Source organism: Procambarus clarkii, chromosome 15, assembly GCF_040958095.1.
Source record: "Procambarus clarkii isolate CNS0578487 chromosome 15, FALCON_Pclarkii_2.0, whole genome shotgun sequence".
Classification (NCBI taxonomy): Eukaryota; Metazoa; Arthropoda; class Malacostraca; order Decapoda; family Cambaridae; genus Procambarus; species Procambarus clarkii.
The window spans coordinates 7,136,048-7,199,942 of record NC_091164.1 but is presented as its reverse complement, the minus strand read 5'-3'; the positions used below and the strand labels follow the sequence as shown (position 1 = coordinate 7,199,942).

General features: G+C 42.7%; 5 protein-coding genes across 5 annotated transcripts in view; 3 read left to right on the top strand and 2 right to left on the bottom strand.

The window, feature by feature from the left end:
- Positions 1 to 3,730: 3,730 nt before the first annotated feature.
- LOC123759153 (putative protein FAM47C) lies at positions 3,731 to 4,387 on the bottom strand. Its single transcript, XM_045744026.2, has one exon. It carries the CDS (start codon positions 4,385 to 4,387, stop codon positions 3,731 to 3,733), a length of 657 nt encoding a protein of 218 aa, XP_045599982.2.
- A 566-nt stretch (positions 4,388 to 4,953) lies between these two features.
- Positions 4,954 to 5,811, top strand: LOC138364863 (uncharacterized). Its single transcript, XM_069324845.1, has one exon. The coding sequence runs from the start codon at positions 4,954 to 4,956 to the stop codon at positions 5,809 to 5,811; it is 858 nt and encodes a 285-aa protein (XP_069180946.1).
- A 62-nt stretch (positions 5,812 to 5,873) lies between these two features.
- LOC138364862 (uncharacterized) lies at positions 5,874 to 6,302 on the top strand. The gene has a single exon (XM_069324844.1). It carries the CDS (start codon positions 5,874 to 5,876, stop codon positions 6,300 to 6,302), a length of 429 nt encoding a protein of 142 aa, XP_069180945.1.
- Positions 6,303 to 37,115: 30,813 nt separating this feature from the next.
- LOC138364861 (Kruppel-like factor 18) lies at positions 37,116 to 37,991 on the bottom strand. Its single transcript, XM_069324843.1, has one exon. It carries the CDS (start codon positions 37,989 to 37,991, stop codon positions 37,116 to 37,118), a length of 876 nt encoding a protein of 291 aa, XP_069180944.1.
- A 1,014-nt stretch (positions 37,992 to 39,005) lies between these two features.
- LOC138364860 (uncharacterized) overlaps positions 39,006 to 63,895 on the top strand; it is a 38,189-nt gene continuing 13,299 nt past the window's right edge. The window contains exons 1-3 of the mRNA XM_069324842.1: positions 39,006 to 39,078; positions 43,448 to 43,651; positions 49,715 to 49,862. Coding sequence (XP_069180943.1) covers positions 39,006 to 39,078; positions 43,448 to 43,651; positions 49,715 to 49,862 — 425 coding nt within the window. The remainder of the gene's footprint in view (positions 39,079 to 43,447; positions 43,652 to 49,714; positions 49,863 to 63,895) is intronic.

The window sequence follows — 63,895 nt, the reverse complement described above, 5'->3', positions numbered from 1 at the left end:
CGCAAACACAACTAGGTGAGTACAACTAGGTGAGTACACACACACACACACACACACACACACACACACACACACACACACACACACACACACACACACACACACACACAAACACACACACACACACACACACACACACACACACACACACACACACACACACACACACACACACACACACACACACACACACACACACACACACACACACAGTGAACTACACAATGTTAATGTTCATTAAGTGTTAGGGTACATGAGCCGCAGCACCTCGTAAATATTACGACCAGTTACTCCTGTGTTTACAACCAGCTGATGCAGTCTGCAACTGCAGCCTTTAAGTAAGTTTAGAGAAGATACTGGTAAGTTTAACTTCTTGGAAGGCGTCTGGCCGTCTTTTAATAGATTTCTTCCTGTTAAGTGATCACATCTGCGAGTCCAGGCGTCTACCGAGAGAATGTTGAGCTGTCAACAAGGAGAGAGAGAAGCGGAGGCAAATACAAATAAACATAAAATGATAAATAAAATACATGGTAGGTCTTCAGAACTCAAAAGGAAAATTCTAAAAAAAAAAGGACATTATGGGAAGTCAAGACAAATTAATCTAAATCTAAATTTCTGTTCCGTAGGAAGATTTGAATCCTTGTTGGTGGAATAGAGGAAAATATAATTCTTTCTGGTAAAAATATAATTCTTTCTGGTAAAAATATAATTCTTTCTGGTAAAAATATAATTCTTTCTGGTAAAAATATAATTCTTTCTGGTAAAAATATTGGTACTATTTCTTCCTATTTGAGTACAAACAGCTTCCTGCTTCACTACTCGGGAAAAAAGACTGCGATTCCAGCTTTTCTTGCAGGTTAAGACTGGATTTCAGCTCCTTCGTGAATACCTGGTAGCGGCCCCCCATGACCTCTGGACTGAATGAGGGGGGGGGGACATGCGGGTTTTTGGGCCACATAAGCTGCTTTGCAGCGGCCTCATGCAGCTCTCACGCATGAGGCAGCATGGAGGCACTCCAGAGAGCTTGACAGGTGAGGCGTACAAGCATTTTCATTTCCGACAAAGCTTAGACCAGCAGGTCGTTGCGGGTTTTGGGTGTAATATTTGTAGAAATTCTTTATCAGTATCGTTTGGGTGTAAGTTATTTAAAAATTTCGAAACATTTTTGCATTGTCTGATTTTTAATGTATTTTTTTTTTGCTTCGTTGGTTGCTGTTTCGTGGATGGTAACCAATTAAATTAAATTATAATGAATTTCTGGAAGGTAAAATAGTCACATAAAACGCATATAGACACATAAAAGTATACGCGCACGCGCACACGCACGCAGGCGTCGGTGGCTGTGTGGATAGCACGCTGGACAAGTGATCCTGTGGCCCGGGGTTTGATTCCTGGCGACGGCGAGAAAAGATGGGCAGAGTTTGTTTCACCCTGATGCCCCTGCTACCTAGCAGTAAATGGGTACCTGGTAGTTAGTTATCTGTCACGGGCTGCTTCCTGGGTGTGGGTGTGTGTGTGTGTGAGAAAAAAATTAATAGTTAGTAACAGTTGATTGACAGTTGAGAGGCGGGCCGAAAGAGCAGAGCTCAACCCCCGCAAGCACAACTAGGTGAACTAGGTGAATACACACGCACACACACACACACACACACACACACACACACACACACACACACACACACACACACACACACACACACACACACACACACACACACACACACACACACACACACACATACACACTGAAAGGTAGATAAAGATAGGCTATTTAACACAAGGGGCACACGCACTAGGGGACACAGGTGGAAACTGAGTGCCCAAATGAGCCACAGAGATATTAGAAAAAATATTTTTAGTGTCAGAGTGGTTGACAAATGGAATGCATTAGGAAGTGATGTGGTGGAGGCTGACTCCATACACAGTTTCAAGTGTAGATATTTTAGAGCCCAATAGGCTCAGGAACCTGTACACCAGTGATTGGCAGTTGAGAGGCGGGACCAAAGAGCCAGAGCTCAACCCAAGCAAGCACAAATAGGTGAGTACACACACACACACACAAACACACACACACACACACACAAAGGCTGTTTTAAAAGCCTTTGATACAGTACCGCACATGAGTTCCTAAATGTCGTTGTTCGCAAAATTAATGAGAAGAGTTGTGACAGATGAGGAATGTAGGATGCTCCAAGAGGACTTGAACAGGTTGCAGAGATGGTCAGAAAAATGACTACTGGAGTTCAACTCCAGCAAATGTAAAGTTATGGAAATGGGATTAGGTGACAGGAGACCAAAGGGACACTACAAAATGAAGGGGAACTGCCTTCAGGAGTCAATGTTCGATCCTGTAGGGACAAATAGGTGAGTACTCAAAGATGTTGAACAAAGTATTAAAAAGTTGTCTTTTGCAAAAAGAGTTGTAGAAGGTGGTGGAGGCTAAAACCATTAATAGCTTCAAAGTTTTATACGACAAAGAGTACTTGGAAGACGGGACACCATGAGTGTAACTGCCATCTTGTAACTACACTTAAGTAAACACACACACACACACACACAAAAGGTTCATTGACTGATGAGAGGCGGGCCGAAAGAGGCAGAGCTCAACCCCCGCAAGCACTTCTAGGTGAAAACGCACACACACACATCACTCCTCGTCTCTCCCTCTTGTTCTCTCTCTCTCTCTCTCTCTCTCTCTCTCTCTCTCTCTCTCTCTCTCTCTCTCTCTCTCTCTCTCTCTCTCTCTCTCTCTCTCTCTCTCTCTCTCTCTGTCTCTCTCTCACACGCTCTCACTTTCTCACACAATCTCTCTATCTCGCAAGTGCAGGCAAGTGTTCCTAACAAACAATACAAATTCGTAGAGATAACTGATCCCGTCGTCTGGAGAGTTACTTACCTCACTACACTGATGTGTACAGTTACCCGAACCTAACCCACCGGTGGACCCAGGGATATTAAACAGTTCAGACGGTCCTCGTTATTCACTATGTCAGCTGCTATGATTTTGTGTACATCAGATTATTGCCTCAAGGGATAACACAAAACACGATGAACTACAACAAAGCACAAACAGTGGATAACACACGAGATAAGAAAATGAAGAATGGGACACAACATAACACAAGATTATCAGGAAATACTTCAACTTCCTTCTTGTCTAACACCATGGACAGGACGGTAGAGCGACGCTCTCGCTTCATGCAGGTTGGCGTCCAATCCCCGACTGTCCAAGTGGTTGGGCGCCATTCCTTTCCCTCCGTCCCATCCCAAATCCTTATCCTGACCCTCTTCCCAGTGCTATATAGTCGTAATGGCTTGGCGCTTTACGCTGATAAATTAATTAAACTTGCTCCCACACAAGTGGCTCCTGCATTGTCTCAAGACCAAGGCCTGAGGTAACGTACTTATGAGGACTAAACACCAAGTCAGTATGTGACTGTGCAGCACTTGGGTAAGGGATATGAGGAGAAGGAGCCGAGATATGAGGACAAGGAACTAAGACACAGTGCCCAATCACTTCGACCACACTCACCCCGACCCCCTCAAGTAGCGGGCAGACCTTCATTCTACCGATCACTCCAAATGGACAGGAGAGCCAAGGCTGAATAACAGTGATTGTAAAAAGCGGAAACGAAGAAATCTTTAGTAATTCCAGAAGAATCAAGTCTAATCAAGAAATGGAATCTTAAGTAACACCTGACCAATCAAGTCTAATCCAGGTATATGTGTATTAGTAATAAAGCTGATAAATCAGTTTTATGTAATTATTCACTGATAACGGAAAGTTGGCCACCAGGACCATGAGGAGCATGGTCGCTGGAGGCTCCAGGAGGACCATGAGGAGCATGGTCGCTGGAGGCTCCAGTAGGACCATGAAGAGCATGGTCGCTGGAGGCTCCAGGAGGACCATGAGGAGCATGGTCGCTGGAGGCTCCAGGAGGACCACGAGGAGCATGGTCGCTGGAGGCTCCAGGAGGACCACGAGGAGCATGGTCGCTGGAGGCTCCAGGAGGACCATGAGGAGCATGGTCGCTGGAGGCTCCAGGAGGACCACGAGGAGCATGGTCGCTGGAGGCTCCAGGAGGACCACGAGGAGCATGGTCGCTGGAGGCTCCAGGAGGACCATGAAGAGCATGGTCGCTGGAGGCTCCAGGAGGACCATGAAGAGCATGGTCGCTGGAGGCTCCAGGAGGACCACGAGGAGCATGGTCGCTGGAGGCTCCAGGAGGACCATGAGGAGCATGGTCGCTGGAGGCTCAAGGAGGACCATGAGGAGCATGGTCGCTGGAGGCTCCAGGAGGACCATGAAGAGCATGGTCGCTGGAGGCTCCAGGAGGACCATGAAGAGCATGGTCGCTGGAGGCTCCAGGAGGACCATGAGGAGCATGGTCGCTGGAGGCTCCAGGAGCAGCTACACAAGCTTTAAGACCGTCATAAGGAAAAGTATGGAACATCAACCCAGATTAGTGCAATATATATATATATATATATATGAATTGTGGTACTCACGTAACATTAAAAACAACATTACATTAAAAAACAAAAAAAAAACAAAAAATTAAAAACATTAAAAATTAAAAAATTAAAAAACTAAAACCAAAAACCGCTCAGGTCTTTGCAGTGTGAAAATTTCGCAGGAGTGGAAGGAATACTCAAGCAAACAACTACAACAAATTACTCTATAATCAACAAGATAAGCAAATAACATCTGAAATACACAAAAACCCCTGACATCAAACACTTGGCTAACACACAAGAGCCAGAATCACACATGAAAAACCTACGCTAACACAAACGTGGGTGTCTTAGAATTCCTACACAAGACACTACAACCTGCACACGAAGCCGCGTTTGATGAAACTCTGTACCTACAGCATTAGTAACGCTGTGAAACACTGTATCTACAGCATTAGTAATGCTATGAAAGACAGTACCTACAGCATTAGTAACGCTATGAAAGACAGTACCTACAGCATTAGTAACGCTGTGAAAGACAGTACCTACAGCATTAGTAGCGCTGTGAAAGACAGTACCTACAGCATTAGTAATGCTATGAAAGACAGTACCTACAGCATTAGTAATGCTATGAAAGACAGTACCTACAGCATTAGTAACGCTGTGAAAGACAGTACCTACAGCATTAGTAACGCTATGAAAGACAGTACCTACAGCATTAGTAACGCTGTGAAAGACAGTACCTACAGCATTAGTAACGCTATGAAAGACAGTACCTACAGCATTAGTAACGCTGTGAAAGACAGTACCTACAGCATTAGTAACGCTAAGAAAGACAGTACCTACAGCATTAGTAACGCTGTGAAACACTGTACCTACAGCATTAGTCATGCTATGAAAGACAGTACCTACAGCATTAGTAACGCTATGAAAGACAGTACCTACAGCATTAGTAACGCTAAGAAAGACAGTACCTACAGCATTAGTAACGCTGTGAAACACTGTATCTACAGCATTAGTAACGCTATGAAAGACAGTACCTACAGCATTAGTAACGCTGTGAAAGACAGTACCTACAGCATTAGTAACGCTGTGAAAGACAGTACCTACAACATTAGTAACGCTATGAAAGACAGTACCTACAGCATTAGTAACGCTGTGAAAGACAGTACCTACAGCATTAGTAACGCTATGAAACACTGTACCTACAGCATTAGTAACGCTATGAAAGTCAGTACCTACAGCATTAGTAAAGCTATGAAAGACAGTACCTACAGCATTAGTAAAACTATGAAAGACAGTACCTACAGCATTAGTAACGCTAAGACAGTACCTACAGCATTAGAAACGCTGTGAAAGACAGTACCTACAGCATTAGTAACGTTGTGAAACACAGTACCTACAGCATTAGTAACGCTATGAAACACAGTACCTACAGCATTAGTAACGCTGTGAAAGACAGTACCTACAGCATTAGTAACGCTGTGAAAGACAGTACCTACAACATTAGTAACGCTGTGAAACACTGTATCTACAGCATTAGTAACGCTGTGAAAGACAGTACCTACAGCATTAGTAACGCTGTGAAAGACAGTACCTACAACATTAGTAACGCTGTGAAACACTGTATCTACAGCATTAGTAACGCTGTGAAAGACAGTACCTACAGCATTAGTAACGCTGTGAAAGACAGTACCTACAGCATTAGTAAAACTATGAAAGACAGTACCTACAGCATTAGTAACGCTGTGAAAGACAGTACCTACAGCATTAGTAACGCTGTGAAAGACAGTACCTACAGCATTAGTAACGCTTCCAATCCAATGTACCATCCACAGATTTCCTAATTATTTAATGGATGAGTGTTTCCCTTCATCATAGTTCATCTATATTCATCTGAGCACGACCCACGATAGATAACAAAATTATTTCACCCTCAATGCATCATCCTCTCGTTGTGGAGAGAGCTGGAACATGTAACCAAAATGATGCTTTTAGAGAAATTTGGAAAAAAGGCCAAAAAAGGTGGATTGATCTCTCATGGAAGACATTCAAGGCTGAAGTCAATGACCCGTCATACCTTCCATAAATAGAACACGCGGGAAAAATAGTGACAGAGCGATTGGTTTCACCGAGAGATCAGTTAGAATAATTCCCTCTGTAACTAACAAGAGGAAGTTGGAAACACAGATGATGTGAATGGCAGGGTTGGTGGATGGTGTCAGTGTTGATGGATGGTGTCAGTGTTGATGGATGGTGTCAGTGTTGGTGGATGGTGTTGGTGGATTGTGTTGGTGGATGGAGACAGTGTTGGTGGATGGTGTCAGTGTTGGTGGATGGTGTCAGTGTTGGTGGATGGTGTTGGTGGATTGTGACAGTGTTGGTGGATGGTGTTGGTGGATGGTGTCAGTGTTGGTGGATGGTGTCAGTGTTGGTGGATAGTGTCAGTGTTGGTGGATGGTGTTGGTGGATGGTGTCAGTGTTGGTGGATGGTGTTGGTGGATGGTGTCAGTGTTGGTGGATGGTGTTGGTGGATTGTGTTGGTGGATGGTGACAGTGTTGGTGGATGGTGTCAGGGTTGATGGATGGTGTCAGGGTTGGTGGATGGTGTCAGTGTTGGTGGATGGTGTCAGTGTTGGTGGATGGTGTCAGGGTTGGTGGATGGTGTCAGTGTTGGTGGATGGTGTCAGTGTTGGTGGATGGTGTCAGTGTTGGTGGATGGTGTCAGTGTTGGTGGATGGTGTCAGGATTGGTGGATGGTGTCAGTGTTGGTGGATGGTGTCAGTGTTGGTGGATGGTGTCAGTGTTGGTGGATGGTGTCAGTGTTGGTGGATGGTGTCAGTGTTGGTGGATGGTGTCAGTGTTGGTGGATATGGTGTCAGTGCTGGTGGATGGTGTAAGGGTTGGTGGATGGTGTAAGGGTTGGTGGATCGCGTCAGTGTTGGTGGATGGTGTCAGTGTTGGTGGATGGTGTCAGTGTTGGTCGATGGTGTCAGGGTTGGTGGTGTCAGTGCTGGTGGATGGTGTCAGTGCTGGTGGATGGTGTCAGGGTTGGTGGATGGTGTCAGTGTTGGTGGATGGAGTCAGTGTTGGTGGATGGTGTCAGTGTTGGTGGATGGTGTCAGTGTTGGTGGATATGGTGTCAGTGTTGGTGGATATGGTGTCAGTGTTGGTGGATGGTGTCAGTGTTGGTGGATATGGTGTCAGTGTTGGTGGATGGTGTCAGTGTTGGTGGATGGTGTCAGTGTTGGTGGATGGTGTCAGTGTTGGTGGATGGTGTCAGTGTTGGTGGATGGTGTCAGTGTTGGTGGATGGTGTCAGTGTTGGTGGATATGGTGTCAGTGTTGGTGGATGGTGTCAGTGTTGGTGGATGGTGTCAGTGTTGGTGGATGGTGTCAGTGTTGGTGGATATGGTGTCAAGGTTCGTGGATGGTGCTCAGGGATGGTAAATGTGTGGTCAGGGATGATAGATAGTGTCAGGGTTGATGGATGGAGTGGTTGCAACACGCCTCTTCCTAGTCTCAGGTAGGTACGTACCTCACTCTCCAGCAGGACTTGAACTTTAAGGCTGCCTGATGTCTTACAAGGACGCAAGAAAGATCCAGATGTCCTCCTTATTTCCTGGTGCCCTGCAGCAGCCGTGACATATTGGCCCAGTACTCAGGTACTGGGGCGAAGACGACAGTACCAAGAGGAAGTAGGAGCTCGTGCAAATGACACCTGCTTACGCTGGAACTTGTAAAAGTAGATTCGACACTTAACAAGTTTTTGTAAGCCTAGTGAGACGTGTAAGTAGGGACAATAGGATTGAGTTGGATGTTTAAATGTTAGTTAATTTGACCTTTCCCTTACCCCCCCCTTGAATTTGCATTGATGTTTGATACAAGGTAGGGATTATGATTATACTCAGTTATGTATTGTTTATGATATATATATATATATATATATATTAGTATATATATATATATATATATATATACAAATATACATATATATATATATATATATATATATATATATATATATATATATATATATATATATATATATATATATATATATATATATATATATATATATATATATATTAGTATATTTTGGTAGCAGTCTTTCCTGTAGACATATATTATTAAATATGACCGAAAAAGTAAGATTAATAATTCTAACACGAATTTTCTCGATCTTTCGTACATTTCTTTTCACTGTTGGTGGTAATTCAAAAATCAATTCTCCAAAATTCATTTTTATTTCTAGTCTGACGCGACCCTTGAGCGCGTTTCGTAAAACTTATTACATTTTCAAAGACTTTAGTTTACACATACACAACTGAATAGAACTTACACATCTCCGGTTTGTTTATATCTACATTTGAGTGAGGTGGATGGGGTGAGGTGGTATTTAATAGGGTATTAAATTCATCAACACAAGACATAACACGAAACAATGGGTATTGAATGGAAGTGATTGTAGAAAGCCTATTGGTTCATATTTCTTGATGCTTCTATATTGGAGCGGAGTCTTGAGGTGGGTAGAATATAGTTGTGCATTAATTGGCTGCTGATTGCTGGTGTTGACTTTTTAATGTGTAGTGCCTCGCAAACGTCAAGCCGCCTGCTATCGCTGTATCTATCGATGATTTCTGTGTTGTTTACTAGGATTTCTCTGGCGATGGTTTGGTTGTGGGAAGAGATTATATGTTCCTTAATGGAGCCCTGTTGCTTATGCATCGTTAAACGCCTAGAAAGAGATGTTGTTGTCTTGCCTATATACTGGGTTTTTTGGAGCTTACAGTCCCCAAGAGGTATGGTAAACAACACAGCTCAATTCCAACACAATGTCACACAAAATAATTCAATAAGAAATAAAATAAATCGAAATCTATGAAAATAAAATTTATCAATGCAATCGGAAACCTTGAAATGGAATTTGTGACATTTTTACTATAGCGTGCATGTTGCTATTAGGTGCAACAGATGGCGCTGTTTTTCAAAAACGCATGTTTTTACCTGTCACAGGGGTGGCATGTATATAGTAGGTATATAAAAAGACGCGCCTATTCGAATGCAACGTTGTGTCAAAATTTCAAAACAATCGGTAAAGAGCTTTCGGAAATTACAGCGTGTGTTGCTCTTACGTCCAACAGATGGCGCTCTTTGTCAAAAGAGCATGTTTTTTTCCTGTCACAGGTGAGGCATGTATATAGTAGATATTTAAAAAGACGCGCCTATTCGAATGCAACGTTGTGTCAACATTTCAAAATAATCGGTAAAGAGGTTGCGAAGATTTCTCCTCATGAAAAAACAAATGAAAAACACAATTTTTCTAAAAAAACATGTTTTTTTTTTTTTTACAGTCACAGACGTGACAGCTATATAGTATGTATATAAAAACCTGTTCGGATGCGAATGGAACGTTGTGTGAAAATTTCAAAGCAATCGGTGAAGAACTTTCGGAGATTAGCGGCTATGCCCAAACGAACATTTCCCATTGAATTTATATAGATATATATTGAGCAGACTTGAGTGTGTGTGCACCAGAGGTGTCTGGTGGTTTAGAGTGAACTATTCTCGTGTGGTAAAGCCTAGTGATGGTAGAAGGTGGCTGTGTGCGGCGTGTTTACTGTGACTACCCGCCAAACACACACCGAAACTACGACGTTGGTGCAACGTTCGAACAAGTTTTAACACCTCCTAACCAGTTATAACAACCATTATAGCGAGTTGTAACAACGTTCTAATACGTCATAAACACGTTAAGCCAAGATGTAACAACTTTATTACAAGTTGTAACAAGCGGAAAATAGAGACAGTTTCGGTTTGTGTTTCCAGGGTTATTTCTCCCATTATTACTGAAGTACGTACCGGAATTACGTGATCAACCTTATTAATATGCAGGCGATGAGTCACAATAACGTGGCTAAAGTATGTTGACCAGACCACACACTAGAAGGTGAAGGGACGACGACGTTTCGGTCCGTCCTGGACCATTCTCAAAACGTCGTCGTCTCTTCACCTTCTAGTGTGTGGTCTGATCAACCTTATGAATGATTTCTTAAAGTTTTGCTCGACTTTCTAGTAGTTTGTGTCGCTCTAATGAGTGAATTAAGCAAACTGATTTCTGTTTTCAACCATTCCTGAGTAGCCTATCAGAGCAGTCGCTCGTCGGGTATTTCATTATATGAGTTGAGAGAGGCTATAAAATTATAACAAATGCCAGTTACTATGTTCACTATATATGAGTTTATGAAGCGTTGTTTCCGGAACACCTCTTTCTACTCCTATTTACTACTTGTCAAATATTGTAACATAATCAAACACTATCCAAACAGCTCACACCGTGGCGAGTACGTGTGTGGATGGAGACTGAGTATAATTATTGACAGTCAGTAGGTTACTCGATAGTGTGTGTCGACACTGAATGATAGGAACGGCACCAGAGTGTTTACTGAGCCCACAGCCCCACTGCCAACGTAGAGCCAAAGCAGAGTGCCACACTAGGTGTATAAGAGTCATTAAGGGTACCTGTATATAGTAGCCTCAACCTCTTGAGTTCGTTGGCTACATTAAGAGCCCCAAGATGTGGATTATTGTCATATGCTGTTCACTGGCTGGGGCATCGAGGCGCTGCAGTACGTCATAAGGATTGATGGCGTCCAACCACAAGAGTCAGAAGGGACATACCGTCCCACGTCCTGGGACGACGAGACATGGGCCGGCCAAGTGGTCAAGCAGTCTCTCCCTCTCTACTCCATAGCGTTACTGGGACCCCTCGATGGGTCTGGTGTCCTCTGAAACATATTGGTGTTTCTTTTGCAGTGAATTGCAAACGGGAAATGTGCAACAGATGGCAGAGTTGATAGATGCGGTCAGGATCGAGAGATATTATCATGACTAATGAATATCTGACTGAATGTCAGATATACAAATACACAACTTGCATTCATTTTTGTCTGTCGGTGAACACGTCTAAGAGATTATCTAAAAGGCATGTCATTCTCTCTTCACTCAAATGCAAGATAAATTAAATTCGAACATGCCCCAGAAAGGAATTTCAGACGGATTTTTGACTACCGAGAAGCAAATTTGGTAGATTTTTTAGTTGTGTTCAGACGTTTCATTGCAAATCGCAGTCTCCATTGTAAATATTTCATGTCTATATGAAATATTACTTCACCCAAGAACCTTGCATGACGTGGTTCTTGGGTGCCTCTGCTGAGACCTTTACTGCTACACGGATGGTGGAACAGACCTTTACTGCTACAGGGATGGTGGAACAGACCTTTACTGCTACAGGGATGGTGGAACCGTTCCGGTCCTCATTTATAGCCACACTTACGATGTGTTGTGGGAGCCTGTCTCTATTATGACTAGTTTATTGTTGGGTCACGTCTTTGTGTGCTTTTAATGTGCATGTGTGTGAGTGTGTGTGTATTTACTCACCTCGTTGTACTCACCTAGTTGTGCTTGCAGGGGGGGGGGGTTGAGCTCTGGCTCTTTGGTTCCGCCTCTCCACTGTCAATCAACTGGTGTACAGATTCTTGAGCCTACTGGGATCTATCAAATCTACATTTGAAACTGTGTATGGAGTCAGCCTCCACCACATCATTGCACTAGTGCATTCCATTTATTAACTACTCTGACACTGAAATAATTCTTTCTAACGTCTCTGTGGCTCATTTGGGTACTTAGTTTCCACCTGTGTCCCCTTGTTCGCGTACCACCTGTGCTAAAGAGTTTGTCTTTATCCACCCTGTTAATTCTCCTTAGAATTTTGTAGGTGGTTATCATGTCTTCCCTTACTCTTCTGTTTTCTAGGGGACGTGAGGTTCAGCTCCCTTATCCTTTCCTCGTAGCTCATACCTCCCAGTTCTGGGAATATTCAGGTGATATACCTCTGAAACTTTTCTAACTTTGTCGTATGTTTAACTAGGTATGGACTCCAGGCTGGAGCTGCATACTCCAGGATTGGTCTTATATAAGTGGTATACAGGGTCCTGAACGATTCCTTACACAAGTTTCTAAAGGCAGTTCTTATGTTGGCCAGTCTAGCATATGCCGCAGATGATATCCTTTTGAGGTAGGCTTCTGGGAACAGGTTCGGTGTGGTATCAACCCCCAGATCTTTCTCTTTATTTGACTCTTGCAGGATTTCACCTCCCAGATGGTACTTTGTGTTCAGCCTTCTGCTCCCTTTGCCTAATTTCATTACTTTACACTTTCCTGGGTTGAATTTTAGTAGCCATTTTCTAGACCATTCCTCCAGTTTGTCCTGGTCGTCCTGTAGTCTCTGTCTGTTTTCTTCTGTCTTGATTCTTCACATAATTTTTGCATCATCAAACATTGAGAGGAATGAGTCTATACCCTCTGGAAGATCGTTTATATATATTAGAAAGAGGATGGGTCCAGCCCTGTGGGACTCCGCTGGTGACATCTCGCCACTCTGATGTCTTCCCCCCCTCACAGTTACAGTACTCACAGTACTCCCTTTATCCTTTGGAATACTTTCCCTTTCACTCCTGCCTGCATCATCTCCAGTTTGTGCGCTAGTCTCTTATGTGGTCTGCCCATCCCTCTCTCTCTTGCCTAATTTTTGTTGCCTGGTCATAGAACTCTATTAAGCCTGTTAGGCATGATTTGCCATTTCTGAACCCATGCTGATATTGTGTTACGAAGTTCTTTCGCTCCTGATGTTCTACTAGTTTTTTTCGCACAATCTTCTCTATCATCTTGCATGGAATGCAAGTTCCATGGACACTGGCATGTAGTTTAGTGCCTTCTGCCTATCACCAGTCTTGTTTATCGGGACTACATTGCCGTCTTCCAAATTTTTGGCAATTCACCTGCTACCAGTGACTTGTTGTACACCATGGAGAGTGGCAGGCTCAGAGCTTCTGCTACGTCCTTCCTTTAGAATCCATGGTGAGATTCCATCCGGGCCTATAGTCTTTGTTACATCCAAATCTAGCAGATGCTTCCTCACCTCCCAACTGGTAATCACAAACTCTTCTAGTGGTGCCAGGTTTGATATTCTCTCTCTCATCTTTGGGACTTCTTCTTGCTCTGAAGTGAAGACCTCCTGGAATTTCTAACTGAGTTCCTCGCACACTTCCTTGTCGTTTGTAGTGAATCTTTCTGCCCCTATCCTCAGTTTCATTACCTGTTCCTTCACTGTTGTTTTCCTCCTGATGTGGCAATGCAGCAGTTTAGGTTAAGTCTTTGCCTTGCTCGCGATGTCATTTTCATATTGCCTCTCTGCCTCTCTTCTCACCCTGACGCATTCATTCCCGGCCCTCTGGTATCTTTCTCTGCTCTCTAGTGTTCTGTTGTTTCTATGGTTTTCTCCACGTCCTTTTACTTAGTTGCTTTGCTTGCTTACATCTCTGATTAAACCACGGGTTTCTCATCTGCATTTAATTTTTTTCCTTTTGGACTGGGACGAACTTGTCTGCTGCCTCCTTACACGTCTGTGTGATGTAGTCCATCATGTCTTGAACTGTCTTTCCTCTGAGCTCTGTTTCCCAAGCTATATCAGTAATGAATTTTCTTGTCTCCTCATAGTTTCCCTCCCGGAATGCAGACCTCTTGCTTTCTGGTCCCTGCACACAACCAGGCAAAACTGTGTGTGTGTGTGTGTGTGCGCGCGCGCGTGTGTGTGTGTACTCACCAATTTGCAGTCTGCAGGATCGAGCATTGACTCTTGGATCCCGCTTTTCGAACCATCGATTGTTTACAGCAATGACTCCGGTCCTATTTCCCTATCATACCTGGTTTTAAAATTATGAATAGAATTTGCTTCCACAACCTGCTCCTTAAGTGCATTCCATTTTCCCACTACTCTCACGCTAAAAGAAAACTTCCTAACATCTCTGTGACTCATCTGAGTTTCCAGCTTCCACACATGTCCTCTCGTTCTGTTAATATTACGTGTGAACTTTTCATCTATATCCACTCTGGCAATTTCCTTGAGTATTTTACACGTTCCTATCATATCCCCCCTCTTCGTTCTTTGTTTCTAGTGTCGTAAGGTTCAGTACCTTCAGGCGCTTGTCATATCCCATCCATCGTAACTCTGGGACAAGCGTCGTCGCACAAACTTCTGAACCTTTGCTAGTTTCTTTGTGTTTCTTCAGATGGGGACTCCATGATGGGGCGGCATACTCTGAGACTGGTCTCACGTAGGCAGTGTAAAGCGCCCTAAAAGCCTCCTTACTTAGGTTTCTGAATGATGTTCTAACTTTTGCCAGTGTAGAGTACGCTGCTGTCGTTATCCTATTAATATGTGCCTCAGGAGATAGATTAGGTGTTACGTCCACTCCCAGATCTCTTTCTCGAATCGTCACAGATAGGCTGCTCCCCCTTCATTGTGTACTGTCCCTTTGGTCTTCTATCACCTAATCACATTTCCATAACTTTCAATTTGCTCGAGTTGAATTCCATTAGCCATTTCTCTTACCATCTCTGCAACCTGTTCAAGTCCTCTTGAAGGATCCTACAATCCTCATCTGTCACAGCTCTTCTCATTAATTTTGCGTCATCCGCAAACATCGAAATGTAGGATTCTACTCCTTTAAACATATCATTTACGTATATTAGAAATAGAATTGCACCGATCCTTAAGGTATTCCACTCGTTACAGTTCGCCAGTCTGACTTCTCGCCCCATAACGTTACTCTCTGGCTCCTTCCAGTTAGGCAGTTCTTTTCCCAGTGTTAGGGCCATTCCGCTTACTCCTGCCTGCCTCACAAGTTTGAATAGTAGTCTCATGTGCGGTACTGTATCAAAGGCTTTTTGGCAATACAGAAATATGCAGTCTGCCCATCCTTCTCTATCCTACCTTACCCTTATTATTTTATCATAGAATTCCCAAAGGTTTGTTAGGCATGATTTCCCTTTCCATGTTGTGTGTATGTGTGTAATTACCTAAGTGTAATTATCTAAGTGTAGTTACAGGATGAGAGCTACGCTCGTGGTGTCCCGTCTCCCTAGCACTCTTTGTCATGTAACGCTTTGAAATTACTGACGGTCTTGGCCTCCACCACCTTCTCACCTAACTTGTTCCAACCGTCTACCACTCTGTTTACAAAAGTGAATTTTCTTATAGTTCTCCGGCAGCTTTGTTTCGTTAGTTTAAATCTATGACCTCTTGTTCTTGAAGTTCCAGGTCTCAAGAAATCTTCCCTATCAATTTTATCAATTAATGTTACTATTTTGTACGTAGTGATCATATCGTCTCTTTTTCTTCTATCATCTAGTTTTTGCATATTTAATATCTCTAGCCTCTCCTCGTAGCTCTTATCCTTCAGTTCTGGGAGCCACTTAGCGGTATGTCTTTGCACCCTTTTCCACTTTATTGATGTGCTTCTTAAGATATGGGTACCATAAAACGGCTGCATATTCTAGCTTTGGCCTAACAAAAGTCGTGAACAATTTCTTTAGTATTTCTCCATCCATATATTTAAAAGCAATTCTGAAGTTAGAAAGTGTAGCATAGGCTCCTCGCACAATATTTTTAATGTGGTCTACTGGTGACAGTTTTCTATCTAGAACCACCCCAAGATCTCTTTCTTTGTCTGAATTCTTTAAAGATTTCTCACATAATATATAGGTTGTGTGGGGACTATGTTCTCCTATTCCACATTCCATAACATGGCATTTATTAACGTTAAATTCGATTTGCCAAGTTGTGCTCCATATACTTATTTTGTCCAGGTCTTCTTGAAGGGCATGACAATCATCTAGGTTTCTTATCTTCCCTATTATCTTAGCATTATCAGCAAACATGTTCATATAATTCTGTATTCCATCTGGTAGATCGTTTATGTAGACAATGAACATCACTGGTGCAAGAACTGAACCCTGTGGTACTCCACGTGTGATATTCCTCCAATCCGATACATTGCCTCTGATCACTGCCCTCATTTTTCTATCAGTTAGGAAATTTTTCATACATGTTAGAAACATACCTGTCACCCCTCCAATATGTTCCACTTTCCAGAACAACCTCTTATGTGGAACTCTTCCAAAATCTTTTTTTTAGGTCCCGGTAGATGCAGTCAACCCAACCATCTCTTTCCTGTAAAATCTCTGTTGCTCGATCATAGAAACTGAGTAAATTTATTACACAGGATCTTCCATATCGAAAACCATACTGTCTGTCTGATATTATATCTTTTTCTCTAGGTGTTCTACCCATTTAGTTTTAATTATTTTTTCCAATATGTTGACAATTACACTTGTCAATGATACAGGTCTATAATTGAGGGGGTCTTCCCTGCTTCCACTTTTGTAGATTGGAACTACAACACATCAACCACATCTGCTGTACACAGGGATAACTGAAAAATTAGTTGAAGTGGAATGCTGAGCTCAGTTGCTCATTCTCTTAGAACCCATGGTGAAACTCCATCTGGACCAACTGCTTTGTTCTTACTTAGCTCCTTGAGCACTTTTTCCACTTCGTCTCTAGACACCTCTATATGCTCTATAGTGTTCTCTGGAATTCATATTGTGTCTGGTTCCCTGAAGATTTCATTTTGTTCAAACACACTTTGGAACTTTTCGTTTAATGTTTCACACATTTATTTGTCATTTTGTGTGAATCTGTTTCCCATTTTCAACCTCTGAATATTACCCTTTACCTACAATTTAATGTTTATGCATTTATAGAATAGACCTGGTTCAGTTTTACATTTGTCTGCAATTCCTTTTCAAAATTTCTTTCTGCTTCTCTCCTCACTGCCGTGTAGTTGTTTCTGGCATCTTTGTATCGCTGGTATGTTTGGGGGTTTGGCCTCTTCCTCTATTGATTCCATTTTTGTGTCTTTTGGTCTCTGGCCCTCGTGCAATTTCTGTCGAACCAATCCTGTTTCCTAGTTCTGCATCTCTTCTTTGAAAGAAATTTTTTTGTGCCTATCATATATTTCACAAAACTTGATATACATCTCATTTACTTCATGTCCTAACAGCAAGTCTTTCCTAAATGTGTGTGTGTGTTTTGTAATGTATGTGTGTATTTTAAATGTATATAGATGTTGTCAAACGTTTTCAAGCTGGTTAAAGACACCGGAAAAATGCTTGATAAGGCTTTAGTACATCAGGTTTATAAGGCTTTATAAGGTTTTATATGGCTTAATAAGGCTTTATAAAACATTCTATTTATCTCATTTTTTTTAAATCACATATAAACTTCTCTACACATAAATTAAAACTGTTCAATATTTTCTTAATACTTGCTGGTATTCCCTCTGATCTTCCGGCTCACATCCGTCCTTGTGTCTTGTACGTTAACTTTCGGTCGAATTTATGCTTGTTCAATCTGTCCTTGGCTTTTCCCAGTATCCTTAATGGGGGGGTTTCCTATTACTGTTAGTGATTGTCATTATTATCTTATACTGCTCCAGTCCTCTCAAGTGTTGTGCAGTATTATTTGGTCATACATGTCATACCTAAGCATTTTTTTGTATCATATATTTTGCCAGTCTTACTGTGACTTGCTAGTCTTACTAAGCCTTATTTTTTCAGGCGTTCTATACTTTGCATCCAGTCATCAAAAGTCATTCTAATGGTTTTATGAATGTTTCCATTCTATTGTCACCTTTCTTTGGGCATTTAGTGGTTATCTCAGATTTCCCCAGGTGTCTCCACGGTCTCTTAAGACAAACTCCTTGGCTATTCTGCCTCTTGAAATTAGCATAGATTACGGTCGGCGTTCAATCCCCGACCGTCCAAGTGGTTGGGCACCATTCCTTCCTCCCCGTCCCATCCTAAATTCTTATCCTGACCCCTTCAAAGTGCTATATAGTCTAATGGTTGGCACTTTCCTCTGAAAATTCCCTTGCCTTCCCTGCAGCTGGGGAGTATAGTGTCGTGTGTGAGGGCTCCGGAGTAAACATAAGTAACGAGACACAAGCTGGGATAAAATCCTTGCATTGTGCGAAGTTTTTATGGCGGGAAGAAAAGATGGAAGGAATTTAATGTCTTAAGATCTGCCAGTGTTTGTTACGCTCTTGGCTCTCTGCCTGTCTGTCTGGCTGTCTGGCTCTCTCTCCGTCTGTATCTTTCTGTCTGACGTTCCCTTTCACTTCGTCTCTCTCTCTCTCTCTCTCTCTCTCTCTCTCTCTCTCTCTCTCTCTCTCTCTCTCTCTCTCTCTCTCTCTCTCTCTCTCTCTCTCTCTCTCTCTCTCTCTCTCTCTCTCTCTCTCTCTCTCTCTCTCTCTCTCTCTCTCTCTCTCTCTCTCTCTCTCTCTCTCTCTCTCTCTCTCTCTCTCTCTCTCTCTCTCTCTCTCTCTCTCTCTCTCTCTCTCTCTCTCTCTCTCTCTCTCTCTCTCTCTCTCTCTCTCTCTCTCTCTCTCTCTCTCTCTCTCTCTCTCTCTCTCTCTCTCTCTCTCTCTCTCTCTCTCTCTCTCTCTCTCTCTCTCTCTCTCTCTCTCTCTCTCTCTCTCTCTCTCTCTCTCTCTCTCTCTCTCTCTCTCTCTCTCTCTCTCTCTCTCTCTCTCTCTCTCTCTCTCTCTCTCTCTCTCTCTCTCTCTCTCTCTCTCTCTCTCTCTCTCTCTCTCTCTCTCTCTCTCTCTCTCTCTCTCTCTCTCTCTCTCTCTCTCTCTCTCTCTCTCTCTCTCTCTCTCTCTCTCTCTCTCTCTCTCTCTCTCTCTCTCTCTCTCTCCTCTCTCTCTCTCTCTCTCTCTCTCTCTCTCTCTCTCTCTCTCTCTCTCTCTCTCTCTCTCTCTCTCTCTCTCTCTCTCTCTCTCTCTCTCTCTCTCTCTCTCTCTCTCTCTCTCTCTCTCTCTCTCTCTCTCTCTCTCTCTCTCTCTCTCTCTCTCTCTCTCTCTCTCTCTCTCTCTCTCTCTCTCTCTCTCTCTCTCTCTCTCTCTCTCTCTCTCTCTCTCTCTCTCTCTCTCTCTCTCTCTCTCTCTCTCTCTCTCTCTCTCTCTCTCTCTCTCTCTCTCTCTCTCTCTCTCTCTCTCTCTCTCTCTCTCTCTCTCCTCTCTCTCTCTCTCTCTCTCTCTCTCTCTCTCTCTCTCTCTCTCTCTCTCTCTCTCTCTCTCTCTCTCTCTCTCTCTCTCTCTCTCTCTCTCTCTCTCTCTCTCTCTCTCTCTCTCTCTCTCTCTCTCTCTCTCTCTCTCTCTCTCTCTCCTCTCTCTCTCTCTCTCTCTCTCTCTCTCTCTCTCTCTCTCTCTCTCTCTCTCTCTCTCTCTCTCTCTCTCTCTCTCTCTCTCTCTCTCTCTCTCTCTCTCTCTCTCTCTCTCTCTCTCTCTCTCTCTCTCTCTCTCTCTCTCTCTCTCTCTCTCTCTCACGCACTGTGAGCACAGTGTAAACATGAAACATCATGGCGTGTAATCCAAGCTGCAAGAAATCCACTTACACAAACTACCATCCTTGTGTTCTTGCGTCTCGCCGCAGCAGTAATAGCGCCCACATGCGGGCCTTCACCCACCTACCCATCCAACCAGACGCGCTCTGAACACACTTTACAATGTCAGAAAATGTATGGTGGTGGTCGGCCTGTTCCTTGTGACTTAGAGAGAGAGTTTCAGTCACTGGTTGCGTCGCTGAGATGCTTCTATAATTTCACAAGACGTTGTGGGTGGGACTGGAAGGTTTTAAAAATAACTTTTAAGTTATTGGTTATTACGTGAGAAACCCCTGGTGGATATGGTAGAGATAAAGTGAGTGATGGAGATAATCGATGGAGACAAAGCAGAGGAATGGAAACTTTGGCACTAATTAAAGAACACCAGGTTCCAAGACCTTCCATTGTACTTCATATTCTGGAATTTCGAGTCGAAGAGCATTCCACACTCCCTTGTCTCCGGCAGCTTCACAACAAATGACTGTGCTCCAAAAATCTCAAACGCGAGAAAGAAAAGAGAAATATTAGGATCCAATTCCTCGTTTTTTTTTTGTGAGATTTCAGAGTCAAGACTCGTGGGGCGTGACGAGGTAGACAACACAGCTCTCGAGAACAAAAGTAAACATCACGTCTCAATTCAGAGGACGGTCACTGAACATGTTCACTTAGGAATTGTTTCTCTCATCCTTCGCGGCACGAAGCACATCATCTACACGCACACACACACACACACACACACTGGGCCTCGGGCTGAGTGGACAGCGCTCGGGGGTCGTAGTCCTAAGGTCCTTGGTTCGATTCCCGGCTGAGGTGAAAGCAAATGGGCAGAGATTCTTTTACCCTCATATTCCTGTCAGAAATACCTCCTTGCAGTAAATAGGTACCAGGGAGTCAGACAGCTGCTACCGGCTTCTTCCTGGAGATGCGTGTGTGAGTGCGTGTGTGTTAGAGAGAAATATATGTGATAAATATAACATAGGAAAAATAAATTGGTCAGAAAGGCGGGGTCCAGGAGCCAACAGCTCGATTCTGCAGATACAAATAATAAATACAGACATTATAGTGTGTGGAGTCATGAGCCACACGGGTCAGCGCGCGTCCTCGAACTAACATCACTTATCTCGAGACATTACAGTGCCATAGAGACCAAAACATAGTGTTTATAGTGTTTATATCCCATGAGTGTACACCAACACAGTGATCAACGTATATAGTGAGCTCTTATAGCGTTAGGTCAGGAAAGAACAGATCAAGGTCGAGTGGCAACACCAGCGCCATACTGGGGGCACTAAGCCAGGTTGGACGAGTTGACGAGTACGGTGGTTGTGAAGGGGGAAGTAGAGATCAATCATAGTGATTGATCCCTCAAAGTGTCAGCACTGTACAGAAGCGTATTCTATGACCTGTGAGGATGTTGATTGACAATTAGTGAGAAGGACAGGAGGAAATAGCCTATACTGGAACACGTGGAGTCAGCAGTGCTGCCGGGGCATGAGAGGACAGTCGTCTGAACCTTGCCATAAAGGCATCGCCCCATACTCACCTAGTATTGTGCTTGACGGGTGAGTTGGTGGTTGATACTCTCTCTAGGTCAACAATAAGGTGTTCAGAGTGATTTAAATTATTAATTTAAAACATATCATAAATCTTTAGATTCCACAATATAGTGGTTCACTTACACTATCGTCCCTGGTGGCTCAGTGGAGTCACTGAGTCACGTCCTTCTCCTACCCGCTCTCACTCTAGCATACTAGATACTGGAGGAGGTATCTAGTATGTATAAGAAGTATAACACCAAGCAACATGGGTTTTGAAACCGCAGAGGGGCCCTTACAGCTATAGTCTTGATCTACGAGCATATAGTCAATGCCATGCCGAAAAAATCAGTGTAATATGGTGCTCAGAAATGTCACTAAAAGCTTCGACAAAGTTTGGCACACTGACCTAAAATATAAGATATCTGAGCTAGGACTCCCACAGAGATTTACTGCTACTCTCTGCAGCTTTATAGACAATAGAACTGCTAGACTTAATATCGACAGCTACTTGTGTGACTTAATAGAACTTAAAAGTAGAGTACCACAAGGAAGCTGCCTCTCCCCCACTCTATTAACATATATATATATATATATATATATATATATATATATATATATATATATATATATATATATATATATATATATATATATATATATATATATATATATATATATATACAGCTGACCTGCCCTAACCCAAACATGGAGAATACATCACATACGCTGACGACGTCACCTCAAATAATATCCCAGCCAGGACCAACAAAGCCACTACTAGCCAACAAGACCAGGGCAGCAATTGATTTCACAAAGAACTTTGAGAAGCAATGGAAAATAACCACAAATAAACACAAGTTCAAGATAATGCACATTGCAAAAAGAAACCCAGACCCCATTATCCTTGACAATCGTCCGGTCCAATATGCGAAAGTAGGCAGAATACTGGAACTCATGATCAATAGAACAGGGATAAAAATTCAAGTAAAGGACAGACTAAATAAAGCCAAAGCAGCATTAGGAAAATTGAGGAGATTTCAAAGCCTCAGTACAAATATACAGATCCACATACATAAGGCTCTAGTTCGGCCACATCTAGAGTATCCCCCAGTACCACTACACACCTTAAAGAAAACTAACATGCAGAAACTGCAAGCAGTGCAAAATAAGCTCCACGAACTCCTGAACACACAACCACTAAACATCAGACTGCAGCACCAAGCCATCAGGGTGTGGAACACCATCGAAATATGTATATATATATATATATATATATATATATATATATATATATATATATATATATATATATATATATATATATATATATATATATATATATATATGTATATATATATATATATATATATATATATATATATATATATATATATATATATATATATATATATATATATATATATATATATATATATATATATATATATATATATATATATATATTATTTTTTTTTTTAAAGTTTGTGAGGGTACCACCTCTGGTGCCAATGTGGGGACCCATAGCCTCGGAGAAGAAAATAAAAAGTATTCAGAGGAGACCTTGTGGTTTCTCACTGAACACTAATATTATCTTCTCCTACCACCCCCATTCTTTTGTATGTACACATATATATTTACTTTATTTGAACTTTGTTACAAAAAAGGAGTTACATATGGGTTACAAAGATAGTTATCATAGGTTGTCGAGTTCCTCCAGCTCCTCAGATGGCGGGCAGGAACCCTGGATGCAGTGCGCATTTCCCCTCTGTATCGCCACACTGAGGCGCTGGAAAAGAAAGCTTGCAGCTCTTGGGTCCCTTGTTGTTTCAATTTGCCTAGAACCCAGTTCCTTCAAAAAACTGGTAGCACTTTTACCCCAGGCGCCCAGTGTCTCAGAAGCAATGGGGACAAAATTGTAGTGATGATCCAGTTCTCTATACTTACGGGATTTGGCCGCTTCCCTGTGGGTGGCAGCGCCACCTGGTTGTGCAACACTGAGGTTAATGTAGGTGTTAGCCAGGATACGCACGTGTAGTCCCATACCAACTGCTTGCCATTCTTCCAGGGGTTCACCGTGATACCATCCGGGCGACCAATAAGAGCATCAGAGTTACGGGGCGTTAGGTAACGGGGCTCTCTTTCAGCTGGGCATCCAGCTGTGGTGAGGCTCCTCTTGATGATGTCGTTAACTTCACTGTGCCTCGAGTGCCATTCCCCTGTGCTTTGGCAGAGTAGGCCATGGTGGCCGTACCTGTCAGCCACCACCTCGCCGCAAATACACCTATATCTGGTGTGGATTGGGGCAGCCAGGCGGAGGGCCACAGCAATTCGGAGGGCGTGTGGTGTGAGACGCGTGCCAGTTGCCGACATTGGGGTTGCTAACAGGAAATCCCCTGCATGTGGTGCTGCTACTGCTGTGAGGCGAGCAATGTCGTGTTGTGTTGTTGCAGCACCCAGGCACTCTGCAGCAACTTGGTCTACAATGGGGCCATCCCAGCTGGATTGCTTATGGGCTTTTGGGGATGGTGGTTGAGGTGATTGGCCTGCACGAGAGGCCCACTCTGTGGCACACCGTGTAAAATTGGGATCATGTACACCAGCCAGCTGATGTAAGTGGGCAGGTAGAATTTCCTTCACAAGGTCGTCGGATGCTGATAAGGAGGACAGGAAGGCTGGAACAGCGATTTGCGTTGCAGTTCGAACTCCGAGGCCCCCAAGTCTTACGGGAAGAGAGGCTTGTTTCCACTGTAGGTCATCGAGAGAGAGGTTAAGGGCTTTTTCTAGCATTGATTTCAGTAACCGGTCATATTCACTTAGTTTTTGGCTACTGTAAGATGGTGAACACCTCAGAAAGTAGGTTAACCTGGGGAGGGACAGACATCTAGTGATGAGGTAGAGTGCATCATGAGCATCAATATCCTCAATCCTCCCATCCATCCTCTTAAGGTCGGCGATTTTCTTATCAAGGACCTCATCGATGGCTTTCAACCCCAGGGGAGCTCCTAGGAGTGTGCTGTCTTCAGGTTTAGTTTTATGGATATTTGGCAGAACACCCTCTATTCTCTCTACGATGCCCTGGATGGAACATATTATTTCACATTTAGAAGAGTTCAGGGTGAGGCCTAAAACTGCACCTTGCTCCTGGATTTTTCTGATGTCCTCCAGGAGGGAGTCTTGGGAACCAGCTAGGGTACCATCATCCAAGAACCAGATGTTAAGCTCGCTGGACAGGACCTCTGTGACTTGTTTGATGACTAAGCAGAAAAGGAGAGGAGCAAGGCGGTCACCTTGTTGGACGCCTTCTCGCGAGTCAATTTCATGTTCGCCAAAAAGTAGCTTAAGATCCATACTGTAGCATGAATGTACAAAAGGGTAGAGGGAAGGGAAATGACTATGAACCGCACGGAGTACAGCATCCCTCCGCACCAATATATATATATATATATATATATATATATATATATATATATATATATATATATATATATATATATATATATATTTATTTATATATATATATATATATATGTGTGTGTGTGTGTGTGTGTGTGTGTGTGTGTGTGTGTGTGTGTGTGTGTGTGTGTGTGTGTGTGTGTGTGTGTGTGTGTATGTGTGTGTGTGTGTGTGTGTGTGTGTGTGTGTGTGTGTGTGTGTGTATCACGAAAATAAACACGTGATTAAAAATGTGACAGTGTCAAACCACGGAGGAAAATTGAAACAGTACACACTAAGGAAACGAACATAGGAATGTGCCTAAATGCCAACAGCGACTGCCCAGACAGGTACAAGAGGAGTGTTGTTAACGCATATGTCGACCGTGCTCTCAGCCACAGCTCAGAATGGAAGCAAGTCGACGAAGAACTCTGTAGGGTAAGGCAGGTCCTAGTCAACAACGGCTTCTCCAATGGTTTCGTCGAAGACATCATAAGAAGAAAAGTGAAACGCCATGTAACCTCTGAAGAGACAACTAACACAACACCTATACCCCCTATTAGACTATTTTACAGGAACTTCTTTTCCACAGCTCATAAAACGGAGGAAAGGGTCCTGAAAGATATTGTTAATAGAAACGTTATCCCTACAGACAAAAATCAGAGGATACAACTGACGATTTACTATAAAACCAGAAAAACGGCCAGCCTACTCATGAGAAACTCTCCAGACACAAAGCAAAACGCTTTAAAAGAGACCAACGTCGTCTATGCCTTCAAATGCCCTCTTGGGGACTGTAAGCTCCAAAAAACCCAGTATATAGGCAAGACAACAACATCTCTTTCTAGGCGTTTAACGATGCATAAGCAACAGGGCTCCATTAAGGAACATATAATCTCTTCCCACAACCAAACCATCGCCAGAGAAATCCTAGTAAACAACACAGAAATCATCGATAGATACAGCGATAGCAGACGGCTTGACGTTTGCGAGGCACTACACATTAAGAAGTCAACACCAGCAATCAACAGCCAATTAATGCACAACTATATTCTACCCACCTCAAGACTCCGCTCCAATATAGAAGCATCAAGAAATATGGACCAATAGGCTTTCTACAATCACTTCCATTCAGTACATATTGTTTCGTGTTCTGTCTTGTGTTGATGAATTTAATACCCTATTAATACCACCTCACCCCATCCACCTCACTCAAATGTAGATATAAACAAATCGGAGATGTGTAAGTTCTATTCAGTTGTGTATGTGTAAACTAAAGTCTTTGAAAATGTAATAAGTTTTACGAAACGCGCTCAAGTGTCGCGTCAGACTAGAAATAAAAATGAATTTTGGAGAATTGATTTTTGAATTACCACCAGCAGTGAAAAGAAATGTACGAAAGATTGAGAAAATTCGTGTTAGAATTATTAATCTTACTTTTTCGGTCATATTTAATAATATATATATATATATATATATATATATATATATATATATATATATATATATATATATATATATATATATATATATATATATATATATATATATATATATATGCGAACAAGCCTGAATGGTCCCCAGGACATATGCAACTGAAAACTCACACCCCAGAAGTGACTCGAACCCATACTCCCAGAAGCAACGCAACTGGTATGTACAAGACGCCTTAATCCACTTGACCATCACGACCGGACATAATGAGGTGATAGCCGAGGCTATATGAACCACCCCACCGCCGGCACTCGGATAGTTATCTTGGGCATAGCATTTTACCAAATCACCTCATTCTTTCGGGCACACGTGAGGAACACAAATGCGAACAAGCCTGAATGGTCCAGAAGTGACTCGAACCCATACTCCCAGAAGCAACGCAACTGGTATGTACAAGACGCCTTAATCCACTTGACCATCACGACCGGACATAATGAGGTGATAGCCGAGGCTATATGAACCACCCCACCGCCGGCACTCGGATAGTTATCTTGGGCATAGCATTTTACCAAATCACCTCATTCTTTGGGGCACACGTGAGGAACACAAATGCGAACAAGCCTGAATGGTAATCCGCTTGGTAATATGGTAATACCATTCAGGCTTGTTCGCATTTGTGTTCCTCACGTGTGCCCCAAAGAATGAGGTGATTTGGTAAAATGCTATGCCCAAGATAACTATCCGAGTGCCGGCGGTGGGGTGGTTCATATAGCCTCGGCTATCACCTCATTATGTCCGGTCGTGATGGTCAAGTGGATTAAGGCGTCTTGTACATACCAGTTGCGTTGCTTCTGGGAGTATGGGTTCGAGTCACTTCTGGGGTGTGAGTTTTCAGTTATATATATATATATATATATATATATATATATATATATATATATATATATATATATATATATATATATATATATATATATATATATATATATATATATATATGCAAACAAGCCTGAATGGTCCCCAGGACTATATGTGACTGAAAACTCACACCCCAGGAGAGTGATTCAAATGTGGTTCAAATAGCTTCGAGGGGAGTGGTTCAAATAGCTTCGGCTATCACTTCCTTATTGTCCAGTCGTGATGGTCAAGCGGATTAAGGCGTCCCTGTACATACCAGTTGCGTTGCTCCTGGCAGTATGGGTTCGAGTCACTTCTGGGGTGTGAGTTTTCAGTCGTTATATATATATGTATGTATATATATATATATATATATATATATATATATATATATATATATATATATATATATATATATATATATATATATATATATATATATATGATCAATGGTGCAAAATCTGACCAACGATTTCAACTATTTTTGTACTATTTTAACCACATTTACGTACATCTGCATTTGTGCAGCTACCCTAGACTATATGAAGGGGAGTACAGTGTGTGTCAAAAAGCAAGCTACGTGATGCTAAAATCCTCATCACACAGGATGGTTAGTCATACAGAGGCATGTGATAAGTAGACAAGGATTCAAATTACATTATGAAACTCTACGGTATTAGCAACTCACATTTTACTAAATATTCGTAATGCTAAGTAGAAGGCATGATATACAAATACATAATATAAATAGCATTATATAAATAATAATAATAATAATAATAATAATAATAATAATAATAATAATAATAATAATAATAATAATTATAATTATAATAATAACAATACAAATAATTATAATTTGTGTAAGTAAACCTCCACAGAAATCACATTAACGTGTTAAATATCAAGTTGCTATGGCAGATAGGTATGACTTTTGTACAAGTCAGCAGTGATCTAGTGGTAGAGTAGCAGCGTGGCAATGCCAAGGTGGTAGGTCCACGCCCACCTCATTGTCCTAGTGGATTATCTCAATACGTAAAATAAATTTACAAGAAAGATAATTCAAATAGAAATAGTGATACTAATGTAATACAAGTATCCCACACTCCGAGACGATACTAAATGTAATAACGGTAATAAAATATTAATAATAATCGTAGTAATTATAAAGGTTTCTTCTTTGAACAGGAGTGTGAGTGTTCGTACCTATAAATGCTTGCCTGCTTGCGAGGAGGCAGGTATAGGATCCATCATTCAGCTTGCTAGACCTCTTATATTTTTAGTTTTATCAATGGACTGCTTTACCTCCCCAGGTTGTATCTTCACTACTCGTTCAATAAAGAAGTGTGTGTGTGTGTGTGTGTGTACTCACCTATATGTACTCACCTATATGTGCTTGCAGGATCGAGCATTGACTCTTGGATCCCGCCTTTCTAGCTATCGGTTGTTTACAGCAATGACTCCTGTCCCATTTCCCTATCATACCTAGTTTTAAAAGTATGAATAGTATTTGCTTCCACAAAGCAAATGTTTGTGTGTGTGTGTGTGTGTGTGTGTGTGTGTGTGTGTGTGTGTGTGTGTGTGTGTGTGTGTGTGTGTGTGTGTGTGTGTGTGTGTGTGTGTGTGTGTGTGTGTGTGTGTGTGACAGGAAGCCTTCCGGCGCTGCTAGGTATAGTCCTGGCGGAGGCAGCTGTCAACGCAGTAAATGTTGCAATATTGACTCTTACTACACCTGTTTTATTTTGTCTGCTTACTTTACCTAGTGGTAGCTGTATTGTGTTGGCCACTGTGGTGTGCCATAGCCGTTCTTATGGCTATGTGCCATAGAACGGCTGTGGTTATGTGCCATAGAACGGCTGTGGTTATGTGCCATAGAACGGCTGTGGTTATGTGCCATAGAACGGCTATGGTTATGTGCTATAGAACAGCTATAGTTATGTGCCATAGAACGGCTATGGACATGTGCCATAAAACGGCTATGGTTATGTGCCATAGAACGGCTTTGGTTACGTCCCATAGAACGGCTTTGGTTATGTGCCATAGAACGGCTTTGGTTATGTGCCATAGAACGGCTTTGGTTATGTGCCATAGAACGGCTTTGGTTATGTGCCATAGAACGGCTTTGGTTATGTGCCATAGAACGGCTATGGACATGTGCCATAGCCATAGAATATCCGTTGTCAATAAACTATAAAAACAGGGATTGTAGAGGCCTGCCCCCCCCCCTCCCCTCCCCTGGTGTTTATTCTGTGTGACGTGTTGGGAGAGTGCTCAATACACGTAGCCTGCCCCAGTCAGTGACGTGTTGGGAGAGGGCTCAATACACATAGCCTGCCCCAGTCAGTGACGTGTTGGGAGAGGGCTCAATACACATAGCCTGCCCCAGCCAGTGACGTGTTGGGAGAGTGTTCAATACATATAGCCTGCCCCAGTCTGTGACGACGAGTATTTCAGTGTCCTCACAGAACCTTGCTCACTAGAGGTGCAGCGAACACAACGCCGGCTACGCACAGAGAGTAAGGAACATGACAATATGAACCCACAAAGAAAGTAGTATCAGCCCACGAAGCAAGTCATATCATACCCACATGGAAAGTCATGTCAGCTAAGGTTAATCAGAGACAAGTTTTCTCTTGAGTTCGACATCACTCTCAATATCTCTCAAAAGCACAATGCCTCGTGCGAGCAAGAAGACTGTGTTGTCTGGGGTGTTATGTGTGTGTGTTGTTCCTCGACTAACCCTCAGAGCCCGTGTGTGTCTGCCGCCACACAGCCTGATTCAGGACAAACACCATTTACTGCCTCTCAGTTCCTTCATCTCGACATCTTCCAGCGGCGACGCTCCTGACTTGAGTGTTTGCGTTTGACCTCCCGCCTCGCAGCTGGCACACTCTCAGTATCTGGCAAAGAAGTTGTCAAAAGCAGTAGAGAAAAAGCACTTACGTATATAAACCAGGTAACTAGATTGCAAACATGGTTGTTAAAATATTGCAGAATCAATTATTTCTCCACAATCAATGAACAAATATATATATATAGGTAAGTTAAATTGACTTGTTAAATACTCATAATACACTCATTTATATAATAAATACTAATAATTAGTATTATTACACTCATAATAATACTAATAATACTAATCAATACATAAAAGTCGTGTTTTTAAAACACGACTTCTCAATACCCATGTTAAATTTCTTGAGCTAAATATCACTGATTGCAATGCTAACTTTCCAAATATTTTTGTTCGGTCGAGCTCAATAACTTGGAGAGGTGGGAAATATTGTCTTTCACCTGACTCTACAAGGTTCCCACCCTCGACACTGGGGGTTTATATATTTCAAGGGATATTTATTAGAGCTGGAGTGTTTCTTCTTTCAATGGATAATTGTTAAAGATGGCGTATTGAAGCATTTCAAAGGAATTTAAGTATTCAGGTGTTTGTTTATTTCAAGGAATAATGGCTAAAATGGGTAATTTATACATTTCAAGGGGTATTTGTTAAAGATGGGGGAATTTAAGCATGTTAAAAGCACTTTTCTATATATAGGTGTTTGTTATTTTCAAGGGATAAGTATTAAAGATTGGATATTTAAGCATTTAAATATCAAATGTACAGATGTACATTTGTACATCTGAATTTAAAAGGATTAAAAAGGATAAAAGGATCAAAGGATTAATTATATATAAGAATTTGTCCAGTTCAAGGAATGTCTATTAAATATTGGGTGTTTAAACATTTCAAAGGTTATTTGTTAGAGATGTGTGTTTAGGCACTTTGTACATATTTTACTTAAAGTTCATCAAGTCGTTCATAAGTTATATTTATTATGTTTGATAGAATTTGTTATTATTCTTTGACCTTTAACCTTTCCTCTTTCTTATCTTAGTGTATTTATTGTGTTGGACATATTTTTTGTTCTTATTCTTTGTCTTTAACCTAACCTTTTACATGTAGTGTATTTTGTTTTGTTTATCGTGTTTGGTATATTTGTGGCATATATTATCCTTAACCTAATCTTACAGATATAGTTTTATCTGGTATAGTTTTTATCGATAAGTCAAGAATGTCTTGGCAAATTTTTTTCTAAATAAAGTGCAGATTTTTTTAAGATCCTAATTAGTAAGAAATAATAAGTTGATAAAGAAATACATTGACATAATTGATTGTAAATAAACCTAGATAAATGACTAAATAAATTTGTAAATAACTAAATGAATTGTAACTAAATTTGTTAGGAGTCCAGTAATGCAGTTGATAATACATAATAGTCAACTGTTTACTGAATGACAAATGTACATCTGTACATTTGATTTTAAATGAACGGAGAACATGTAAGAGAATGTGATGAACAAAGCGAATATGTGGGGAACACGAATTGAACTTGAAAACAGTAAAACGTAAAAAGTATATACAGAGTATACGAAGAATGAACACCGAACTTGAGAAGAACATTCAGAAAACACTGAGAATATGAAAAAGAACACAGAGAACATGAGTTGAATTTGTAGAGAACATGAAAGAGAATGCAAAGAACACGGATAAACAGGAGAAAATATGAATTGAACTTGCAGAGAACATTTGCAGAATATAGGGAGACCATCTGTCAAATATGGAACGACTAAGCAAGGAGTATAGAGACGTTGCGTATTTACACTTGAGTATTGATAAAAGGTAAAATTATTGGTAATAGCTGAATTTTAAATTCTTGAGGGGTGCAGAGTTGAGAATGAATCTGGGGATGGGGGAGTTGGGGAGTGGGTGAGATGCTGGGGAATAAGGGGTGAGGGAGGGGAAGATAAGTGTGTGGGGAGTTGGGGAGGTGAGTGAGGGGGGGGGGGCTGTTAAGGGGGGATTTGATGGAGAAGCTAAGAGGGTGGATGAGGGACTGGAGGGATAGGAAGGGAAGGTGTCAGGTGTGATGGGGTAAGATAGGGTTATGGGAAGCTGGGGAGTGATGGGGGATGGGGAGCTGGGGGTGAGGGAACAGATAAGTGAGCGGACAGGTGTGGGGGAATGGAGGGGAAGGAGTGAGGGGGGAAGATAAGACGGAGGAGGCTGGGGGTGTGTGTGGAGCTAGAGTGCGGATGGTAGCAGAGGGGCATAGATGGAGGGAGGGAGGGAGGGAGGGAGGGTAGAGATAACGTGTGTATGACAGGGCGATAATTCCCAGGCGGGTGTTTATTTACGCAGTTAAGTAAACAAGTGTATAGAAGGAGGAGTTATGTTTACTTTGATAAAAGCGACAGGCGATAGTCTGTTGTTCTGAAATACTGTGTTTGGTGAACATTGAACTAAGGCGGAGGGCAGGAGCTGAAACTTGATAACTGCCTTGATTTAATTTACTATGTCAGAAATATAGCAGTTTTAAATCTCAGGAAAATTGAACTGTTCTTAGGGAAGTTGTATAAATGATCTAAGGTGGGGACAAGAGCCGGAGCTCGGTAACTACCTTGATCTTATTTACTACGTCGGAAATATAGCGGTTTTAAATATCAGGGAAATTTGTACGAATAAATTAAGGCGGGGGACAGGAGCCTGAGCTCTGTAACATTATGTTATTTTCTTACTGCGTCCGAAATATAACTTTTAAACTGGGCAAAAATTGACCATCTAGTAGCGAGACTACACTTATTAACACGTAGAGTCTGGTCCATGAACTAACTTCTGATGAACTTTTTAAAATATAGCTTAAGACCATAGAGTTTATTTTTCTCCATAATAACTCTTTAAGACCGCCGCTCTAAGTAAAAAATTATGAAAATATTTACCGTAAAATGGGTGGCAACGCAACAGAAACCAACACTCCCGGGGAAAAATAAGACTTAAAATTGTGACACAGCGGTAACCTGGACCCTGAATTTTCCCTATAAGAATTACTTAAGAAACTACTATGAATATATCTTCCGAAAATGGACTTGATATGATTTTACCCAAAAAATTGGATTCGGAAATTTTTCAGAAATAAAACGGGTGACAGATCAGCGGTGAATATGAATAACAAATTTAACCAAAATATAGGTGGCACTCGTTAGCACTCGTTATTTCCAGGATAGGCCCTCTACCCTCGTAAGTGTGGCAACGTAGCACTCGTTATTTCCAGGATAGGCCCTCTACCCTCGTAAGTGTGGCAACGTAGCACTCGTTATTTCCAGGATAGGCCCTCTACCCTCGTAAGTGTGGCAACGTAGCACTCGTTATTTCCAGGATAGGCCCTCTACCCTCGTAAGTGTGGCAACGTAGCACTCGTTATTTCCAGGATAGGCCCTCTACCCTCGTAAGTGTGGCAACGTAGCACTCGTTATTTCCAGGATAGGCCCTCTACCCTCGTAAGTGTGGCAACGTAGCACTCGTTATTTCCAGGATAGGCCCTCTACCCTCGTAAGTGTGGCAACGTAGCACTCGTTATTTCCAGGATAGGCCCTCTACCCTCGTAAGTGTGGCAACGTAGCACTCGTTATTTCCAGGATAGGCCCTCTACCCTCGTAAGTGTGGCAACGTAGCACTCGTTATTTCCAGGATAGGCCCTCTACCCTCGTAAGTGTGGCAACGTAGCACTCGTTATTTCCATTATAGGCCCTCTACCCTCGTAAGTGTGGCAACGTAGCACTCGTTATTTCCAGGATAGGCCCTCTACCCTCGTAAGTGTGGCAACGTAGCACTCGTTATTTCCAGGATAGACCCTCTACCCTCGTAAGTGTGGCAACGTAGCACTCGTTATTTCCAGGATAGGCCCTCTACCCTCGTAAGTGTGGCAACGTAGCACTCGTTATTTCCAGGATAGGCCCTCTACCCTCGTAAGTGTGGCAACGTAGCACTCGTTATTTCCAGGATAGGCCCTCTACCCTCGTAAGTGTGGCAACGTAGCACTCGTTATTTCCAGGATAGGCCCTCTACCCTCGTAAGTGTGGCAACGTAGCACTCTTTATTTCCAGGATAGGCCCTCTACCCTCGTAAGTGTGGCAACGTAGCACTCGTTATTTCCAGGATAGGCCCTCTACCCTCGTAAGTGTGGCAACGTAGCACTCGTTATTTCCAGGATAGACCCTCTACCCTCGTAAGTGTGGCAACGTAGCACTCGTTATTTCCAGGATAGACCCTCTACCCTCGTAAGTGTGGCAACGTAGCACTCGTTATTTCCAGGATAGGCCCTCTACCCTCGTAAGTGTGGCAACGTAGCACTCGTTATTTCCAGGATAGGCCCTCTACCCTCGTAAGTGTGGCAACGTAGCACTCGTTATTTCCAGGATAGGCCCTCTACCCTCGTAAGTGTGGCAACGTAGCACTCGTTATTTCCAGGATAGACCCTCTACCCTCGTAAGTGTGGCAACGTAGCACTCGTTATTTCCAGGATAGACCCTCTACCGTCTTAAGTGTGGTAACTTAGTGCTCATTTTGCCCTAAGGCCAAAAATGAGCACTACGTCGCCTCCCCCACTACTCAAGGCCCTCCTCGCAGCGTTGCCAACTGACTACAAGGTTCCTACCCTCAGACCAGGAGCTAGATTCACAAAGCAGTTACGCAAGCACTTACGAACCTGGACATCTTTTATCAACCTTTGGTGGCTTTGTTTACAATTATTAAACAGTTAATGAGCTCCAAAGCACCTGGAAGCTGTTTATAACAATAACAACAGTTGATTGGGAAGTTTGCATGCAAGTAAACTGTTTAATAAATGCAACCAAAGCCGTCAAAAATTGAGGAAAGATGTACACGTTCGTAAGTACTTGCGTAACTGCTTCGTGAATCTGACCCCCTGAACAACAAGGCCCTCCTCGCAGTGTTGCCAACTTTGAAGACAGAGACGGTGAGGAGTCAGCACTCAAGTGTGTGCTGGTAAGAGTATTTAGCATGAGCACTTAAACAAGTGATATGGTGAACTTAAAAGTGGTGCTTAATAAGCGTATATCATATATATCGTATATCATATAAAAGCGTATATCATATATATTGATATATATATATATATATATATATATATATATATATATATATATATATATATATATATATATATATATATATATATATATATATATTTATATATATATATATATATATATATATATATATATATATATATATATATATATATATATATATATATATATATATATATATATTGGTGTATACTGGCAGCAGGTTTTCTTTCAAACATGTTTCATTGAATATGACCGCATATTCTGTATTTATTATTTTCTGGTTTAGGGCTTCTATCCCTCTAACTATTTTCTTAGCATCAGGGCTTAATTGAAATAGGAGTTCTCCAAAACTCATTTTCGTACTTTTAAGGTGAAGAAAAGAAGTGATTTACTATAGAGTGTATTACACTTATTTATATAATTTGCACGACGTTTCGAACCTCCATGGTTCATTCTCAAGTGAACAGATCTTACAATACTAGTTGATTTTATACCCGCACTGGGTCAGGTGATAATACAATGAAGGTGAAAACATGGGGGGATACATAAGGGATAAATGTGAGGTGAAACATAGAGGCTGCAGAAGGCTTATTGGCCCATACGAGGCATCGCCTATCTAAACAAAGATTAATCCAGTGTAATTGGCCTGTTATGTTGGACATTGTCTTCTGTGTTGGCATCGATATGTTCTTGTCTTGTCCTCTTGTCTAGTAAGGACAAGACAAGAACATATCGATGCCAACACAGAAGACAATGTCCAACATAACAGGCCAATTACACTGGATTAATCTTTGTTTAGATAGGAGATGCCTCGTATGGGCCAATAAGCCTTCTGCAGCCTCTATGTTTCACCTCACATTTATCCCTTATGTATCCCCCCATGTTTTCACCTTCATTGTATTATCACCTGACCCAGTGCGGGTATAAAATCAACTAGTATTGTAAGATCTGTTCACTTGAGAATGAACCATGGAGGTTCGAAACGTCGTGCAAATTATATAAATAAGTGTAATACACTCTATAGTAAATCACTTCTTTTCTTCACCTTAAAAGTACGAAAATGAGTTTTGGAGAACTCCTATTTCAATTAAGCCCTGATGCTAAGAAAATAGTTAGAGGGATAGAAGCCCTAAACCAGAAAATAATAAATACAGAATATGCGGTCATATTCAATGAAACATATATATATATATATATATATATATATATATATATATATATATATATATCTAGCGTGGTGTAATAAATGTATTTCCTAAGTGTGTAATAAATGCTAAGTTAAGTTAATGCGTTTATTTATGTGTATAAATGCGTCGTTTAAACGTTTTTAATGAGTATTGAATGTGTGTATTAAATATGATATTTAATAAGGATATTTATCAAGGCAATTAACAAGGACATTTAAGAAGTGAATTTAACAAGATTATTTAATATAATTTAACGTGGGCCTTATAAAAGGGGATTTGCCTAGTTAATTTAACCAGATCTCAGACAAAGGTATCTATCAAACGGTGTAAACTGTTAGTTTAAGACAGGAGTTCTATAAGTATGGGACCCGTTTAATATGGATATTTTCGTCGCTTTAACCCACAAATTAAACATTTGCAAGTGAACGTACTTTCAGTATCGTTAGCTATGAAAAGAAAACGTAATGTTGGAACAAGCAAATGCTCTCTAATTGGGTTAAAAAAACAACTTGGATTGTTTATTTTTTTACGAAACAGTCAGAACGAAAATCTGTTGCTCAAAACTGCAAAACTTACAATAGTAACACTGACACTCATGGGGCATTAAATCCCACTCTAGTTACTAACAAACTCTGTTGGGTCCCAGATGGTGTTACCTTGAGCATATCGTGGTCTAGTGGGTTAAGGCTCACGTCTCGGGTTTATTCACGACGTTGGTTCGATCCCCCGACCTCCTCTAAAGATTTATTTTCAATTCTGTCGATTCGATTCATGTTTAACTACATTAATTTAACAGTTATCAATGTTACTAACACTGATAACTGGTCAGTGTGCCACTAACACTGACAACTGGTCAGTGTTACTAACATTGTCCAGATATGATAATAAGTGTTTGATCATTATATTACTTCAGACGTAGGTTATCATATGAGCGGGTTTGGGTGGATGTAAACAGAAGCCACCTACCATAAGCCACCACTCCCTCATCAGCTTCTCCAGTACATGTGTTAGTCTCGTTCATTGGTAACGTGTTGAGCGAGGTACATGTGTTTCTCTCGTTCATAGGTAACGTGGTGAGCGAGGTACTTGTGCTTCTCTCGTTCACTGGTAACGTGGTGAGCGAGGTACATGTGTTTCTCTCGTTCACTGGTAACGTGTTGAGCGAGGTACTTGTGTTTCTCTCGTTCATAGGTAACGTGGTGAGCGAGGTACTAGTGTTTCTCTCGTTCATTGGTAACGTGTTGAGCGAGGTACTTGTGTTTCTCTCATTCATTGGTAACGTGTTGAGCGAGGTACTTGTGTTTCTATCGTTCATTGGTAACGTGTTGAGCGAGGTACTTGTGTTTCTCTCGTTCATTGGTAACGTGGTGAGCGAGGTACTAGTGTTTCTCTCGTTCATTGGTAACGTGTTGAGCGAGGTACTTGTGTTTCTCTCGTTCATAGGTAACGTGTTGAGCGAGGTACTAGTGTTTCTCTCGTTCATTGGTAACGTGTTGAGCGAGGTACTTGTGTTTCTCTCGTTCACTGGTAACGTGTTGAGCGAGGTACTTGTGTTTCTCTCGTTCATTGGTAACGTGGTGAGCGAGGTACTAGTGTTTCTCTCGTTCATTGGTAACGTGTTGAGCGAGGTACTTGTGTTTCTCTCGTTCATAGGTAACGTGTTGAGCGAGGTACTAGTGTTTCTCTCGTTCATTGGTAACGTGTTGAGCGAGGTACTTGTGTTTCTCTCGTTCATAGGTAACGTGGTGAGCGAGGCACGTTTGGTAATATCGATATTCATCGATGAATTTAACTAAAGATTTCAAATCAATGCATAATTTGAAGGTCAGAAATTGGAAAGCAAAATTTAAAATCCTGGTAACTGAGGCAACTCATGAGAAATTAAATTCAGCTGTTAATGTAAATTTCAACTTGAGGGGTAAATTATTGCATGAATTCCACAGAACTTGTGAAAAGTTAATGAAACGAAATTTAGAGAGTTATTGGGCTCTTTATTTTAAACTAAGTAGCTAGAAATTTGAGAGATAATGATGCAAAGACTAATGCAATATTGACTTCATTATTTAATCACTAACACATATCCCTTTCAAGTTACTGTAAAACTTTAACCACAGCCGGCTCGCAGAGCAACGTTAACTCTTATTTCCAAACTTCCTCATGAATTAATGACAAAAAGTGGCAGGAATCAAACACGAGAGAGAGAAACACGAATGATAGAAATATCACAATAAAAGTTTGTCAAAAAGTAGGATTTTCAGAAAGAATTTTATATTTACCAACATAAAAACTATTACAAAAATCAGTAGGAGCTGTGAGTGAGGATTCGAACCTGTGCTCGTAATACACCCCAGCAAACGCCTTAGACAACTTTATCAAGACTAATGGAAACATAATTGCAACCTGGGATACAACTAATTCCCAGGGTGCAAAGGTTGTAGCTACAAAGCCATAGTGCCGGGGGGGGGGGGGGGAGTAATGGGTGAAACCTCTGGATCGGCTTCATTGGAAGCTTCTGGAACCCTAGAGGATTCAGTTGAATTCCCGATGACAATTCTTTTACCATGACGTGGTGTAGTGGTCTTAGGCGATTGCTTGAGAACACCCAAAGTGTTGCTTCGAATCCTCCTCACGGCTCCTACTGATCTTCTTATAGACACATCACGTTAATGGGTCTTCCTTGTGCACAAAACTAATACTGAAGCTAGAGAAATAAGCCGGTGAGTCTGGCATAGTGTTTAAACGTATGAGGAAGCATGGAAGGAAGCTCCCCTTCCTTCTCTGGAAGGAAGGGAAGATGAGACACCAGAGTGGAGAGAAAAAGCCAGAGGAGCTCCTCAAGGGACTCTACCTGGCCCATGCTGTCCCAGGTACGTGTAAGCAAGACACAAGATCTTCGATCGATTCTCCAGTTCGATGTTTGCTGATAATGCCAACCAAAGACAACAATAAGAACATATGGAGACTGTGAATGGTCCATCGACTTGAGAATGGTCCAGGACGGACCGAAACGTCGTCGTCCCTTCACCTTCTAGTGTGTGGTCTGGTCAAACAACTTCAGCCACGTTATTGTGACTCATCGCCTGCATCTAGAGACAGTGAAGATCTAGCAAAAAGACCTAGACACGCTAGAGGAAAAGTCTGAAAATGGCCACTTTACCCTAACCTAACCTAACCTAACCTAACCTAACCTAACCTAACCTAACTTAACAAAAAAATGCAAAGTTTGAAGATAGTAGAAGGAATGAGGAGTGTCGTACAGCTGTACACATTTAAGAGGGCGACAGATCCCTGCATTAGAAATAAGCTCCCTGGACCCTGACATAACCCCGTATCTCATGCTTGAAATAAACATTACCACATAAAGGTCAGCGAGATATGCTATCTGGGTCATGTAACGTTCACCAACACATGGAAAAGTCACTTGCCAACCGAAGTTAAAACCAGTGTCAAGGCCATCTATTGAGTATTTAGCTACGAAGAGAGACTGAAGTAACCAGACTACACTGTATTAGGAACTAGAGGAGACGAAGCATAGAAGAAAATATGATAATGGTGCAAAACAATTTAAGAGGAATAAATAGAGTAGACAAAAACGCAGTGTTCAAAGCTATGACCAGAAGAATGAGTGGACAGAAGCTAAGTACACGGAGACGTCAGTCAGATGTTAGTCAGAGGTCAGTCTAATGTCAGTCAGTTGTCAGTCTCATATCAGTCTCGTGTCAGTTCTGTCAGTCTCATGTCAGTCTCATGTCAGTCTCATGTCAGTCTAATGTCAGTCAGTTGTCAGTCTCATATCAGTCTCATGTCAGTTCTGTCAGTCTCATGTCAGTCTCATGTCAGTCTCATGTCAGTCTCATATCAGTCAGATGTCAGTCTCATGTCAGTCAGATGTTAGTCAGATGTCGGTCTGATGTCAATGATGGAGTGGTCAATGAGTGAAATGAGTTACAAGAAGTGGATAATGTTAACTCGGTTCACAGTTTTAATGTAAATGTTATAAGAGTCAATGCATTTATCTATTAATAATTTCAAAATGAAGATTTGGACCTAAAACGTCTACCCAGCAAGCGCGCAGGAGCACATGTACGCATGCACGCACGCTCGCACAGTATGTGTGTGTGTGTGTGTGTGTGTGTGTGTGTGTGTGTGTGTGTGTGTGTGTGTGTGTGTGTGTGTGTGTGTGTGTGTGTGTGTGTGTGTATGTGTGTGTGAGTGTGTGTGCGTGTGTACTCACCTAATTGTGCTTGCGGGGTTGAGCTCTGGCTCTTTGGTCCCGCCTCTCAACCGTCAATCAACAGGTGTACATGTTCCTGAGCCTATTGGGCTCTATCATATCTACACCTGAAACTATGTATGGAGTCAGCCTTCACCACATCACTTCCTAATGCATTCCATTTGTCAACCACTCTGACACTAAAAAGGTTCTTTCTAATATCTCTGTGGCTCATTTGGGCACTCAGTTTCCACCTGTGACCCCTAGTGCGTGTGCCCCTTGTGTTAAATAACCTGTCTTTATCTACCCTGTCGATTCCCTTGAGAATCTTGAATGTGGTGATCATGTTCCCCCTAACTCTTCTGTCTTCCAACGAAGTGAGGTTAAATTCTCGTAGTCTCTCCTCGTAGCTCATACCTCTCAGCTCGGGTACTAGTCTGGTGGCAAACCTTTGAACCTTTTCCAGTTTAGTCTTATCCTTGACTAGATATGGACTCCATGCTGGAGCCGCATACTCCAGGATTGGTCTGACATATGTGGTATATAATGTTCGGAAAGATTCCTTACACAAGTTTCTAAATGCTGTTTTTATGTTAGCCAACCTGGCATATGCCGCTGATGTTATCCTCTTGATATGAACTTCAGGGGACAGGTCTGGCGTGATATCAACCCCCAGGTCTTTCTCTCTCTCTGACTCCTGAAGTATTTCATCTCCCAAATGATACCTTGTATCTGGTCTCCTGCTTCCTACCCCTATCTTCATTACATTACATTTGCTTGGGTTAAACTCTAACAACCATTTGTTCGACCATTCCTGCACCTTGTCCAGGTATTCTTGAAGCCTCAAGCTGTCCTCCTCTGTCTTAATCCTTCTCATAATTTTGGCGTCGTCAGCAAACATTGAGAGGAATGAGTCTATACCCTCTAGGAGATCATTTACGTATATCAGAAACAGGATAGGTCCAAGTACAGAGCCCTGTGGGACTCCACTGGTGACTTCACGCAATCTGAGGTCTCACCCCTTACTGAAACTCTCTGCTTCCTATTGCTTAGGTACTCCCTTATCCACTGGAGCGCCCTACCAGTTACTCCTGCCTGTTTCTCCAGCTTATGCATCAGCCTTTTATGGGGTACTGTGTCAAAGGCTTTCCGACAGTCCAAAAAAATGCAGTCCGCCCATCCTTCTCTTTCTTGCTTAATCTTTGTCACCTGATCGTAGAATTCTATCAAGCCTGTAAGGCAAGATTTACCCTTCCTGAACCCATGTTGATGGGTTGTCACGAAGTCTCTTCTCTCCAGATGTGATACTTGATTTTTTCTCACGATCTTCTCTATCACCTTGCATGGTATACAAGTTAAGGACACTGGCCTGTAGTTCAGTGCCTCTTGCCTGTCACCCTTTTTGTATATTGGGACTACATTAGCCGTCTTCCATATTTCTGGTAGGTCTCCCGTCTCCAGTGACCTACTACATAGTATGGGGGTGTGTGCAAACCCTTATAGTGTATGTACACTGTGTGTGTGTGTGTGTGTGTGTGTGTGTGTGTGTGTGTGTGTGTGTGTGTGTGTGTGTGTGTGTGTGTGTGTGTGTGTGTGTGTGTGTGTGTGTGTGTGTGTGTGTGTGTGTACTCACCCACCTATTTGTACTCACCTATTTGTACTCACCTATTTGTGTGTGTGTGTGTGTGTGTGTGTGCATGCATATGTGTGCGTCTAAGGGGCCTCGCAGCTGAATAGACAGCGCTCAGTGTTCGTAGTCCTTAGGGCAGATACGGGCGTGCCGGCCAGGGCGGGTCCAGATACGGGCGTGCCGGCCAGGGCGGGTCCAGGTACGGGCGTGCCGGTCAGGGCGGGTCCAGGTACGGGCGTGCCGGCCAGGGCGGGTCCAGGTACGGGCGTGCCGGCCAGGGCGGGTCCAGGTACGGGCGTGCCGGCCAGGGCGGGTCCAGGGCATTACGCAGCGAGCATCATCGTGAGGCGGACTCCGTGTGTAAGCCGGAGAGCCGTCCCTCCAACATCTGAATAAGCTATTAAAGAGAGAGAGGACCGGTAGTGGCTGAGGACTGTTGTTGTTCTGAAATGTATCTCTCTCTCTCTCTCTCTCTCTCTCTCTCTCTCTCTCTCTCTCTCTCTCTCTCTCTCTCTCTCTCTCTCTCTCTCTCTCTCTCTCTCTCCCTCTCTCTCTCCCTCTCTCTCTCTCTCTCTCTCTCTCTCTCTCTCTCTCTCTCTCTCTCTCTCTCTCTCTCTCTCTCTCTCTCTCTCTCTCTCTCTCTCTCTCTCTCTCTCTCTCTCTCTCTCTCTCTCTCTCTCTCTCTCTCTCTCTCTCTCTCTCTCTCTCTCTCTCTCTCTCTCTCTCTCTCTCTCTCTCTCTCTCTCTTTTAAACTAATACTAGGGTTTATAAGGGCTGTCAAATGACGTACCTGGTGAAACTGCAAGCAAAAGCTGTTATCCCACCTCAGCTCATCTGAAGCCGGCTCATATAAACATTCATTTCATGATAATGTACTTTGAAACGATCACACAGAGAACTGTCATAAAGCCTCTATCATAAAAGGAACCTGGAACCATATAAGGAAACCGCAAGCAAGAACTGTAACACTTCCTCAAGTTCAATCCAAGTACAAGTATTTTTATTGAGACAAGAAAACAAATAAATCTTAAAGGGATAGAATAGCATAGGCTATTTCTAACCCCCATCCTTCCTCAGCTAAGTTGAAACCTTCTCCTAGAGGCAGAGGTCTGTTATATTCATCAGTAGGAATAGCCTGTATTCATTAACAACATTAGGTAACACTCATACAAGGAACAGGATGAGCCTGAAGCCAACTGTGTGCCAGAGCCTTCATGTGATCAGTTGACCTGATCTCCCGTGTATCAACCTGTTGAGAGTACAACCAGGGACCACCAGACCTTGGATCCAACCCTTCCAGATGCAAGTTTTCTTCGAGTTTGGGATTCCCATCGGGAGATAACCCACTTTTGAACTTCTTTCATTATTCAAGATTGTCTATAAATGTTTCAGATATGAGCCGAGGGATGCCGTTTAAATCTCCTCCAGGCCTTGTTTATGGCCTCAGCTGCCATCCAGCAGCGATATTCAAACCCAGGCTGATCAATGGGCTTGGTCACATCCCGCCGGTGAGGGATATGCTTATACTGGAGGTCCAGTATACGACAGATATACTGAACAGCGTTCACTTGGCTGTTCACGTCCCCCTGGAGCAAGGTATTCCAATCAGTTGCTTCAAACTCTGAGCGAAGGGCTGACCAGTTCCCTCTGTCAAAAAGCCAGGTTGTTCGAACAGATTCTTCACCTTGATCTGTTTGGATAGCCAGTGTAGTAAAGACAGCCTGGTGGTCTGAAGAACCAACATATTCCAGATATGTTGAAGATATCAACATCTCTCTCTCTCTCTCTTTCTCTCTCTCTCTCTCTCTCTCTCTCTCTCTCTCTCTCTCTCTCTCTCTCTCTCTCTCTCTCTCTCTCTCTCTCTCTCTCTCTCTCTCTCTCTCTCTCTCTCTCTCTCTCTCTCTCTCTCTCTCTCTCTCATCATATATTAGACCAGCCATAATAAGCCTTTTTATAACCTTATATATATATATATATATATATATATATATATATATATATATATATATATATATATATATATATATATATATATGTCGTACCTAGTAGCCAGAACGCACTTCTCAGACTACTATGCAAGGCCCGATTTGCCTAATAAGCCAAGTTTTCATGAATTAATTGTTTTTCGACTACCTAACCTACCTAACCTAACCTAACCTAACTTTTTCCGCTACCTATCCTAACCTAACCTATAAAGATAGGTTAGGTTAGGTTAGGTAGGGTTTGTTAGGTTCGATCATATAACTACGTTAATTTTAACTCCAATAAAAAAAATTGACCTCATACATAATGAAATGGGTAGCTTTATCATTTCATAAGAAAAAAATAAGAGAAAATATATTAATTCACGAAAACTTGGCTTATTAGGCAAATCGGGCCTTGCATAGTAGGCTGAGAAGTGCGTTCTGGCTACTAGGTACGACATATATATATATATATATATATATATATATATATATATATATATATATATATATATATATATATATATATATATATATATATATATATATATATATATTGTGACGATAATCTCTTTCAAGAGAGATTGAGCCTGCTCTTCCCTACATCATTACGTCAAAGTACAAGATACTATATTGATGATACGTCCACCAGTATCGCCAAACGTTTTGCCCAGAAAGCAAATCGTACCCTGCACACCCCAACACCTGGCCACAGCCCGTAACCAGCAAACTGCTCATCTTCTGCCTGCCTGTTGCTGATTGGCTGGTGTCTCGTCGCACCTGCACTCTGCCACCACCACAAGTCGACGTCTGGGCTCCAGCGCGCCAGACTCGTCAGAATATCTTTGTGCTCCATGCAGTTGACATCTCTCGCTAGTAGACTAAGCCTTGGCGTTCGTGTACTAAGGGAGGTGGCAGCTTGAAGCAAGTATTCCAGCACCACTCATATTATTTTATTTTGCTATCACTGTAACTTACTTGTCTTAGCGTAACTTTTCATTTGCCAGTGATTATTCATGTTATTTTGTTTGTTGACTTGTCCTGCATTTTATCGGACTGCCTTTATTCATGTCTTGTTTTCTAGAGTAATTAAAATTTCATTGTTTATATACTTGTGTTTTGTGTGTCTTCCCATTACCTTACCACAGACGAAAGGACAAACTTTTCTCTTTTTTTTTGTGATGTGACGAGGCCCTGCCCCTAGCTTTTGAAACAGCCGAACACCAACGCTTTACCGTCACCATATATATATATATATATATATATATATATATATATATATATATATATATATATATATATATATATATATATATATATATATATATATATATATATATATATATATATATATATATATATATATATATATATATATATATATATATATATATATATATATATATATATATATATATATATATATATATATATATATATATATATATATATATATATATATATATATATATATATATATATATATATATATATATATATATATATATATATATATATATATATATATATATATATATATATTATTAAATATGACCGAAAAAGTAAGATTAATAATTCTAACACGAATTTTCTCAATCTTTCGTACATTTCTTTTCACTGTTGGAGGTAATTCAAAAATCAATTCTCCAAAATTCATTTTTATTTCTAGTCTGACGCGATACTTGAGCGCGTTTCGTAAAACTTATTACATTTTCAAAGACTTTACACATACACAACTGAATAGAACTTACATATCTCCGATTTGTTTATATCTACTTTTGAGTGAGGTGGACGGGGTGAGGTGGTATTTAATAGGGTATTAATTTCATCAACACAAGACAGAACACGAAACAATGGGTATTGAAATGGAAGTGATTGTAGAAAGCCTATTGGTCCATATTTCTTGATATTTCTATATTGGAGCGGAGTCTTGAGGTGGGTAGAATATAGTTGTACATTAATTGGCTGTTGATTGCTGGTGTTGACTTCTTAATGTGCAGGGCCTCGCAAACGTCAAGCCGTCTGCTATCGCTGTATCTATCGATGATTTCTGTGTTGTTTACTAGGATTTCTCTGGCGATGGTTTGGTTGTGGGAAGAGATTATATGTTCCTTAATGGAGCCCTGTTGCTTATGCATCGTTAAACGCCTAGAAAGAGATGTTGTTGTCTTGCCTATATACTGGGTTTTTTGGAGCTTACAGTCCCCAAGTGGGCATTTGAAGGCATAGACGACGTTGGTCTCTTTTAAAGCGTTCTGCTTTGTGTCTGGAGAGTTTCTCATGAGTAGGCTGGCCGTTTTTCTGGTTTTATAGTAAATCGTCAGTTGTATCCTCTGATTTTTGTCTGTAGGGATAACGTTTCTATTAACACTATCCTTCAGGACCCGTTCCTCCGTTTTATGAGCTGTGGAAAAGAAGTTCCTGTAAAATAGTCTAATAGGGGGTAAAGGTGTTGTGTTAGTTGTCTCTTCAGAGGTTGCATGGCGTTTCACTTTCCTTCTTATGATGTCTTCGACGAAACCATTGGAGAAGCCGTTGTTGACTAGGACCTGCCTTACCCTACAGAGTTCTTCGTCGACTTGCTTCCATTCTGAGCTGTGGCTGAGAGCACGGTCGACATATGCGTTAACAACACTCCTCTTGTACCTGTCTGGGCAGTCGCTGTTGGCATTTAGGCACATTCCTATGATCGTTTCCTTAGTGTAGACTGCAGTGTGGAAACCTCCGCTCTTTTCCATGACTGTTACATCTAGAAGTAACAGTCATGGAAAAGAGCGGAGGTAATCTTCTTGAAGTAAGAAGATTACAAATTCTTGAGGCAATTCACATAAGAATAGAGCGACCTACCATGAACACCCAAATCACGGAACTATTTACTCTACCCACCATGAGAGTAAGGACAAGACAAGAACATATCGATGCCAACACAGAAGACAATGTCCAACATAATAGGCCAATTACACTGGATTAATCTTTGTGTTTAGATAGGAGCTGCCTCGTATGGGCCAATAAGCCTTCTGCAGTTACCCCTATGTTTCACCTCACATTTATCCCTTATGTATCCCCCCATGTTTTCACCTTTATTGTATTATCACCTTACCCAGTGCGGGTATAAAATCAACTAGTATTGTAAGATCTGTTCACTTGAGAATGAACCATGGAGGTTCGAAACGTTGTGCAAATTATTCAAATAAGTGTAATACACTCTATAGTAAATCACTTCTGTTCTTCACCTTAAAAGTACGAAAATGAGTTTTGGAGAACTCCTATTTCAATTAAGCCCTGATGCTAAGAAAATAGTTAGAGGGATAGAAGCCCTAAACCAGAAATAATAAATACAGAATATGCGGTCATATTCAATGAAACATGTTTGAAAGAAAACCTGCTGCCAATATACACCAATATATATATATATATATATATATATATATATATATATATATATATATATATATATATATATATATATATATATATATATATATATATATATATATATATATATATATATATATATATATTGCATCTATCTCTCATTCCACTTACTCTTCTTTCTATCCATCCACCCACCTATTTATCTATCGATATATCGATCCATCTAGCTATCCCTATATATATCCACTACTCTATCAATCTGTCTCTCAATCCACCTACTCATCTTTCTATCTATCCATATACCTACTAATCGGTCTATCCATCAATCCATCTATCTATCAATCTACATATCCAGCTATCTGTCACGCTACCTATCCATTTATTCTTTCATCTATTTATGTATCCATCCATCTATCCTTCAATCTATACATCTATCCATCCACCTATTCATCTTTCTATCCATATATCTATCCATTCATCTACCCCATTCACGAGTCTGTCCATGTGTCTATCCATCTGTCAATGCATCCATCTTTCAATCTATCCATCTTCTCATCCATTTATATATATATATATATATATATATATATATATATATATATATATATATATATATATATATATATGTCGTACCTAGTAGCCAGAACTCACTTCTCAGCCTACTATGCATGGCCCGATTTGCCTAATAAGCCTAGTTTTCATGAATTAATGTTTTTTCGACAACCTAACCTACCTAACCTAACCTAACCTAACGTTTTCGGCTACCTAACCTAACCTAACCTATAAAGATGGGTTAGGTTAGGTTAGGTAGGGTTGGTTAGGTTTGGTCATATATCTACGTTAATTTTAACTTCAATAAAAAAAAATTGACCTCATACATAATGAAATGGGTAGCTTTATCATTTCATAAGAAAAAAAATAGAAAAAATATATTAATTCAGGAAAACTTGGCTTATTAGGCAAATCGGGCCTTGAATAGTAGGCCAAAAAGGGAGTTCTGGCTACTAGGTACGACATATATATATATATATATATATATATATATATATATATATATATATATATATATATATATATATATATATATATATATATATGTATGTATATACCTATACCCGTCTATCCATTTATCTATCCATTTACCTATCCATTTATCAATTCATCCACATATCTACTGTCTCTCTGTCAATCTCTGCCTGTCTGTCAATATCAAATTATTGCCAACAGCAGGATATTTCTGTTAATTTTCCCGAGATCAGAGAATAATGGTGTCTATTACTAATAGGAAAACAAAGTGGTTTGAAACGTTTGTTTTGAAAAGGTTCAGGTGTGTAGCTGTCCGGCAGAGCCAAACATCGTCGTGGGGGTCTGAATGTGGCCCTGACACGCTGTTCTCTGTTGAATTGTGGCAACTCCGACCAGCCTATGTTCATCCCATACCCCAGACCATTCCTTATTATTATTATTAACATCTTTATTGACAAAATTAATTACAATTTTGCCTAATCTGAGGATTTTGATTCCTCAGTCTTATTAAAATGAGGATAATGCTGGTATTCACTGTCACGCAGGACAGAGGGTCATACATAAGACAATAGGTCTAAACTGTAGGCTGAAGCACATATATATATCATGGTTACTATCAATGTTTTAATGTATGGATATGTGAAAACAACTTTCTATTGTGCACTGCCACACAAGGGCAGGGATGGGTTCATAAGTGATGCAGCTTAGAAGTAATATAAATAAAAATTGTTCTTCATTCTTTAAAATGGACAAGCAAATTTTGGATAAATTGTTAGGATGTCGTCCAGAACACCTGAGACCATTCCTTCCGCCAATTTGGGAGAGGCTAACCCCAACCCTGTTTCCTCCAACTTCGAACAGACATGCAAACAAACAGAGAGAGATTCTGTTTTAATTGAATAGGTTTTGTTCCTCCTTTCATTTCCTAATTCTTCCCTTCAAAAGAGTAAACAGTAAAAATCGAGGTGTTAAATATAATTTCCTCAGTACTGCCTGCTTTCAAGTGTCTTCCTCTGTTTCTCATTCTGTTCGTCTCTCCCATTCCTCAGCTTCATCTTTATCTTACTTCTTCTCAGCTTCTCCTTTTGTTAACTTCCTTCTAATCTTTGATTTATCCATATATTTCCTGGTACTCGGCTCTGCCTACCTCTCCTTGCTCTTCCTTCTCCTCCTCCTCCTCCTTCTACTACTATTTGACTTCACTCCTTCATTTCATCTGCATTCTTCTTCTTCTCCTAGTTTCCTTTTTCATCCCATTAGTCCCCACTTTTCTTAACCCAATTCCTCTTCCTAGACCCAACCATTGATTTTCACTCGGAGTCTGACTCGCGATACATCACCTACAGTAACCCCATTTTCCCCGTGGCTGCAACTCGATTACTTGGATTAGGTGAAATTAAGTTGGCCGCCGCGTGCTCCGCCTTCTCGATGGCTGCAGTTACGTAAACCAGCAGAAATACTCGGCTTCCAGCAGACTTTTGGTCGGGAAGGGTTTCTTGCACTTGTGTTGATATTACATATACCAGAATTGATTATCCACGTGTTAATATATATAATTCCCGATTATCCACGTGTTAATATATATAATTCCCGATTATCCACGTGTTAATATATATAATTCCCGATTATCCACGTGTTAATATATATAATTCCCGATTATCCACGTGTTAATATATATAATTCCCAATGGAAATGTTTTATCTAACCTATCATGGGTCATACCTATCCTAAGATAATCTTACCCCGGGCCATACCTAACCTAATGTAACCTATCCTGCCCTAAACGAACCTAATCTAACCTAACCTAATAACCTAACCTAACCTAACCTGCTCTAGCCTAACTTAACCTAACTTAGCCTAATCTAATCTAACCAAACCTGGGTCATACCTAACCTAACCTGCTCTAGCCTAACTTATCCTAACGTAGCCTAATCTAATGTAACCAAACCTGGGTCATACCTAACCTAACCTAATCAAGCCAAATGTAACCAAACATAACCTAATCTGGGCGTAACATAATATAATCTAACCTGAGTATAACCTAACACAATCTAATCAAACCTAATCTGGGCACAACCTTACCTAGCCTAATGAAAGCTAACCATTCTTAACCTAATTTGGGACTACCCTAACCTAACCTAATCTAACCTGGGCTTACCCTAACCTAACCTAATCTAATCTGGGCCTAACCTAACCCTTACCTGGGTAAACGTAACATAATTTAACCTAACCTAACCTAACCTAGGCCTAATCTATACTAACCTAGTCTTACCTAACCAAGCCTGACCTAACCTAACCTAGGCCTAATCTATACTAACCTACTCTTACCTAACCAAGCCTAACCTAACCTAACCTAACCTTTCCTAACCTTACCCACCTAACATGGGTATAACTTAGCCTAACCTAACACTACCCTAACCTAACCTTACTCACCTAACATGGGTATAACCTAGCCTAACGTAACCTAACCATTCCTAACCTTACTCACCTAACACGGTTATAACCAAGCCTAACCTAACCCTACCCTAACCTAACCCTACCCTAACCCTACCCTAACCTAACCCTACCCTAACCAAACTAAACCGAACATTCCCTAACCTTGTTACATGTGCTAAAACAAACTAGACACCTGTCGACATAATGTCCAGCCTCTTTATAGTCATCTTAAGTCAAAAGAAGTTAAACGGACCCTGAAGGAGGTACAATCCTCGCCCGGGTCGTACACGGTAGGGGTGAGAATCGTACAGATCCTTGTAATGATTATACAATGTGCACTTGACCGTGCACTATGATTAATCTCTATGCACGTGCATCATGTTCCAGCAGTACTGCTACACATTAGGTTTGTTTGTGATGGAACTTCTAATTAATAGCTCTTTCTGGGAGTGGGGGGAGGCTAAGCCTAGCTATCCTAAATAGTTAATTATGTTTTACTAATTATTTCAGTTTATAAGGAGGTTTGTGAATTGGCCGATGAGTTGTTATTACAAATTGTTACTATAACTCAACAAATGAGTAATTGTTATTACTCATTTGTTGCTAATTGCTTAGTAACAAATGTTAATATGAGTGACCATAAGGGGTGTTGCCGCTGTTTCATCTCAACTTCTGTGACATCTGACGATAGATTATCTACATGAATTGCAACCACTTTCCTTGAGAATGCGTCTGTAACCCAGGAAACACAGACCGAAACTGTCTCTATGTTCCGCTTGTTACAACTTGTAATAAAGTTGTTACATCTTGGCTTAACGTGTTTATGACGTATTAGAACGTTGTTACAACTTGCTATATTGGTTGTTATAACTGGTTAGGAGGTGTTAAAACTTGTTCGAACGTTGTACCAACGTCGTAGTTTCGGATGAACTGCTGAACGGTGAGCAAATATCTTCCAAACTTTCCAACTGGATTCTTATTCTTAAGCAAAGAAATTAACGGTTGGTGATCTGTAAGGACATGAACAAGGTAGTTAGGAATTATATCTCTAAAATGCTTAAGTGGCCTTTCAATGGCTATCGCTTGACATTCTGTAGCACTGTAATTTTTATCTTCCTCTGATAACTTACGGCGAGCATACGCTAGTGCATGATCTCTACCCGTCTGTTGGTGTGAAGTGATACAGCACCCAACCATACATCACTTGCATGTGTGTGACAATGGTATGATAGACAGAATACTTAGGAGCTACAAGCACTCTGCTCCAAGAGTGTAATACTTAAATGGTGTGTTACTATTTTAGTCTGCAATGTAAAATGTGATTCTTGTACTGTAATTTGCGGATTTGTACTTACTGGATTTGTGCGCTCGTTGAGGGACTTGAAGTAGACGAGGGTAGAAATAGTTTAAGTTACACTATTCTTTTGAGATGTATTTTATGGTGTCAGTAAACGTACTTGAACTTGAACTTTGCCTCAATAACTAACGATGAAGGTCTAAGAACACTCTAGGTACCTAAGAACACGGGGAAGAGATCAGTGCTGCTTTGAGGTTAATGAAAGACTGTTCTTAAGCTTCCTCCCTCAAAGAGGTAGTCGTTTCTCTGTAGTTGGAACATCTGAGCTGCTATCAAAGGCAACCTTTAATAAATGAGCCACATAATCCTGCCAGACCTGTGTAAGGTCTCTCTGCTCCTAATTTACGGGGCGCTGGTAGGTCGTGGGGCAGCAGAAATCTTTCATTCAGAAAAGGGGGGCACCTGAAGGGGTTACTACAGGTCCGAAGAAGTTAATAATTTTCTTTAGGAATGTGCACATTGAGAATTTTATCTAAAAATTTGCTTCAGTTTGTTTTGCTAGTACTCGTTCTGGATTCTGAATATGGCTCTGAATGTTTAGTTAGCATTATTATTTAGTTATCGAGGTACACTATAAGAGTGCCACCTATCAACCTGCGAAAGAGGTTTACCATAAGCTTTCAAAGTGATAATGGGCCGCTTTGCAAGCCCTTGAAATGATAATGATCAACTGGAGTACTAAAAGCTGCCAACTATTTACTTTCCTCATAAAGTGAAATTTGCCAGAATTCTGGCATCAAATCTATAGGAGAGCCGGTTTATAGGAGAGCCGGTCTATAGAAGAGCCGGTCTATAGGAGAGCCGGTCTATAGGAGAGCCGGTCTATAGAAGAGCCGGTTTATAGGAGAGCCGGTCTATAGAAGAGCCGGTCTATAGAAGAGCCGGTCTATAGGAGAGCCGGTCTATAGAAGAGCCGGTCTATAGAAGAGCCGGTCTATAGGAGAGCCGGTCTATAGGAGAGCCGGTCTATAGGAGAGCCGGTCTATAGAAGAGCCGGTCTATAGGAGAGCCGGTCTATAGAAGAGCCGGTCTATAGGAGAGCCGGTCTATAGAAGAGCCGGTCTATAGAAGAGCCGGTCTATAGAAGAGCCGCTCTATAGGAGAGCCGGTCTATAGGGGAGCCGGTCTATAGGAGAGCCGGTCTATAGGAGAGCCGGTCTATAGAAGAGCCGGTCTATAGGAGAGGCGGTCTATAGGAGAGCCGGTCTATAGGAGAGCCGGTCTATAGGAGAGCCGGTCTATAGAAGAGCCGGTCTATAGGAGAGCCGGTCTATAGAAGAGCCGGTCTATAGGAGAGCCGGTCTATAGGAGAGCCGGTCTATAGAAGAGCCGGTCTATAGGAGAGCCGGTCTATAGGAGAGCCGGTCTATAGAAGAGCCGGTCTATAGGAGAGCCGGTCTATAGAAGAGCCGGTCTATAGGAGAGCCGGTCTATAGGAGAGCCGGTCTATAGGAGAGCCGGTCTATAGGAGAGCCGGTCTATAGGAGAGCCGGTCTATAGAAGAGCCGGTCTATAGGAGAGCCGGTCTATAGGAGAGCCGGTCTATAGGAGAGCCGGTCTATAGAAGAGCCGGTCTATAGGAGAGCCGGTCTATAGGAGAGCCGGTCTATAGGAGAGCCGGTCGGCCGAGCAGAGAACACGCTATACTTGTGATCCTGTGGTCCCGGGTTTGATCCCGGGCGCCGGAGAAAACAATGGGCAGAGTTTCTTTCACCCTATGCCCCTGTTACCTAGCAGTAAAATAGGTACCTGGGTGTTATTCAGCTGTCACGGGCTGCTTCCTGGGGGTGGAGGCCTGGTCGAGGACCGGGCCGCGGGGACATTAATGCCCCGAAATTATCTCAAGATAACCTCAAGATATAGTTGAAAACACCTTGAATCGTCCTATACTTCGTAGTAAATCATATAGGAATGGAAATGGAGAAGGATCAGGTACAGTAACGCTATTAAACTTCCCATAATCTTGGTATTAAACTTCCATAATCTTGGGATTAAACTTCCATAATCTTGGGATTAAACTTCCCATAATCTTGGGATTAAACTTCCCATAATCTTGGGATTAAACTTCCCATAATCTTGGGATTAAACTTCCCATAATCTTGGGATTAAACTTCCCATAATCTTGGGATTAAACTTCCCATAATCTTGGGATTAAACTTCCCATAATCTTGGGATTAAACTTCCCATAATCTTGGGATTAAACTTCCCATAATCTTGGGATTAAACTTCCCATAATCTTTGGATTAAACTTCCCATAATCTTGGTATTAAACTTCCCATAATCTTGGGATTAAACTTCCCATAATCTTGGGATTAAACTTCCCATAATCTTGGGATTAAACTTCCCATAATCTTGGGATTAAACTTCCCATAATCTTGGGATTAAACTTCCCATAATCTTGGGATTAAACTTCCCATAATCTTGGGATTAAACTTCCCATAATCTTTGGATTAAACTTCCCATAATCTTTGGATTAAACTTCCCATAATCTTGGTATTAATCTTCCCATAATCTTGGGATTAAACTTCCCATAATCTTGGGATTAAACTTCCCATAATCTTGGGATTAAACTTCCCATAATCTTGGGATTAAACTTCCCATAATCTTGGGATTAAACTTCCCATAATCTTGGGATTAAACTTCCCATAATCTTGGGATTAAACTTCCCATAATCTTGGGATTAAACTTCCCATAATCTTGGGATTAAACTTCCCATAATCTTGGGATTAAACTTCCCATATGATGTTTAACAGTGATAAATTCCAGGTACTCAGGTACGGTAAAAGTGAGAAACTTAAACATAATACAGGGTACAAAACAATCAAATGTGCCCATAGTAGGAAAGCAACATGTAAAGGATTTCGGGAATAACGATGTCTGACGACCTAACGTTTAGGGAGCATAACCAAGCAAATATTGCGTCAGCCAGAAAAAGTGATAGGATGGATTACGAGAACTTTTCAAATCCAGGGATCCCATCATAATGGTTGTACTATACAAATCACTTGTGTTGTCCCGTCTTGAGAACTGCTCAGTACTCACTTCCCCTTCAGAGCAGGAGAGATTGCTGAAATGGAGGAATACAGAGAACATATTCGGAATACATAGACGCGATAAAGCACCTAAATTATTGGGATCGTCTCAAAGCTCTCCAAATGTACTCACTAGAAAGAAGACGAGAGAGATACCAAATAATATACACATGGAAAATACTGGAGGGCCAATGTCCCAAATCTACACAGTAAAATAACAACATTCTGGAGTGAACGATATGGAAGAAAATGCAGAATAGAAATAGTGAAGAGCAGAGGTGCCATAGGCACAATCAGAGAACACTGTATAAACATCAGAGGTCCGCGGTTGTTCAACATCCTCCCAACAACTATAAGAAATATTGCCGGAACAACAGTGGACATCTTCAAGAGAAAACTAGATAGTTATATTCAATAAGTGCCGGACCAACCGGGCTGTGGTGGATATGTGGGCCTGCGGGGCGTTCCAAGCAACAGTCCTGGTAGGACCAATCTCTCACAAGTCAAGCCTGGCTTCGGGCCGGGCTTGGGGAGAAGAACTCCCAGAACCCCATCAACCAGGTATCAAGCAGGTATATAATCAGAAAGCTGTACCACGGAGTCTGGGAAGTGGATGGGATTGAGGTGTGGAGCCAGCACCTGTGGTTGTCCTCCTGCTCTCTCCTGGTGAGTACACACACCCTGGTGAGTACACACACCCTGGTGAGTACACACACCCTGGTGAGTACACACACACACTGGTGAGTACACACACCCTGGTGAGTACACACACCCTGGTGAGTACACACACCCTGGTGAGTACACACACCCTGGTGAGTACACACACCCTGGTGAGTACACACACACACTGCATGCTCCCTGTATGCATCCACCGCTCCCAATAGTTATGGGGCGAGATCTACAGTGTTGGTGTCTGCCTGAAGATGTATGTTGGTTGCACTAGCGATTGTAACATACAACATAATGGTACCTCCCTCAACTACATACCAGGAAGACTCTTCACAAGAACCGTTCCCCTGACATGTATTACTATCTGCTATGCCCTGATGTCCCTGTTACCTAACAGTAAATAGGTACCTGGGAGTTAGTCAGTTTTCACGGGCTACTTCCTGGGGGTGGAGGCCTGGTCGAGGACCAGTGGTAGGTAGTCCCCCGCGGACACTACCAGGTCTGGTAGTGTCCCCCGCGGCCTGGTCGAGGACCGAGCAGCGGGGACACTAAGCCCCGAAATCATCTCAAGAAGATGCCATCCGATAATTCGGAAACTTCCAGAATGTTAATTCTCGAGACAGATGGAAGGTAGAACTCTATGTCCTGCGTCATAGAACTACTGAACTGCGAGATGGGTGCTGGCAGGCGAGCGCCACAGCGAGAATACATTCTGGTATCCGCTTGCAGATAATCTCTTTATCCTGCATGGGAGGATAGGGATTATCCTCACAGCACAACTGCGTCGCTTCAAGCCCAGCTCCTATCTTCTTGGGTAGGCTGCTATGACTTGTACCAGGCAGTCCAATGCAGTAACGTCTGCTATTAACAAAACGGGTACAGTCTTCAAGATTAATGAACTCACGACCCGTCCGATAAGTGCTACATAGTGAGGACGGACAGGTGAGGACGGACAGGTGAGGACACAATCGTAGCTCACTCACCATAATATTACTATAAACCCTCCACAGTCACCATTCAATCACCATAGAGTCACTGTAGCATTCCCCAGATAATCATCAGACATTCACTTCAAAGTCACTACCCAGTCACCACATAATCACCACAGATTCACCATGCATTCACCACACACGCATCATAAAATCATCACACAAATCCATATAAAGTCACAAATGCACACATAGTCACCATACCATCGCAACCCAGTAACCACAGCACTACACAATCAACACACAATCACTATACAGTAACCACAATCCACAACCACTACACAGTGACTAGGTGGCGACAAGCACAACAAAGGCACTACACACAGCGCACAAACACTACACAGTACACAGTATTGCGGTTACCGCCTCCTAACGCCCCCTCTTTCGCCTAACAAGAGTCATATTACACCTATGTAACCTGCACCTACCTAAGACGGCCCTCAGGGTCCTTTTTCCCGTAGTTCACATTTGTTTTACCTTTGGAGGCAGGAAACCCGAGTTTTGAATGTATCTGGTTTTAGGTTTAGGCGCGGGCAGGTCGCAGCGTGGTCGGGCGCACTGTGTGGCGGTCACAACACTACTGAATAGAGAATTCGCGCCAAAATTTTAAGCGGTGCGACGACATTGGATTCCCCGGATGTAGAGGACTCAGCTGATTGGTTGCATGAAAGGGAGATTAGGCGATGGATCGATGGAGGGCTCAGTGTGTCATGGGCAGGCGGGAGGGCACTATACCACATGGCTTCAGAGAGGGAAGATCGTGATTTACAAACGTGATCGTAGAGTATCCACAAGTAAGATAAGAGAAGGAAGGACGGGTAGGACGCATATCATCCTAGACTGATATAAAACTTTTGATACAGTTCCTCACAATAGACTAATGCTCACGATAACGAAATAAGTGGGGACAACCGGAAAATTATTGGACTGGGTATGGTAGTATCTGTCGGAGAGGAAACAAATGGTCATATTCAGGGAAGATATGTCAGCAGTGGAAAGTGGTGTTCCACGAGGCTCTGTCTGAGGACCATTGTTCTTTCTAATTGATGTTAATGGCCTCACAGAGGGAGAGAGCTCGTGCATGTCAATGTTTGCAGATGATGCAGTGTTAATGAGGAGAGTAAGAACCAAATAAGACTCTACGGTACTGAAAGAAGACCTTGACAAACATCAGGAGAAGAAAGGTAAATGGCTGCTGGATTTCAATCCAAATAAGTGTAAGATAAGGAAAACGGGCAAGTGAGGCAGTTACAAGAAACAATAAGAGTAAACGAACATGAGGGAGTAGACACAGTCTCGACACTAACGCCAGAAGCTCATGTGAACACGATAACATCAGCAGCGTGTGGGAAGTTAGCAAACATATAAGAATATCGTTTAAGAATCTAAACACGGAGGATGTCAAGTCCACACCCTACCTACGTGAGAGCATTACTTGAGTATGCAGCTCCAGCAGAGAACCCACACCTTGAGAAGCATAAAAAGAGAAACTGGAGAAAGTTCAGAGGATTGCAACTAGATTGAATATAGAAAGGGCTCAGCTATGAGAGCAAGTTGAGCGCACTCACCTTCACAACGTTAGAGACAAGGGAGGGGATATGATCACGACATACAAGTTCCTGAGGGGGAATATACAAATTGGACAAACGAAGCAAATTTAAATTAAAATGATGTAGGATAAAGAGACATCAGAGGAAGCTGAACACGCAGTTGAGTTGCAGAGATATAAGAAAGTTGTTCCCTGTGGAAAAGACGGTAGAGCGATGGTCTCGCGTCATGCAAGTCGGAGTTCAATCCCCGACCGTCCAAGTGGTTGCACACTATTCCTTTCCCCCGTCCCATCCCACATCTTTATCCTGACTCCTTCTCAGTGATGTGTAGTCGTACGGGCTTAGTGCTTTCTCCTGATAATTACCTTACCTTACCTAATTTCTCGGTAGTTACTAAGAGGTTAGCACAGTCATTAGACTGTCACCCCATAGTTCATTCAGTCACCACACAGTCACCACACAGTCACCACACAGTCACCACACAGTCACCCCACAGTCACAACACAGTCACCACAGTCACCACACAGTCACCACACAGTCACCACACAGTCACCACAGTCACAACACAGTCACCCCACAGTCACCACACAGTCACAACACAGTCACCCCACAGTCACCACACAGTCACCACACAGTCACCACACAGTCACAACACAGTCACCCCACAGTCACCACACAGTCACCACAGTCACCACAGTCACCACACAGTCACCACACAGTCACCACACAGTCACCACACAGTCACCACACAGTCACCACAGTCACCACAGTCACCACAGTCACCACACAGTCACCACACAGTCACCCCACAGTCACCACACAGTCACCACACAATCACCACACAGTCACCACAGTCACCACACAGTCACCCCACAGTCACCACACAGTCACCACACAGTCACTACACAGTCACCACACAGTCACCACACAGTCACCACACAGTCACCACACAGTCACAACACAGTCACCACACAGTCACCACACAGTCACCTCACAGTCACCACACAGTCACCACACAGTCACCACACAGTCACCCCACAGTCACCACACAGTCACCACACAGTCACCACACAGTCACCACAGTCACCACACAGTCACCCCACAGTCACCACACAGTCACCACACAGTCACTACACAGTCACCACACAGTCACCACACAGTCACCACACAGTCACCACACAGTCACCCCACAGTCACCACACAGTCACCACACAGTCACCACACAGTCACCACACAGTCACCCCACAGTCACCACACAGTCACCACACAGTCACCACACAGTCACCACAGTCACCCCACAGTCACCACACAGTCACCACAGTCACCACACAGTCACCACACAGTCACCACAGTCACCACACAGTCACCACACAGTCACCACACAGTCACCACACAGTCACCACACAGTCACCACACAGTCACCCCACAGTCACCACACAGTCACCACAGTCACCACACAGTCACCACACAGTCACCACACAGTCACCACACAGTCACCACAGTCACCACACAGTCACCCCACAGTCACCACACAGTCACCACACAGTCACTACACAGTCACCACACAGTCACCACACAGTCACCACACAGTCACCACACAGTCACCACACAGTCACCCCACAGTCACCACACAGTCACCACACAGTCACCACACAGTCACCACACAGTCACCCCACAGTCACCACACAGTCACCACACAGTCACCACACAGTCACCACAGTCACCCCACAGTCACCACACAGTCACCACAGTCACCACACAGTCACCACACAGTCACCACAGTCACCACACAGTCACCACACAGTCACCACACAGTCACCACACAGTCACCCCACAGTCACCACACAGTCACCACAGTCACCACACAGTCACCACACAGTCACCACACAGTCACCACACAGTCACCACACAGTCACCACAGTCACCCCACAGTCACCACACAGTCACCACACAGTCACCACACAGTCACCACAGTCACCCCACAGTCACCACACAGTCACCACACAGTCACCACAGTCACCACACAGTCACCACACAGTCACCACACAGTCACAACACAGTCACCACACAGTCACCACACAGTCACAACACAGTCACCACACAGTCACCACACAGTCACCACACAGTCACCCCACAGTCACCACACAGTCACCACACAGTCACCACACAGTCACCACAGTCACCACACAGTCACCACAGTCACCACACAGTCACCACACAGTCACCACACAGTCACCACACAGTCACCACACAGTCACCACACAGTCACCACACAGTCACCACAGTCACCACACAGTCACCCCACAGTCACCACACAGTCACCACACAGTCACCACACAGTCACCACAGTCACCACACAGTCACCCCACAGTCACCACACAGTCACCACACAGTCACTACACAGTCACCACACAGTCACCACACAGTCACCACACAGTCACCACACAGTCACCACACAGTCACCCCACAGTCACCACACAGTCACCACACAGTCACCACACAGTCACCACACAGTCACCCCACAGTCACCACACAGTCACCACACAGTCACCACAGTCACCCCACAGTCACCACACAGTCACCACAGTCACCACACAGTCACCACACAGTCACCACAGTCACCACACAGTCACCACACAGTCACCACACAGTCACCACACAGTCACCACACAGTCACCCCACAGTCACCACACAGTCACCACAGTCACCACACAGTCACCACACAGTCACCACACAGTCACCACACAGTCACCACACAGTCACCACACAGTCACCACAGTCACCCCACAGTCACCACACAGTCACCACACAGTCACCACACAGTCACCACAGTCACCACACAGTCACCACACAGTCACCACACAGTCACCACACAGTCACCCCACAGTCACCACACAGTCACCACACAGTCACCACACAGTCACCACAGTCACCACACAGTCACCACACAGTCACCACACAGTCACCACACAGTCACCACACAGTCACCACAGTCACCACACAGTCACCACAGTCACCACACAGTCACCACACAGTCACCACACAGTCACCACACAGTCACCACAGTCACCACACAGTCACCACACAGTCACAACACAGTCACCACAGTCACCACACAGTCACCACACAGTCACCACACAGTCACCACACAGTCACCACACAGTCACAACACAGTCACCCCACAGTCACCACACAGTCACCACAGTCACAACACAGTCACCACACAGTCACAACACAGTCACCACACAGTCACCACACAGTCATTACAGTCACCACACAGTCACCACACAGTCACCACACAGTCACAACACAGTCACAACACAGTCACCACACAGTCACCACACAGTCACCACACAGTCACCACAGTCATCATACAGTCACCACAAAGTTACCACACAGTCACCACACAGTCACCACACAGTCATTACAGTCTCCACAGTCACCACAGTCACCACAGTCATCATACAGTCACCACAGTCATCATACAGTCACCACAGTCACCACACAGTCACCACAGTCACCACAGTCATCATACAGTCACCACAGTCACCACACAGTCACCACAGTCACCACAGTCACCACACAGTCACCACACAAGTCACCCTCAGTCACAACAGTCACCACACAGTCACCACAGTCATCATACAGTCACCACAGAGTCACCACACAGTCGCCACACAGTCACCACACAGTCACCACACAGTCACCACACAGTCACCACAGTCACCACACAGTCACCACAGTCACCACACAGTCACCACAGTCACCACACAATCACCACAGTCACCACACAGTCACCACACAGTCACCACAGTCACCACACAGTCACCACACAGTCACCACAGTCACCACACAGGCACCACAGTCACCACACAGTCACCACACAGTCACCACACAGTCACCACACAGTCACCACAGTCACCACACAGTCACCACACAGGCACCACACAGTCACCACACAGTCACCACAGTCACCACACAGTCACCAGTCACCCCACAGTCACCACACAGTCACCACAGTCACCACACAGTCACCACAGTCACCACACAGGCACCACAGTCACCACACAGTCACCACAGTCACCCCACAGTCACCACACAGTCACCACACAGTCACCACACAGTCACCACACAGTCACCACAGTCACCACACAGTCACCACACAGGCACCACACAGTCACCACACAGGCACCACAGTCACCACAGTCACCACACAGTCACCACACAGTCACCACACAGTCACCACACAGTCACCACACAGTCACCACACAGGCACCACACAGGCACCACACAGTCACCACACAGGCACCACAGTCACCACAGTCACCACACAGTCACCACACAGTCACCACACAGTCACCACACAGTCACCACACAGTCACCACACAGGCACCACAGTCACCACACAGGCACCACAGTCACCACACAGTCACCACACAGTCACCACACAGGCACCACACAGGCACCACAGTCACCACACAGTCACCACACAGGCACCACAGTCACCACACAGTCACCACAGTCACCACACAGTCATCACACAGTCACCACAGTCCCCACACAGTCACCACACAGTCACCACACAGGCCCCACAGTCACCACACAGTCACCACAGTCACCACACAGTCACCACACAATCACCACAGTCACCACACAGTCACCACACAGGCACCACAGTCACCACACAGTCACCACACAGCACCACACAGTCACCACACAGGCTCCACAGTCACCACACAGTCACCACACATGGCACCACAGTCACCACACAGTCACCACAGTCACCACACAGTCATCACACAGTCACCACAGTCCCCACACAGTCACCACAGTCACCACAGTCACCACACAGTCACCACACAGTCACCACACAGGCACCACACAGGCACCACAGTCACCACACAGTCACCACAGTCACCACACAGTCATCACACAGTCACCACAGTCCCCACACAGTCACCACACAGTCACCACACAGGCACCACAGTCACCACACAGGCACCACAGTCACCACAGTCACCACACAGTCACCACACAGTCACCACACAGTCACCACACAGGCACCACAGTCACCACACAGTCACCACACAGGCACCACAGCCACCACAGTCACCACACAGTCACCACACAGGCACCACAGTCACCACACAGTCACCACACAGTCACCACACAGTCACCACACAGGCACCACAGCCACCACAGTCACCACACAGTCACCACACAGGCACCACAGTCACCACACAGTCACCTCACAGTCACCACACAGGCACCACAGTCACCACACAGTCACCACACAGTCACCACACAGGCACCACAGTCACCACACAGGCACCTCACAGTCACCACACAGGCACCACAGTCACCACACAGTCACCTCACAGTCACCACACAGGCACCACAGTCACCACACAGTCACCACACAGTCACCACACAGTCACCACA

Bases quoted from the DNA above. Each gene is read 5' to 3' on its own strand.
- LOC138364862 (XM_069324844.1), top strand. From the start codon at position 5,874: ATGAAACACAGTACCTACAGCATTAGTAACGCTGTGAAAGACAGTACC.
- LOC138364861 (XM_069324843.1), bottom strand. From the start codon at position 37,991: ATGAATATCGATATTACCAAACGTGCCTCGCTCACCACGTTACCTATG.
- LOC138364863 (XM_069324845.1), top strand. From the start codon at position 4,954: ATGAAAGACAGTACCTACAGCATTAGTAACGCTGTGAAAGACAGTACC.
- LOC123759153 (XM_045744026.2), bottom strand. From the start codon at position 4,387: ATGCTCCTCATGGTCCTCCTGGAGCCTCCAGCGACCATGCTCTTCATG.